General features: G+C 44.0%; 2 protein-coding genes across 5 annotated transcripts; one reads left to right on the top strand and one right to left on the bottom strand.

The window, feature by feature from the left end:
* Nucleotides 1-10,678: 10,678 nt before the first annotated feature.
* On the bottom strand, nucleotides 10,679-16,358 carry LOC311122228 (T-complex protein 1 subunit epsilon; the record flags this gene model as incomplete). Its single annotated transcript, XM_084196615.1, has 11 exons — nucleotides 10,679-11,100; nucleotides 11,440-11,620; nucleotides 12,391-12,528; nucleotides 12,731-12,916; nucleotides 13,054-13,173; nucleotides 13,573-13,722; nucleotides 14,156-14,348; nucleotides 14,607-14,805; nucleotides 15,236-15,400; nucleotides 15,520-15,580; nucleotides 16,254-16,358. The coding sequence occupies 11 exons, from the start codon at nucleotides 16,356-16,358 to the stop codon at nucleotides 10,973-10,975; spliced, it is 1,626 nt and encodes a 541-aa protein (XP_084052741.1). The 3' UTR covers nucleotides 10,679-10,972.
* An 894-nt stretch (nucleotides 16,359-17,252) lies between these two features.
* On the top strand, nucleotides 17,253-49,009 carry LOC311122227 (methionine synthase reductase-like; the record flags this gene model as incomplete). 4 transcript variants are annotated; one of them, XM_084196613.1, is made up of 15 exons in its annotated part: nucleotides 17,253-17,351; nucleotides 17,657-17,804; nucleotides 18,018-18,171; nucleotides 18,299-18,416; nucleotides 18,797-19,283; nucleotides 19,407-19,520; nucleotides 19,638-19,791; nucleotides 19,966-20,054; nucleotides 20,394-20,574; nucleotides 23,046-23,088; nucleotides 24,545-24,725; nucleotides 26,273-26,391; nucleotides 31,970-32,062; nucleotides 47,295-47,486; nucleotides 47,635-49,009. In XM_084196613.1, 14 exons carry the CDS (start codon nucleotides 17,661-17,663, stop codon nucleotides 47,777-47,779), a joined length of 2,214 nt encoding a protein of 737 aa, XP_084052739.1. In that variant the 3' UTR covers nucleotides 47,780-49,009. The 4 variants fall into 4 exon arrangements, with proteins under 4 accessions (XP_084052739.1, XP_084052738.1, XP_084052737.1 ...); XM_084196612.1 differs by having other exon boundaries at nucleotides 17,261-17,355; nucleotides 17,660-17,804; XM_084196611.1 differs by having other exon boundaries at nucleotides 17,261-17,355.
* Nucleotides 49,010-59,126: the final 10,117 nt, after the last annotated feature.

Below are 59,126 nucleotides of genomic sequence, written 5' to 3'. Positions count from 1 at the left end.
CTTGCTAACCAACTCCAGTGTAGATTTGGCATTATGTTTTAGGTTATTGTCCTGCTGAAAGTGGAATTAATCTCCCAGTGTCTGGTGGAAAGCAGACTGAATCAGGTTTTCCTCTAGGATTTTGCCTGTGCTTAGCTGCATTCCATTTCTTTTTTTATCCTGAAAAACTCCCCATTCCTTAACGATTACAAGCATAACCATAACATGGTGCAGCCACCACTATGCTTGAAAATATGGAGAGTGGTACTCATCAATGTGTTGTATTGGATTTACCCCAAACATAACACTTTGTATTCTGGACAAAAAGTTAATTGTTTTGCCAAATTTTTTGCAGTATTACTTTAGTGCCTTATTGCAAACAGGTTGCATGTTTTGGGATATTTTTATTCTGTACAGGCTTCCTTCTTTTCACTCTGTCAATTAGGTTAGTATTGTGGAGTAACTACAATGTTGTTGATCCATCCTCAGTTTTCTCCTATCACAGCCATTAAGGGATATTCAATGTCTGCCTGTTTTATTTTGACCATCTACCAATAGGTGCCCTTCTTTGCAAGGCGTTGGAAAACCTCCCTGGTCTTTGTGGTTGAATCTGTGTTTGAAATTCACTGCTCGACAGATGAGATAGTCATTAAAAACTCATGTTAAACAGTATTATTGGGGTATTGTGTGTAAGCCAGTGACACAAAATCGCAATTCAATCTATTTTAAATTCAGGCTGTAACACAACAAAAAGTCAAGGGGTGTGAATACTTTCTGAAGGTCAAATGTTTTGAGAATGACACAAGTATTGGTCTTCAAAAAGTTTGCTGCTTCAGTGTTTTTAGATATTTTTGACAGATGTTACTATGGTATACTGAAGTATAATTATAAGCATTCCATAAGTGTCAAAGGCTTTTATTGACAATTACATTAAGTTTATGCAAAGACTCAATATTTGCAGTGTTGACACTTCTTTTTCAAGACCTCTGCAATCTGTGGGCCACATCCTGACTGATGGCAGCCCATTCTTGCATAATCAATGCTTGGAGTTTGTCAGAATTTGTGGTTTTTTGTTTGTCCACCCGCCTCTTGAGGATTGACCACAAGTTCTCAATGGGATTAAGGTCTGGGGAGTTTCCTGGCCATGGACCCAAAATTTCGATGTTTTGTTCCCAAGCCACTTAGTTATCACTTTTGCCTTATGGCAAGATGCTCCATCATGCTGGAAAAGGCATTGTTCGTCACCAAACTGTTCTTGGATGGTTGGGAGAAGTTGCTCTTGGAGGATGTGTTGATACCATTCTTTATTCATGGCTGTGTTCTTAGGCAAAATTGTGAGTGAGCCCACTCCCTTGGCTGAGAAGCAACCCCACACATGGTTTCAGGATGCTTTACTGTTGGCATGACACAGGACTGATGGTAGCGCTCACCTTGTCTTCTCCGGACAAGGTTTTTTCCGGATTCCCCAAACAATCGGAAAGGGGATTCATCAGAGAAAATGACTTTACCCCAGTCCTCAGCAGTCCAATCGCTGTACCTTTTGCAGAATATCAGTCTGTCCCTGATGTTTTTCCTGGAGAGAAGTGGCTTCCTCGCTGCCCTTCTTGACACCAGGCCATCCTCCAAAAGTCTTCGCTTCACTGTGCATGCAGATGCACTCACACCTGCCTGCTGCCATGCCAAATGTTTTTTGGGGATTAAGTTCATTTTCATGGCAAAGAGGGACTTTGCAATTAATAGCAATTAATCTGATCACTCTTCATAACATTCTGGAGTATATGCAAATTGCCATCATAAAAACTGAGGCAGCAGACTTTGTGAAAATTAAGATTTGTGTCATTCTCAAAACTTTTGACCACGACTGTATGTCTTTGTGTGTGTGTTCCATGGGAAGAAGACGTCATGTGCTGCATCGTTCTCAGACGGTAGAATGTGTTTTTGTGTGTTGCAGTGCCAGCACGTCTAATGTGACCAAACTGGAGGAGATGGAGCATCTACTGAGACAGGCCCAGGAAGAGAAGGACCGCCTCATAGAACACAAGGTAACATACATACATACACACACACACACACACACACACACACACACAGAGAGAGAGAGAGAACTGCAAGATGTGTAAAGTGTGTGTTGTGTCTGGTGAAGGAGCAAGAGATGGAGTCGGGCAAACAGGCTCATGTGGAGGAGAGGAGAAGGAGGGAGCATCTGGAGAAAGGACTGCAGGAGGAGACCAACAGACGACAGAAAACCATTGATGGGGAGGTGAAACTACGGGAGAAACAGAGAGCACAGGTAAGAGAGAGAGAGCGAAAGAAAGAAAGAGAAAAGTATATTCAAAAGTCAAGAGAAAACAGTAGCTCTCCAGGATTATAGGGTTGGTGACCAGTTGTGTAACCTTTAACCCCTGTCCCCTCAGTCCCGTCCTCTGACGCGCTACCTGCCGGTGCGTAAGGATGACTTTGACCTGAGGGCCCATATAGAGTCAGCGGGCCACAGCGCTGACACCTGTTTCCACCTGTCCCTCACGGAGAAGACGTGCCGAGGATTCCTGGTCAAGATGGGGGGAAAGATCAAGACCTGGAAGAAACGCTGGTTCGTCTTCGACCGCAACCGGCGAACGCTCTCCTATTTCTCGGGTAAAGAAAGGATGGTGACAGTGGAGTGTGAATAACTCACACTATTCTGATGTGTGTGTGTGCAGATATGTGTGTGTGTGTTAACAACTCCTCTGATGTGTGTGTGTGTGTTTTGTATGTGCTGCAGACAAGCACGAGGCCAAGCTGAAAGGTGTCATCTACTTTCAAGCCATAGAAGAAGTTTACTACGACCACTTAAAGAAGGCACACAAGGTACATGTTGCTCTGATAGAGAGTCTGTGCTCTCTCCCGCCTCCAGTGTCCTAATCCCTGCCTCTCTCTCCCCCCTCCAGTGTCCTAATCCCTGCCCCTCTCTCCCCCCTCCAGTGTCCTAATCCCTGCCTCTCTCTCCCCCCTCCAGTGTCCTAATCCCTGCCTCTCTCTCCCCCCTCCAGAGTCCTAATCCCTGCCTCTCTCTCCCCCCTCCAGAGTCCTAATCCCTGCCTCTCTCTCCCCCCTCCAGTGTCCTAATCCCTGCCCCTCTCTCCCCCCTCCAGAGTCCTAATCCCTGCCTCTCTCTCCCCCCTCCAGTGTCCTAATCCCTGCCTCTCTCTCCCCCCTCCAGAGTCCTAATCCCTGTCCCTCTCTCCCCCCTCCAGTGTCCTAATCCCTGCCTCTCTCTCCCCCCTCCAGTGTCCTAATCCATGCCTCTCTCTCCCCCCTCCAGAGTCCTAATCCCTGCCTCTCTCTCCCCCCTCCAGTGTCCTAATCCCTGCCTCTCTCTCCCCCCTCCAGAGTCCTAATCCCTGCCTCTCTCTCCCCCCTCCAGTGTCCTAATCCCTGCCTCTCTCTCCCCCATCCAGAGTCCTAATCCCTGCCTCTCTCTCCCCCCTCCAGTGTCCTTATCCCTGCCTCTCTCTCCCCCCTCCAGTGTCCTAATCCCTGCCTCTCTCTCCCCCTCCAGTGTCCTAATCCCTGCCTCTCTCTCCCCCATCCAGAGTGCTAATCCCTGCCTCTCTCTCCCCCCTCCAGTGTCCTAATCCCTGCCTCTCTCTCCCCCATCCAGAGTCCTAATCCCTGCCTCTCTCTCCCCCCTCCAGTGTCCTAATCCCTGCCCCTCTCTCCCCCCTCCAGTGTCCTAATCCCTGCCTCTCTCTCCCCCTCCAGTGTCCTAATCCCTGCCTCTCTCTCCCCCCTCCAGTGTCCTAATCCCCTGCCCCTCTCTCCCCCTCCAGTGTCTTAATTCCTGCCTCTCTCTCCCCCCTCCAGAGTCCTAATCCCTGCCTCTCTCTTCCCCCTCCAGAGTCCTAATCCCTGCCTCTCTCTCCCCCCTCCAGTGTCCTAATCCCCTGCCCCTCTCTCCCCCTCCAGTGTCTTAATTCCTGCCTCTCTCTCCCCCCTCCAGAGTCCTAATCCCTGCCTCTCTCTTCCCCCTCCAGAGTCCTAATCCCTGCCTCTCTCTTCCCCCTCCAGAGTCCTAATCCCTGCCTCTCTCTCCCCCCTCCAGTCCTAAACCCTGCCTCTCTCTCCCCCCTCCAGAGTCCTAACCCGTGTCTGACGTTCAGTGTGAAGACTCAAGACAGGGTCTACTACATGCTGGCCCCCTCTCCTGAGGCCATGAGGATCTGGATGGACGTTATTGTCACTGGGGCAGAGGGATACACTCAGTTCATGGTGTAGAACAGGGTTTCCCAAACTCAGTCCTCGGGACCGCAAAGGGTGCACGTTTAGTTTGTTGCCCTAGCACTACACAGCTGATTCAAATAATCAACTAATCATTAAGCTTTGAATCAGTTGTGTAGTGTTAGGTCAAAAACGAAAACGTGCACCCCTTGGGGTCCCGAGGACCGAGTTTGGGAAACGCTGGCGTAGAAGTTGTGATGAACCCACGGTGGAAGGACACATCCAGTTGATGCTGTAAAGAGTTGTGCTTCGGCCAGAGTGGAGGGATACGACCAGCGTGCGTTTCCGGCACCAGGACTAGATCCTCTCTTTTCTCTGTGACTCAAATGGATGGTTGTTCTTATTTCTGTATTTTTTTATTTTTTTATTTTTTAACCTTTTCTAAAGAAGTATTCTCCAACAGTGTGCATTAACTCTCACTGTAACTCTGCGGGGATTGGCCAGGGTTTTTACGCCATCGTTATGTTGACAAAGTGCCTGGTCATTGATTAACTAGCAATGTCCATAGCAACCACAGGAGGTTGGTAGCACCTTCATTGTTATTATAATGAGCCGACCTCCCCTCAGCGGTCTCCACTGATAGCAACACGATGTGCTGTAGTAAACAAGCAAAACAGAACAGTCATTTAACTTCCTGGTTGTGTAGGGTCAAATGATCAGGGAGCAAGATACTGATATTTACTCAACCCCCAACGTCCTCGGGTCTCCTCTGTGTGTGTGTGTGTTTCAAAGTTGATTCGTCACCTGCACAGGATACAACAGGTGTAAAACAGTACAGTGAAATCCCTACCTTGAGAGCTCTTTGCCAACAATGCAGTGAAGATGCTGATAATAATAATATATAAAATCATAGAACAATAGAATACACGTTTTAATTTAAATAAAAACCACACAAGAAGAACTACGATGTGAGGTGGAAACACGAGAATGCAAGTATGTACAGGTCAGTGTCAGTACCTTATTCAATGTGCAGGGGTACTGGAGTGGTTGTATGTACAGGTCAGTGTCAGTACCTTATTCAATGTGCAGGGGTACTGGAGTGGTTGTATGTACAGGTCAGTGTCAGTACCTTATTCAATGTGCAGGGGTACTGGAGTGGTTGTATGTACAGGTCAGTGTCAGTACCTTATTCAATGTGCAGGGGTACTGGAGTGGTTGTATTTACAGGTCAGTGTCAGTACCTTATTCAATGTGCAGGGGTACTGGAGTGGTTGTATGTACAGGTCAGTGTCAGTACCTTATTCAATGTGCAGGGGTACTGGAGTGGTTGTATTTACAGGTCAGTGTCAGTACCTTATTCAATGTGCAGGGGTACTGGAGTGGTTGTATGTACAGGTCAGTGCCAGTACCTTATTCTGTATTTGTCGTTCATAAGAAATTATACATTTAGTGCAAAAAAAGTAAAGATAAACGCCAAAATAATCACAAAATAGCAAAGTTGGGTCGGAGCTCTCAAGACAGCAGCCATACAGTACGGTGCCATCTTATCCTGTGTGTGTGTGTGTTTATGTTTAATGTGCTCACATAACCCAGAGGTGCTAATCTTTTTGTATTGTACCTAATGTCCTCTGTTGTGTCCTCCAGTGTAGCCAAAGGTCAAATCATCTCGGCATGGAGTATCTGGGGTCAGGCTAGCCAGGGGTTGATGCGGTATTGGGCATTCATTTACTTTTTAACCATTAGATTAAAAAAATAACTTTTGAATCATATCAATGGCTGGTTTTATCATTAGTTATATTATACTGTATTTATGCTATTCATTATCAATGCATGTATCTTAATTTTTGCATACAGAGAAATAAAGCAAGAACATATTGTGCCTTGAAAATGTGTTTGGTCATTTTTCTTGAAAACAGAATATGTTATCATAAGGCATGGATTTGTTGGAAGGGTCCTTTGAAGGTAAAGATTCTGGGTTTGCTTATCATCACTGAGGCGCCATGTGCTCAGAACCAGCAGTATCAAATAAGAACCACTAGAGGGGGATCTTGTCCTGGACTCAGACTGGCTCCTGGTCCTCTCTCCAGACACAGGTGTAGTGGCACGTTGTGTGCACACAGGGGGTTACTTCAACTAAAGCACAGGTTCACTTCTCCCACGGTCTGAGAGAACATCAGATATAAGAAACCTGCTATGACATCATCTTTGGCACTGTTTTCTGTTCAGTCAGCATTATTTAGTTTTTCATGTCAGGTAACACGTTTAATTATTATCCATTGGTTCACTACATTGTGAGTGTATGTAAAGAAGGAGACCGAGCATCATAGACTGCATCATTTCAGAATGAGGGGTGCTGTAGCTCTGCCTGTGTTGCTGTTCTGTCTGTCTGGGGTCATGGGGTCAGGGAGGGCGTGGAGGGGTCACAGAGTATCAGTGGTGGAAATAGTACTGAATTGTCATACTTGAGTAAAAGTAAAGATACCTTAATAGAAAAATAACTCAAGTAAAAGTGAAAGTCACCCAGTAAAACACTACTTGAGTAAAAGTCTAAAAGTTTTTGGTTTTAAATATACTTAATGCATCAAAGGTAAATGTAATTGCTAATATATACTGAAGTATAAATCATTTCAAAAGTAAAAGTATAAATCATTTCACATTCCTTATATTAAGCAAACCAGACGGCATCATTTAAAAAAATGTATTTACAGATAGCCAGGGGCACGCTCCAACACTCAGACATCATTTACAAAATGAAGCGTTTGTTTAGTGAGTCCGCCAGATTAGAGGCAGTAGGGATGACCAGGGGTGTTCTCTTGATAAGTGTGTGAATTGGACCATGTTCCTGTCCTGCTAAGCATTAAAATGTAATGAGTACTTTGGGTGTCAGGGAAAATGTATGGCGTAAAAAGTACATTATTTTCTTTAGGAATGTAGTGAAGTAAAAGTAAAAGTTGTCAAAAATATAAATAGTAAAGTCAAGTACAGATACCACAAAAAAACAACTTAAGTAGTACAGAGAGTGGAGCTAAGGAACGTGGAGGCCAGACTGAGAGACATGGTGGTGGTCCTGTGTAGCTCAGTTAGTAGAGCATGGCGCTTGCAACGCCAGGGTTGTGGGTTCGATTCCCACGGGGGGCCAGTATGAAAAAATGTATGCACTCACTGAACTGTAAGTCGCTCTGGATAAGAGCGTCTGCTAAATGACTAAAATGTGGAGGCCAGACTGAAGGACTGTGAGGGGGAGAATGCAGGTAACTGGCATGTTCTAAATATGGAAGTTGATTTATAGGTAATTATAAGGTCAGTTCACTGAAAGCTTAACTGATTTATTGTCATAATTCCAGCACAAGCAGCTTAACCGTCAGCCATGGGGGCCAGAGAGACAGCCAGTGAAAAGGAGGTGACTATTAGAGAGGAAGACTGAACTGACAGCTCCAGAAGAACGAGGTAGAGGAGCTGGTGAAAGAGAATGCAGGTAAATGTCACAGAAATATCTGTTTAAATTATACATTTATTTGAGTAATTTTTTATATGGTTTAACTTTCTTCAGTACTAACTTTTAACTCATATTTTCTTTCATGTTCTGTCCAATGTTCCCTAAAAAAATTATTAGGCACTGAGCAAATTTCAGATCTGCTGAGTCCAAACTTGAAATTGTGTGCAACTTCCGGCGCGTGTTTACTGAGAACACTGAGGCTGTACCCGCTTTAAGTTACAGTTTTAACAGTGGCCAAGTAGGCTACTGTGGCTATTTGATCATAATGTAGGCCTACCAGAGTGGCCTACCACCAAAAACAATGGAGAAAATGCATCCCATAACATTTTAACATGGAAATAGCTTTTCTTTCATTCAGCCTACAGTAGCAGCCAATGTGTGGTGTTCAATGCTAACATTCCATGAGGCTTTTGAAAAACAACATGCAAGGCTTGACATTAACCTGTTTATCCACTTGTCCTTCAGACAAGTGATGTGACTGAAAATGTTGTGTTTGATGCAAGAAACCACTTTACAAAATAAAATGTATTATTATTCCCATACCATTATTACAGAGAATCAGACAAATTATGCTACGCTCTGCCTATTGGCTACTTAGCTTATTCAAGACCGTCTCAAAATACAACACTTCCCCTTTAAGACATAAAAAAGCTCTTTACTTGACTGGCTTTTCAAAGATAGCTAGAAATGCACACATTTTGTGCTCTTGTTGGAAGCAACCACTCCCCCATTGTTGACTAGAAATTAGCTATGACTGGGCTAATAACTCACCAACTAGCAAAGAATATGACTTTGCCTAAGCATTGTTGTCACTAGTTTAATCCAAGTAGGGAAAGGGTGGCGGGGTTGGAAAGTAATAAAGGGGAATATATATATATTTTTAAAGGATGTGTGTGTATGTATGTATGTATGTATGTGTGTATATGTATATGTGTTTGTATATATATATATATATATATACACTGCTCAAAAAAATTAAGTGAACACTAAAATAACACATCCTAGATCTGAATGAATGAAATAATCTCATTAAATACTTTTTTCTTTACATAGTTGAATGTGCTGACAACAAAATCACACAAAAATTATCAATGGAAATCAAATGTATCAACCCATGGAGGTCTGGATTTGGAGTCACCCTCTAAATTAAAGTGGAAAACCACACTACAGGCTGATCCAACTTTGATGTAATGTCCTTAAAACAAGTCAAAATGAGGCTCAGTAGTGTGTGTGGCCTCCACGTGCCTGTATGACCTCCCTACAACGCCTGGGCATGCTCCTGATGAGGTGGCGGATGGTCTCCTGAGGGATCTCCTCCCAGACCTGGACTAAAGCATCCGCCAACTCCTGGACAGTCTGTGGTGCAACGTGGTGTTGGTGGATGGAGCGAGACATGATGTCCCAGATGTGCTCAATTGGATTCAGGTCTGGGGAACGGGCGGGCCAGTCCATAGCATCAACACCTTCCTCTTGCAGGAACTGCTGACACACTCCAGCCACATGAGGTCTAGCATTGTCTTGCATTAGGAGGAACCCAGGGCCAACCGCACCAGCATATGGTCTCACAAGGGGTCTGAAGATCTCATCTCGGTACCTAATGGCAGTCAGGCTACCTCTGGCGAGCACATGGAGGGCTGTGCGGCCCCCCAAAGAAATGCCACCCCACACCATGACTGACCCACCGCCAAACCGGTCATGCTGGAGGATGTTGCAGGCAGCAGAACGTTCTCCACGGCGTCTCCAGACTCTGTCACGTCTGTCACGTGCTCAGTGTGAACCTGCTTTCATCTGTGAAGAGCACAGGGTGCCAGTGGCGAATTTGCCAATCTTGGTGTTCTCTGGCAAATGCAAAACGTCCTGCACGGTGTTGGGCTGTAAGCACAACCCCCACCTATGGACGTCGGGCCCTCATAGAGTCTGTTTCTGACCGTTTGAGCAGACACATGCACATTTGTGGCCTGCTGAAGGTCATTTTGCAGGGCTCTGGCAGTGCTCCTCCTTGCACAAAGGCAGAGGTAGCAGTCCTGCTGCTGGGTTGTTGCCCTCCTACACGTCTCCTGATGTACTGGCCTGTCTCCTGGTAGCGCCTCCATGCTCTGGACACTACGCTGACAGACACAGCAAACCTTCTTGCCACAGCTCGCATTGATGTGCCATCCTGGATGAGCTGCACTGCCTGAGCCACTTGTGTGGGTTGTAGACTCCGTCTCATACTACCACTAGAGTGAAAGCACCACCAGCATTCAAAAGTGACCAAAACATCAGCCAGGAAGAATAGGAACTGAGAAGTGGTCTGTGGTCAACACCTGCAAAACCAGTCCTTTATTGGGGGTGTGTTGCTAATTGCCTATAATTTCCACCTGTTGTCTATTCCATTTGCACAACAGCATGTGAAATTTATTGTCAATCAGTGTTGCTTTCTAAGGGGACAGTTTGATTTCACAGAAGTGTGATTGACTTGGAGTTACATTATTTTTTTTGAGCAGTGTATAAAGATTGGTGGTGGAGGAATAATGGTTCGGCCTTGGCCCCTTAGCTCCAGTGAAGGGAAATCTTATCGCTACAGCATACAATGACATTTTAGACTATTCTGTGCTTCCAACTTTGTGGCAACAGTTAGTGGAAAGCATTCCCAGAAGAGTGGAGGCTGATTTTGCAAAGGGGGGGGGGGGGGGGGGGGTACCAAATCCACATTAATGCACATGATTTTGGAAGTAGATACTTTTGGCCATGTAGTGTATGTTTAATGTTTTGTTTTAAACTGCGTAATAAAGTACTGGCTTTGCAGTAATTGAGGTGAACTCTGCTGATGGTAAATTAAATTTGAGTAACAGCAAAGCATAAATGTGTCTACCATCTCATATGACTCAATTTGTTTTGATAAGGCACTTGTATAATATACAGTATTACTTTTTTTAACCTACAAGAGTGTACTAAACAGTAAATTAATATTGTACAATCATGCTTTTGTATCAATGGGGGAAATCCACAAGGCAGAGGAAAATGCACAGACCAACATTTTTATTGAGGACTTCAGCACTACAACAGCTTGTGTGGAAGGGGGGGGGGGGGGGGGGTTCAGTATCAAATGATAAATAACAGTACGCCTGGTTGGACAATGCCTAAAGGCCCCTCTAGATCACAGGAACATTCTAGAACTCTGCAATTGAGTTCTAGAACATTCTAAAAACACAGCCATTCTAGAATGCCTCCGTTCCGGAACATTCTAGATTAGAAGAACACAGTTCTAGAAGACAGGGCCGAGCACGCATGCACTCAGTGGGGCCGGGTGTGAGGTCCCTAGTCTTCGGACTCTCCAGGGCTTCTGATGTCGTCTATCTTCAGGATCATCTTGACTACCTGGGTGGCCAGAGAGATCTGCTGCTTCTTCCCATGAAGAGTCTCAATCACATGCTGCTTCTTCATGTCTGGGGGAGAGAAGAGGGTCAACATCAATAACAGATTTATTTAGGAAAATATCTAATGCTTTATATCAAGGGTGTCAAACTCATTCCATGGAGGGCCTAGTGTCTGCAGGTTTTTCCTTTCAAATAAGACAACCAGGCGAGGGGAGTTCCTTGCTCATAAGTAACCTTACATTTGTCAATTAAGTACAAGGGTGGAGCGAAAACCCGCAGACACTCGGCCCTCCGTGGAATGAGTTTGACACGTGCTTTATATTAAGTAACATTGTAAATATACCCATCTTTTGTGTATCCAGTTAACTAAAAAAATTTACATTTGCCAAGTTGTGAGTCTGTCCTTACCATTGGTGTTGAGGTGCAGACAGTCGATGCCCAGGGCTGGGTTGGACTCTGTGACCTGCCTGGCACGGACCTCAGTCATGGTCTGGATGGAGTTGAGCCCGCTGTTCTCTGCCAAGGCCATGGGGATCACCTCCAGTGCATCAGCAAAGGCCCGCATGGCATATTGCTCCAGAGATGGGCACTGCAGAAGGAGTAGAGGGAGAGATGAGAACATAGCTTTGTTTCAGATAATTCACCATTGTCATCAAACGTCAGGCTATTACCGTTTCTGAGTCACACTCCAATGCAAGGTTTTACAGGCCTTCAGAAAGTATTCACACCCCTTGACTTTTTCCACATTTTGTTGTTACAGCATGAATTTAAAATGGATATGTGTCACTGGCCTACACACAATACCCCATAACATCAAAGTGGAATTATGTTTTTCTAAATTTGTACAAATTCATAAAAAAACGACAAGCTGAAATGTCTTGAGTCAATAAGTATTCAACCCCTTTGTTATGGCAAGCCTAAATAAGTTCAGGAGTGAAAATGTGTTTAACACGTCACATAATAAGTTGCATGGACTCACTGTGTGCAATAATAGTGTTTAACATGATTTTTTTTTATTGACTACCTAATCGCCGTACCCCACGCATACAATTATCTGTAAGATCCCTCAGTCGAGCAGTGAATTTCAAAACAGATTCAACCTCAAAGACCAGGCATTTTTTTTTAAACAAATGTTCAAATTTTTCTTCCACTTAAGAGTATTTTGTGTAGATCGCTGACAAAAAAAAAAAAAGGACAATTAAATCAATTTTAATCCCACTTTGTAACAACAAAATGTGGAAAAGTTAAGGGTTGTGAATACTCTCTGAAGGCACTGTATATGTTTGACCTGATACTGTGTGTGTGTGTGTGTGTGTGTGTGTGTGTGTGTGTGTGTGTGTGTGTGCGTGTACATTGTACCTTGTCAGCGGCTTGGTTGACAGCGAGGGCACAGGAGATCTCAGAGGCTCCGCCCCCGTACACAATGCGGTTGTCTCTGACCAGGTTACGGATGACACACAGCGCATCATGCAGCGCACGCTTAGCCTCCTCAATGATCTGACAGGGAAAATGTTTTAAATGGTACAGTTAGTGCTGGACTGCAATGAAAGCATGCACACTTACGGCCCCTCCAGGAGCAGAATTGTCCATCCCTAGATACCAATGATTGGGAATCTCTGAGTTGTCTACATAAACCGATTATCAGTCCCCTCTGCATCGTCTCCAACAGTCAACATTAGCAGACTAACAGTCCACCCACCATCTTGTTTCCTCCGCGGATGAAGATGGTGACGGCCCTGGAGTTCTTGCACTCCTCGATGACCAGCATGCGGTCCTTGGTGGTGCCGAAGCAGATCTCCTTGACGACGCCGGCCGAACCCAGCTTCTCAGCAGTCAGCTCAGAGAACCGTGGCACGATGCGGCCTCCTGTCGCTATGGCAATCAGCTGAGGCAGGGGGGAAACAGAGGTTAGCAACGCAGGAATACATGGGGGGAAGAAAAAAACAAAAAAACAGTAACAACATTTTTGCAGCTGAATCGCATGATGTCTGTATGCAGTGTGTGTAAAATTGTGTGTCTCACCTCGATCTCAGGTCCTCCGACCCAGCGGATGGCGGGCAGCTCATTCTGCAGCAGCAGGTGGTTGGCCTCGTCATCGAAGCCCCACTGGCAGATGGCCAGGTTAGCACCGGTATCCTTGATCTGAGAAAAGTTACAATATGACATTATAATTTCACTTATTTATGTTATTTCATCACGACATACTCAGTGAACTCAACTATCTTTAGTTTAGATCATATTTAATTAAATTACATTCAAGGAGATGAGGGTCCTTCATATACACATCTTAAATAGAAAGGTCCTCTGTAGCTCAGCTGGTAGAGCACGGTGCTCGTAACGCCAGGGTAGTGGGTTCGATCCCTGGGACCACCATACACAAAAATGTATGCACGCATGACTAAGTCGCTTTGGATAAAAGCGTCTGCTAAATGGCATATTATTATTATTATTATTAAAGTTAGGCTGACTGAATGTCAGCACTGTACCTTCAGCAGCTGTATTCTAGAGAAATAGTAAGTTCTAAAAGGTCACGTGACTAACCTGTTTGATCATCTCCAGGAACTTGTCCTTTTCATACTTCTGCAGGGCCTTGTATTCCTCCACACAGGTCACATCCAGCTTGTGCTTGGTCTTGGGCTTAGGGGGCTCAAACGGGCAGGTCAGGATGGCCATCTTTGTGTCTTTCAGGAGCTGAGGGGAAAGGAGGAACGGAGATTGTTGTAGAAGATAATTTGTGCCGGATGATTTACCTAGCTAAATACAATTATAAAAAGGGAGTGCTTTAGACTTCGATGGGCTAAAAGAAATAATCTAAAATCTACAGAAATTGTCAGCTCTCACACAAGCCCAATGTAAGATGAATGTCCTAGATGAAAGAGATGAGAGCCATGGTGCTGTATCCCCTGTCAATGCCAGACCACTCCACTGGGGACAGAGTGACTGGAGTAAGGGAGGGGAAGATGAGTTACTGATACATTCTGGTTGGATCGGAGGTGACAGCATAGGCATGCTAACGTGACCCTTGTATCAACTGTATGGCTGATGCATCGCTGCCGTCTGACCGGGGCCACACCAGCATAAAAGTCAACAGCTATTACAGTGAACTATCCTGAGAGGCGTGTACCTTGGGCATCTGAGGGTGGCTGAACTCCTTGTCTATGATGACTCCCTTGATGAGCTGTGTGTCCTCTAGCTTGCCTCCCACCTTGCCCTCCATCTTGATCAGCTCAAAGTCCACGTCCTTACGGTTCATGTCCGCCACGGTCAGGACGGCGTTCACCGCGATCTCCGCCATCTGTCTGTGGCAGCGGTTGATCCTGAAAGAAGGAAGATGGGGGAGAGAAATCTGTATGAGACCTAATGAAACCAATGGCCAGGTTCACAAATAATAAATGTATGCCATCACATATGGGCGAAATCAATTTGTGTATCAATGCATCTATGTGCAAAGAGCGCAAAACTCTACATCACGTTGCCATGCCAACAAAAAAGGCAACAGCTAGCTGGACCATATCTGACATTTCTGAAAGTTGCCACGAAGACCACAAAAAGCACCAACTTCCAGTAAAACTCACACTTTGGATCCCAGTGTGGTCATGGCGGTCTGGATGAGTGGCTCTGTGTTGCTGGGGTCGTAAGGATACGTCTCGCTGATCTTGTCCAGCTGCGCGATGGCGATCTTGGCGGCCTGGTCGTAACCGTCAGAGATACGGATGGGGTGGATGCCCCTGTCCAGCAGCTGCTCTGCCTCTTCCAGGAGAGCACCGGCCAGCACTGGAGAGGAGAGGTGGGGGGAGTAAGTTCGGATGAGTGTACCAATATGATTCTGCATTGATGAACATAATCTTATCATAGAAAGAATTGCAGGTAATGTGCATGGCTTTCAGAAATTGTCAGCTCTCTCACAAGCCCCATGTAAAGATGAATGTCCTAGATGAAAGAGGTGAGAGAGCCGTGGTGCTGTATCCCCTGTCAATGCCAGACCACTCCACTGGGGACAGAGTGACTGGAGTAAGGGAGGGGAAGAGGCGCATTCTGCAATATTAATCCAATGTCTGGATTGGCACAAAAAAAAGTAACCAGGAGTAGTCTACCATCCAATTTTCATAACACGATAGAGATGCAAGAGACCGCACTTGTTTAATCAATAAGCTAATGAGTCAAAGAGCAAATCAGGGAGACTCAAATATGTAGGGGAGCGTACCAACGACTCCGGTGGTCCCGTCTCCGATCTCGTCGTCCTGAGACTTGGAGAGCTCCACCATAAGCTTGGCAATCTGGTGGTCCACATCCATCATGCTGAGGATGGTGGCTCCGTCGTTGGTGACAGTCACCTCCCCATCCCTGTCAACCATCATCTTGTCCAGGCCTAACGAAGAAGGAAAAGTGAAAGGGGGAGGGTTAAATGTACTGCAACAACATTAGCAGTGGCTTTATTGTAGCGCTGTGAATGAATAAGCTTCGGTGTAGCTGTATGTTTGGCCTCACCGTTTGGTCCTAGTGACGTCCTCAGCGTCGAGGCAACCGCCTTTGCTGCCATGATGTGAGACTGCAAAACACAAAATCCAAATCTGGTGAGGGAGGGATGCTGCAGGAATAATTAACTACAACAAAGGAGCTAAAATCAAGATATCTGGTTATCACTAACTAGGTAGATGGCTATGTCCGTGAAAATGGTTTGACAACGTAGGTTGGTCAAACTCATTCATTGTCAAGAAGTAACTGACAAACCTTGTCAGCTAGGCTAGGCAGCCAACTTTAGCTAAGCTACTTATCGAGTAGCTAACGTTAGCTGCATGACAGCATACGCACGTTCAATGAAATCAAACTATTCATTGCACTTTATTTAATATTCATCATAACTAAGTGAGAAAACACAGAACGATTGATGGCATGTTAGTTAGTTAAATGATTCCATTGTTTATTTGACAACCAGCCGCGACTCACTGACACTGGCGTCTTCAGAAAATAAGCACATGGGCAGACTTAGCATGCCGCAGCTAATCCGCTAGCTAGCCAATTTCTACAACATGAACTAAACATACAATTTGACTGGCTCAGAATGTTAGCTATAAGCCCATAACTAACTTACTAGCTAGTTAGACAACTAAACAAGTGGGCCTGAAGTTGCATGTGTTCTGCAAATGTGCCTTGATAAGATGCTGACACATGAACGAAGTGGCATGCTAGCTAGCTAACGGGACTTGCTAAATCCATTGTACCTTCAGTGCGTCAAGGCCCGATAACCGAGTCTTCTTATCCTGATCTTTGATTATGATGAACGGCCGTCCATACTCATCGAACGCGAGCTGCCCCATAGCGGACATGTTGGCTGAAAGACGGCGACACTTCAGAAGTGTCCACGGCTGAAATTCAGACTTTTATCGGTGAAAAAGTGAAGTGTTGCTGGGCATCTGGTCGCACGGGTCTGCCGGCGACTTCTGGTCTGGAAGGATCTCAGGGCGGGGAGGGCGAGACAAAGTGGGGAGGTTGATAAATCATTGAATGATTAGATTTTTTAAAATAATATTGTGAAGATAGATTTCAGTTGCCTTTTATAGAATTAACGGTTTGAGAGAGGTGTTGTGCATAAAAGGTTTTAATTTACTTTATTTTCCAAATTCCTCCTATTATCACGTTGCCACATGAGTTCTTCCAGTCTCGCGATTCTCTCACTCTTGTCTCGCGGTGTAGTCTCTTCGGTGCTAAAGTTGGAAAGAGTAATGGAAATGTTGGATCAAATAGAGGTTAAAACTCCGTAACTGTATTCGTTTGATAATGTGTTTTGGGGTGAATCAGACAGCTCATTTTGCAGTTTTACTGGTATCGTTTGGCTGCTCCATTCAGACCTTTCCTATGCTTGAGGAAATCGTCCAGAAAAGTGAATTAAATATTTGGCTTGTGAGCTAGTTAGTGCCATTTTTGTCTTTCAGTTCCACCAAATAAACTATATCGGACTTAGTAGCTGTCCAGGGCTGGCAGACTGGCACTCAGGAGGAGTTTGACAGCTACCTGCCTGCCTGTCAGTCCAGTTGGATGATACGCGAATCTCATGGCGTTTCAGAGAACTGTTCTCCAAAAGCATCCTCTTATCAGAGAAAAGCAGTTCGTGTTATGTTAAGCGTTAGTTAGATACATAAATGGACACATCAAGGTGCATAAGGACAGCCTGTTCTTTCCTGGGGCATGTCGTGCGTCACAAGTGACGTGACCTCCGGGTAGGATTTGTATGGTGCTGAACGTGTTCAAAGGTTTATTCTACAATGTTACAAAAGGAATTCCACGGGGATCTACAACTAGCTCTTCAACTTTCCGATTGTGTAGGTAAGATACATGAAATGCAATCAGTCGTGGACATTTAGAGGATGATTATCTATTCTGAATTCAGTTTTACGTGGGTCTGTTTTTCATCTGTTGTCGAGGTGGAATGGAAGGATCAGTGTCAGTATGGATGATGTTTCTCAGTTTTCAATCCAGCATGTCGACGTCGATTTCTGCACAATGTTTTGTTGATTTGTTGATGACAATGGGGACAATGTTGCCACAACAATTATAGATTTGATACACTGTAACAGCTTGCTATAACGTAAAGTTTCACTGACTTCTGTTGTTTCTGCTTGTCCAGCAGAATGCCTTGTGAGGTAAAGCCTCGGTTCCTGGTTCTGTACGGGTCTCAGAAAGGCCAGGCCCAGTCCATAGCTGAGGGGATAGCTGACGAGGCCGAGGAGAGGGGACTGTTTGCTGACATCTGCTGCTTGAGCGAAGGAGACAAGGTAAAGTTAACAAACACAAAATAGTGTCAACCTGCCCTGCATGGCATGCATTCCAATGCGGGCACAACACCTAAAATGGTAAACATTGCCTACTATCAAGCTGCTAAGGAAACATAACTAGCTTATGTATGAGTGTATTTGTGGCAGATGTTGTTACTGGCCTGTTCTATTCTCATACAAATACTGATCCTGTTTTGTGTATCCCGCCCCCAGTTTAACTTGGAGAAGGAGAGTGCTCCTGTGGTGTTCGTTGTGTCTACCACTGGGGATGGGGACCCACCAGACACGGCCCTGAAGTTTGTCAACAGAATCAAGAAGAAGACCCTGCCCAGCGACCTCTATGCACACCTCTGCTATGCTCTTCTAGGTAAGGAAGCATTGTGTGTCTCAGACTAAATGCCTAGTACCGAGATGAATTGCTACTATTGCTTTAAAATAACATATTTTGTTGATAGATTGTGTGATGGTCAATACCTTGTTTTTCTCTGCTCCAGCTCTGGGTGATACGAACTATGCAAATTTCTGCAACTGTGGGAAGACTATTGATGACCGTCTACAGGAACTTGGCGCTAAACATTTCTACGCAACAGGACATGCAGACGACGGTGTAGGGTAAGGCCCAAGGTTTTTTAATAGGGAAAATAATACATCTTATTACATGTTGATGTATGAGAAACACTTGAAATCCTGGCACTCACCTAGGAAGCTTTAAAGTAGGGGCACAATGTCTTCATGAATCGGTAGCAATAAAAGTGGGATCAATACAGACACACTTTGAATATACTTTCCCTACTTACCTCGTGTCACCTCATTTGTGGTGTGTGGCACATTATCTTTCAGATCCCTCACACTGCTTGTCTCTGAGTCTGAGTAGACTTTGCTTTCTGTCCAGGTTTCAGTTGGTAGTGGTCTCTTAGGGTCTTTCTCATGTTAATAGTTTAGCTCTTAATCCAAACCTTGTCGTGTGTGTGTTCGTGTGTGTGTGTGTCCAGGCTTGAGTTGGTGTTGGACCCCTGGCTTGAAGGACTGTGGGAGGCCATCAGAGGAGCGTTATCCAAGATGGCCGCCCCTCAGCCTGAGAGCGATGGCCATGTTAGGGACCTGAAAGCATCGTCGAACGAAACGCTCGAATCGTCAGCGACAGACATCAAACTCCACCTCCTGAGTCTCAACGAATCAGAATACCAGAGCGCCGACTCCCTCAGAACAGCAGCGAGTGCTAAGACTGATTCTCTGGCTGTTTCAGCATCAGAGACAGGGAGCGCAGTCACAGGGACTGCTCTTAAACTTGATGGTGTTGTCTCTGATCCCAAGTCAGTGTTGGAGACACAGAGTGGACAGACTGGGGCTCCCCGTGCTGTTGTAGAGGCTTCTCTGACACGCTCCTCCCCCCCGCTGTCTGAGTCTGCCCTCAATGTCCCAGCTCTGCCTCCACCCTACCTGGATGTGACACTTCAGGAAGCCACCATAGAAGAAGAGGTGTGTTGTGGTAATACTGGGTTCTTTTAGCACTATTACATGGTTCACCTTTGAATTGAAAGTTGTCAATCACTCATATTTGTTTGAATTCTAACATCACCAGCCCCTCATCTCCCTCCCCAGACCAGTACTCCGCTCAGTAAGGAGAGACTTCACGAGGTTCCCATCTCAAGGGCATTCCAGCTGACCAGAGACGACTCCGTTAAAACAGCCCTTCTGATTGAGATGGACATCTCAGTGAGTGGCAGTCCCTCTCTTACAACATGGTTTCATGCAGAGACCAATAGATTGGCCAATAGATCGAATTGGTAGTTAAACTAGTTTCTTTACTCCATCCTCTCCTCTGTGTACCAGGCCCACCCTATGGCCTACCAGCCTGGAGACTCGCTTGATGTGCTCTGCCCAAACAGAGCCTCCGAGGTGGGGGAGCTGCTCCATAGACTGGGCTTACAGGACCAGAAGGGCCACCGCGTCCAGCTCTCACTGCGCAAAGAAACCAAGAAGAAAGGTATGCTATTCTCTGTAGTCATACATGGGACAGCAACAGTGTTAAAAAAATTAATAAAATAGTCTCTATATAGTTCAATAGTCATGACATTAAACAAATATATTAAAACTGTATGTAACTACACACAGTGTCTGTAATCAATGTAAAATGTGACCCAGTGTTGTTTCCCTCCAGCTGCTCAGATCCCCTCCTACATCCCAGAGAACAGCACTCTGCACTACCTGCTTACCTGGAGTCTGGAGATCAGGACTGTCCCTAAGAAGGTACCTTCTCCTTTCACTTCCTGTACCTGAACTACCCAGTCCAGAACCTGTCTGTGAAAGAGAGAGACAGACACTCTAGGTCCTACTGAGCATGTGTGGCAGACAGCTAAGGTTGCAGTGTTGGCAGGGACAGTAGGGTGCAGGAATGTAGCCTGGGTGCCAAGCCTGTCTCTGCCTCAGCCATCTTGCCGTAGTCTTGTTTGGCAAGGCGTCAATGTAACATTGTTGAACGCAGAAAAAGTCCCAGCAGTCCAGAAGTAACTACAAATATGAACTATACTATCTTGGACAATAGGTTTTTTGCTCTGTGGTGTGTGATGTTACTTTGTGTCTTCTCAGGCGTTCCTCCGTTCCCTGGTGGAGTGTACAGGAGACAGTGGTGAGAGGAGGAGACTACAGGAGCTGTGTAGTAAACAGGGATCAGCCGACTACAACCTCTATGTCAGAGACCCCAGCCTCGGCCTATTGGACCTGCTCAGGGCTTTCCCCGCCTGCCAGCCCCCTCTCAGCCTCCTCATAGGTCAGAGCACACTCCCTCTCTTGTCAGTCATAATGTCTGAGCCGTTGTTTTGCTTTTACACGTCACAAAACCGAGCAGGTAGCTTAGTCGTTAAGAGCGGTGTGCCAGTAACCGAAAGGTCGCTGGTTCTAATCCCCGAGCCGACTAGGTGAAAAATCTGTCGATGTGCCCTTAAGCAAGGCGCTTAACCCTAATTGCTCCTGTAAGTCGCTCTGGATAAGAGCGTCTGCTAAATGACTCAAATGTAAATGTAAAACATGTCTCTAGTTTCTAATGATCACCAATACGGCGATGTACTGCTATTCTTTACCTAACCAGCAGAGGGCAGTATAGCCTCAGGAAATGCAGGTTCAATCAAATTTTACATTGTGCGTTTTCCCCCTACTTAGCTATTTTTTCCTTCTTTTTTTAACTAAACTTGGGTTTTTTCAAAATGTTTTACTGACTCCTAAATGGCCAAACCAATGTTCCTGCATGGCTTCAATCAAGTCTTGATCTAGTACCCCAAAAAGGAAATTGTTAAATTGCATATTCTTGCGACCCCCCCCTCAGTGGTTCCATCCTGTCTCTCCATTTGGTCACCCCAGACACAGAGAACTATTGGCTGCAGACAGACAGGCATTATAGTCTGTCATGGCATAAGGCCTAGACTTGCGCTGAGGATGACTTATGTAGATTTAGTTGTAGCCCATTGGAAAGGACATTTCTATCATATTGTACTTAAAAGTAATCTAATACTCATAAAAAATACTTAGACTGGATCTGTGTTTTGTGTCCCATTTGCACGTGTAAGTTGGGATGTCCTCCCCCAAAGAGGCGGTGTCATGACTTAATATCCTAATAAAATGCTAACAGCAGCCCCTTTTCAGTAGTAGAACCGGGCGATGCAGAAATTTGGCCATTTTATAAATGGGGACATTAGGACCCTGGTGAAGAATGTGCTGGTGGAAATGTTTTGGGTCCACTAGCTGTTGGCTGGGGTCCTGTCATTGACTATCCTACTACATTTAACAGGGGCATAGCTACAGAGCTGTGGAGGGCAGGGCAGTCCACGGGTTAACGATCACTACTGCTCTGACTGTGTCTGTGTTAAAACACATTTACTGGCCTCGGGGTGCACCATTAGCTTTGACTGAGTGAGTTTAAGGTGGAGTAAAGCTTTGTGCTTAACTATTAGCTTTACTGTGGCATTTACTCGCCAAGCTACAGACGCTGTGGAATGTAAAGGTTGGATAAAGAGGTGATCTGTAATTGTAATCCACTTTGGGGTTAAGATTTCTCATCTTGTGTAATGGCCAAAAACCTGAAGGAACACTTTTTATTTTATTTTTTTTACAACAAAAATTACATAGCGTGAAAAATCGCCATCACTACTAGAAAGAAATTAAAGGAGTATCTTGTGATATGCATCAGATTCCTTCTTCCAGTAATGTCAAGTGATGTGTAGATTGTCCCCCCCCTCCCTTGTGTGTTCATTTTCTGTGATAGAAAGTCTGCTGTCAGAACTCAGAGGCCTGGCCGGGCTGTAGACAGACAGACAGACAGGGAGGGAATGGGACAGTTAATGGGCATGTTAAACCTGTCGTTGAGGAGATTAGAATGCCAGTGGGGAGATGGAACTCCAGCAGTGCCTGGGGCTGGGGGGGCTACTGGGTACACCATGTCTCAGTGATACACCCCGAGCTGTTTACTGTAGAAGAGCTGAGTTAGTCCAGCTGTTCTGGTTCTCTCTCTCTCTCTCTCTCTCTCTCTCTCTCTCTCTCTCTCTCTCTCTCTTTCTCTTTCTCTTTCTCTCCTCTAGCTGTTTGGGTTACTTTAGGGTGTAAGTGAAAAATGGGTTGAGATGTTCTAATCTTCTTCACTCACCCCAAACCATTACATTGGACACATTTAGCAGACTCTTATCCAGAGCGACTTACTTTTTTGTACTGGTCTCCATGGGAGTCATAACCACAACTCTGGCATTTCAAGCGCCATGCTCTACCAACTGAGCCACACCGTACTCAACTGATGTTACTCCAAAAATGAATATTTTGTTCGAGAATTTAACTCGGACCTTCATAGTAACTTTTCCTGGTACCATATTCCTCAGAGGCCTCATGCCCAGACTCCAAATTACCCCAAAAGAGGGCACCTTCATGGCTGACATTGAAATATGGTGGACATTAACTATCTCCATCCTACATGCACCACATCTACACTCTCTGGGGATATCAAAACTTTCTGATTTCATGAATACAGAAGTATGCCCTAAAATAAATGTGCGTGAGGCGTATGAATCTGTGTGTATAACGAGGAAATAGGACTTGGAGGTTAGGTGGGTGAATCTCAACTCGGCAGTAGGATTTCCCCTCCTCAGTTCCTTTACGCCATTGACAGTGATCTAAATAGAAAGGGGATAGTGATAGAATGGATGGATGCCTCCCTATGGGGATATCCTCTCACCTGTTGCATTTTCCTTTTCCTTTCAGAACATTTGCCCAAACTGCAACCAAGACCGTACTCCGCGGCAAGGTAAGCTGGTGTACTAGGGCAGCAGGTAGTCTAGCGGTGACAGCGTTGGGCTAGTAACCGAAAGGTTGCTGGTTCGAGTACCCGCGCCGACAAGGTGAAAAATCTGTCGACGTGCCCTTGAGCAAGGCACTTAACCCTAATTTGCACCAGGGGTGCTGTACTACAATGGCTGACCCTGTAAAACGGCACCTATCCTGTGGGAATTTATTTTTAAAAAGATTTGGGGGAGGGGAAGAGAAAATAGAGAAAGATCAAAGAAGTTGAGTGGGGGATAGAGAACGCGGGATGGCGAGAGAGAAGTCCACCAGAGCGAGAGGATTCAGAGATGGAGGGAGAAAGAGAAGGCGATTTAAAGAAAGAGAGAGAGGGTCCAGTTACAGTGTTTGTGGATGAGAATCACAGGGTTGTTTACTGTAATTTAGCATCCCAGGCATGGCTGGGCCTGTTTTATCTATCTAATGATGTACCGCATTCACTTTCACACTTCTTTCCATAGCCTGATCAGTGGAGCATCAACAGGACTGTGGTATATTTAAGCAATAAGGCCCGAGGGCATGTGGTAAATGACCAAGGCTAAGGGCTGTTTGTACACACGATGCAATGCAGTGTGCCTGGATACAGCCCTTAGCCTTGGTATATTGGCCACATACCACAAACCCCCGAGGTGCCTTATTGCTATTATAAACTGGTTACCAATGTAATTAGAGCAGTAAAAATAAATGTTTTGTCATACCTGTGGTATACAGTGTGATATACCACGGCTGTCAGCCAATTAGCATTCAGGGCTCGAACCACCCAGTTTATAAATTCACTTATTTACCCTCTACGTAATCTACTGGAACAAGACTATGGTATATAGTCACTTATTTACCCTCTACATACTGGAAAAGACTATGGTATACAGCCACTTATTTACCATCTACTTACCTGAACAAGACTATGGTATACAGTCACTTATTTACCCTCTACATACTGGACAAGACTATGGTATACAGTCACTTATTTACCCTCTACATACTGGAAAAGACTATGGTATACAGCCACTTATTTACCATCTACTTACCTGAACAAGACTATGGTATACAGTCACTTATTTACCCTCTACATACTGGAAAAGACTATGGTATACAGCCACTTATTTACCATCTACATACTGGACAAGACTATGGTATACAGTCACTTATTTACCATCTACTTACCTGAACAAGACTATGGTATACAGTCACTTATTTACCATCTACATACTGGACAAGACTATGGTATACAGTCACTTATTTACCATCTACTTACCTGAACAAGACTATGGTATACAGTCACTTATTTACCATCTACGTACTGGAACAAGATAATACACTTACAGTACCTTCATATCTTTTCTCCACTATTTCTCCTAGTCTTTTACTCTATCACTTCCCCTTTCACTACTTCTACTCTCTCTCCCTCTCTCCCCCTCCAGCTCCAGTTTAAGACATCCAGGTCGGCTGCACTTTGTGTTCAACATCATAGAGTTCCCAGCATGCACTGGGAGACCAGTGGGGAAGCGAGGCCTGTGTACTGGTTGGCTCTCTGACCTCGTCGATCCCATCCTGGTGCATCCTGGGAAGGCTCCGTCTTCCAGCACCTCAGCCCTCCCTAAGGTGAGTAGTGGAGTCACCTGTGTGTGTGTGTGTGTGTGTGTGTGTGTGTGTGTGTGTGCATACAAACGTAACATGTAAAGTGTTGGTCCCATGTTTCATGAACTGAAATAAATGTTATTTCTCGCAACTTTTGTGCACAAATTTGTTTACATCCCTGTTAGTGAGCATTTCTCTTTTGCCAAGATAATCCATCCACCTGACAGTTGTGGCATATCAAGAAGCTGATTAAACAGTATGATCCTTACACAGGTGCACCTTGTGCTGGGGACAATAAAAGGCCACTCTAAAATGTGCAGTTTTGTCACATAACACAATGCCACAGATGTCTCAAGTTTTGAGGGAGCGTGCAATTGGCATGCTGACTGCAGGAATGTCCACCAGAGCTGTTGCCAGATAATTTCATGTTAATTTCTCTACCATAAACCGCCTCCAACATCGTTTTAGAGTATTTGGCAGTACGTCCAACCGGCCTCACAATTGCAGACCACGTGTAACCACGCCAGCCCAGGACCTCCACATCTGGCTTCTTCACCTGCGGGATCGTCTGAGACCACACCCGGACAGCTGATGGAACTGTGGGTTTGCACAACTGAAGAATTTCTGCACAAACTGTCAGAAACCGTCTCAGGGAAGCTCATCTGCATGCTCATTGTCTTCACCAGGGTCTTGACCTGACTGCAGTTCGGCGTCATAACCGACTTCTGTGGGCAAATGCTCACCTTCAATAGCCACTGTGCTCTTCACGGATGAATTCCGGTTTCAACTTTACCGGGCAGATGGCAGACTGTGTGTATGGCGTCGTGTGGGCGACGCCATATGTCAATGTTGTGAACAAAGTGCCCCATGGTGGCTGTGGGGTTATGGTATGGGCAGGCATAAGCTACAGACAACGAACACAATTGCATTTTAACGATGGCCATTTGAATGCACAGATACTGTGACGAGATCTTGAGGCCCATTGTCGTGCAATTCATCCGCCACCATCACCTCATGTTTCAGCATGATAATGCAAGGCCCCATGTCGCAAGGGTCTGTACACAATTCCTGGAAGCTGAAAATGTCCCAGTTCTTCCATGGCCTGCATACTCACCAGACTTGTCACCCATTGAGCATGTTTGGGATGCTCTGAATTGACGTGTACGACAGCGTGTTCCAGTTCCCGCCAATATCCAGCAACTTCGCACAGCCATTGAAGAGGAGTGGGACAACATTCCACAGGCCACAATCAACAGCCTGATCAACTCTATGCGAAGGAGATGTGTCGCACTGCATGACTCATGGTGGTCACACCAGATACTGACTGGTTTTCTGATCCACGCCCCTACCTTTTTTTAAAGGTATCTGTGACAAACAGATGCATATCTGTATTCCCAGTCATGTGAAATCCATGGATTAGGGCCTAATTTATTTATTTCAATTGACTGATTTCCTTATATGAACTGTAACTCAGTAAAATCTTTGAAATTGTTGCATGTTGCGTTTTATATTTTTGTTCAGTGTATATATGTGTGACACACCCATAAACACTTTTTGACCTTTGACCACAGGTCCATGTGAGTCTGCGTCAGAACTGCTCCTTCCGCCTGCCCTCTGACCTCTCCAAACCCCTCATCATGATTGGACCAGGCACCGGGGTTGCGCCCTTCATTGGATTCCTACAACAAAGGTACAGCCCACAAAGATGGAGGATTCATACTATCCAGGATATTGTTGTGTTCTAAAGGATGCTTGTTTATCTGGTCAGTGAGTGGAAGTGTTGTTTGAGTTGTGAAGACCAACTCTTTGTGAAGTTTACTCTCTATGGCTCAAGAACACTGACATGAATTACAAGGCTGCTATAACAAGTATGATGCAACAGGAAGTGTTTCAGCTTGGATCAGTGTGTTGAATCAAATGTTTACTGTTCAAGTACACCATCAATGAATATTAATATTTAACAATGCTTAAGTGATGTCATCTGTAAGTTAGTCATACGTTGTTTTGCATTGATCTCCATAATCAATGACTAGAGATCCCACCAAAGGTTTTGCAATGCTCTCTGTCCAATAAGTCTTTATAATATATCATAATATAATATGCCATTTAGCAGACGCTTTTATCCAAAGCGACTTACAGTCATGCGTGCATACATTTTGTGTGTGGTGGTCCTGGGGATCGAACCCACTACCTTGGCGTTACAAGCGCCGTGCTCTACCAGCTGAGCTACAGAGGACCACAAGGTTGATGGTGGTATAATAGCAATGTGACAGACCGAGCTGTGATCACGTCTGGGATCAGTTCTTCAGTGAAACTACCTGTAGGAGGAAATTACCTCTAAACGTTGATTTGAAGGTCCGTTGTGTGTTCTACCCCTATTGGTTAAAGGGGCAATCTGCGGTTGCTACATCCATGTTTTGGCTTATATATTAATGATATGTACCCATTGATTCTTAAAAAATAGAACTTTATAAATGCCTCATTCGCTTAGCTCAACTGTCGTACCCCATCAGAACCCAAAATATAAACTTGTTTTACTCCCAATGTTTTTAAACGATGTAAATGTAAACAAATAGTTAATAGCCTCAACATGGTTAAAACTATCATGTTGATATCATGGATGATCAGTCCCTTGCATCCATAGCTCTGTCTATGAATTTGAGAGTGGTTACCTTTCTCCAGCCCCATCCCTCAGCTTTTTACCGAAATGCTTAATTGTTTCAACCGCTGATTGCCCCTTTTTAATGTTAGGATTTGGAGAGGGTAAGCTGATCCTAGATCTGTGCCTAAGGGCAACTTCCCACTGAGGTAATAAGTCAAGCCATTCCAGAGATGTTGGCTGTCTGTCTGGGGTTTATGACTTGGACTGTAATGAACAGCCGATGGAGATGTATTGATTTGAATGTAAAGAGGCCTATAGACGGTCTGTGTTAATGTAAATCATAGCTGGTCATTACTGGGAGGTGCACCTCTGCTCAGACACGGTTCACACCACCCGCCAACTACGAGTGTGCACGTGCGTGCATGGTTGATGAATGGCTCACGTTGCTAGTTCAACTACACCAACCTGTCAATGTCGTGATCAAGCGTGTTCTCCCATTTGCAGTCAGTGACATCCCCTCACTGTTGTGCCCTGCTGTTCAGGGCATTAGTTGACTTAATTTTCAAGCTTTTACAGTTTCTTGTGTCAACTAAAGAAATCAATGTTTCTTGGCACTTCTCAGGCTTTAGCCTAGACCCAGAAAAAACTAGCAATGTCACATCTGGAGAGATGCTCTCCAGTGTGTTTTTCTCTTTTAGTATGGGGCTGCAAAATCAGTGCAGTCTGGGTTGTCGGTTCTTGTATGGAATTACATGTACCCACCACAATTTACATTAAGCGTCCTCTTGCATGTGAAACATTTCTCAGGTTAGCGATGACATGTCTGTCAAGTTCCTTTCAAACCTGATTTGATATAACTCGGACATTCCGCTCTATAGCATTAGAAAATGTTTTCATGTCTACAATATCACCAATCAGTAACATACAGGTACATAGTAGCCTTCAGTAAGCCCTGGTGAGTGGCTGTAGAAAGGCAGCTTCTTGTTTCTAATTGCATTTCTCCATAGACATTCCTTTTCTCGACATAAAGCTTTTCACCGCAAGATGATGAAGAAGTTGGGTGAAACGATCTTTCAGTGCTCCCTTTTCTCTCTCTCTCTGTCTGTCAGATTGTAAAACCTGTCACGAGGAAAGCTTTGTACAGTGCCTGACTTAAGATTCCAAACAAGGCGTCTACCCCTGATGTCGTGCTTTGATAAGAGATAACAACGTCCATTTTGTCAACAGGACGCTGTATCACCAACAGCCATTTTGAAAGCAGGACGCCAACAAAGCCTGAAGGGCCTCCTTTTAGCAACAAAGCAGCATGGGGAAGTTTCACTTCTTCCTCCCTCTCTCCCTCCGTCGCTTCCCTCTCCCCTCACTCTTTCCTCCTCCATTGCTCCCTCTCCCCTCCCCCCTTCTGTCATCCTGTCTTCCTCTGTCAATCGATGGATGTTTTGAAAATGACTGTTCCACTTTATAACTGCAGGAGCGATGGAGAGAGGGGGAGAGCGATGGGGAGAGGGAGAGCGATGGAGAGAGGGGGAGAGCGATGGGGAGAGGGAGAGCGATGGAGAGAGGGAGAGAGCGAGAGGGAGAGCAGAAGCGATGGAAAGAGGGAGAGCGATGGGGAGAGGGAGAGCGATGGGGAGAGGGAGAGCGATGGGGAGAGAGGGAGAGCGATGGGGAGAGGGAGAGCGATGGAGAGAGGGAGAGAGCGAGAGGGAGAGCAGAAGCGATGGAAAGAGGGAGAGCGATGGGGAGAGGGAGAGCGATGGGGAGAGGGAGAGCGATGGGGAGAGAGGGAGAGCGATGGGGAGAGGGAGAGCGATGGGGAGAGAGGGAGGGAGAGCGATAGGGAGAGCGAAGGAGAGAGGGAGCGAAGGAGAGAGGGAGAGGGAGCGGTTTAAATATCATAACTCGGTGGGATCTGGAGACCTCTGGCTGTCTGACATTGATTAGTCGTCTGAGCTTAAGGATGAGTAATTAATTGAGGTTGTTCACCGGATGACAGGTAGTTGAGTTTGGTTACTGTAAATGACTCTATAGTATCTCCACATTCAGCTGAATGCATTCAAAATAGGGCATGCTAATGTCTTTGAAATTCGGCATCCAGGTACAGTATTCATAGCTCAGTGGTACTTCCTGGAATTATCACGGACAGTCTCCTAAAACTCCCACAACACCACACATACAGAACATAAAACCCATTCAGCATTCCTCTGTAGCTCAGCTGGTAGAGCACGGCGCTTGTAACGCCAAGGTAGTGGGTTCGATCCCCGGGACCACCCCATACACAAAAAAAAATTATGCACTCATGACTGTAAGTCGCTTTGGATAAAAGCGTCTACTAAATGGCATATTATTATTATTATTATTATTATTATTATTATTAAATCAAATAATTGCTGCATTTACAGAGACCTCATTCCTGTTCAATCACAGTTTCCTCTAATCCTTTTTCATCTGAGAGGCAACTGCCTCCTTTGGACCCAGAATGGAGTCTCTGGCTCTGATGCTGTGACGCTGTTTCCCTCAGGGCCTGTGGTCTGGGCAGAGATGTGATTTGTATTCAGAGGGAGTGGCAGTTTGGTCTGTGTGGCGCAGTAGACATAGAAGCCAGGCTTTTCATATTGATATTGATCCTTGTGAGGAGGGGAGAGGAGCCCAGTTAAATACGTTTACTGATTTTTAATCAGGAATTGCAGATTGACAATAGTGGATGATGTCACTTGTTAGGTCTGCTCTCTGCTTAACTAAGGGATGCATCAATGAGACTGGAATGTTCTGGGTATTCAGAAACCTTATCCAGTCAAGGTTCTCCACATCTGATAGCGCCTGGCCTGTTGCTGGTCAGGTGACTAATGTGATGGTGAAGGTCGGAGGTGTTATCAGGAGAGAGATGTCACCCCCCCCAGCGGGTGTGTAGATCACAGCACACTGCCTGAGCGTTTTGTGTCTTTGTGCCACCTCTGTGCAAAGGATTCTGGGAGCCCTGACAGACTCGTTGGCCACAGGAAGAATCACTTTTATAGAAGTGGGGCTGACGTGCGGAGGGAGATGTGTACACACAAACACACACACACGTGCGCACGGCGAGAACTCAAGTCCTTGTTACATCTATGGTGTAGTGTGATCCATCTCTTTAGTAGCATGTTATTTTAGTGTCCCCTCTGTACTTCATCATTCCCCTCTGTACTTCATCATCCCCCTCTGTACTTCATCATGCCCCTCTGTACTTCATCATTCCCCTCTGTACTTCATCATTCCCCTCTGTACTTCATCATTCCCCTCTGTACTGTATAGATGTTGTAGGGAGATCCAACAGTGTCACTGCTCCCTAAAACCTCTGCTGTGAGCCAGGACTCTGTCTCATCTTTAACCTCTGCTGTGATCAAGGACACTGTCTCATCTTTAACCTCTGCTGTGAGCAAGGACACTGTCTCGTCTTTAACCTCTGTTGTGAGCAAGGACACTGTCTCATCTTTAACCTCTGTTGTGAGCCAGGACACTGTCTCGTCTTTAACCTCTACTGTGAGCAAGCACACTGTCTCGTCTTTAACCTCTGCTGTGAGCAAGGACACTGTCTCGTCTTTAACCTCTGCTGTGAGCAAGGACACTGTCTCGTCTTTAACCTCTGCTGTGAGCAAGGACACTGTCTCGTCTTTAACCTCTGCTGTGAGCAAGGACACTGTCTCGTCTTTAACCTCTGTTGTGAGCAAGGACACTGTCTCGTCTTTAACCTCTGTTGTGAGCAAGGACACTGTCTCGTCTTTAACCTCTGCTCTGAGCAAGGACACTGTCTCGTCTTTAACCTCTGCTCTGAGCAAGGACACTGTCTCGTCTTTAACCTCTGTTGTGAGCAAGGACACTGTCTCGTCTTTAACCTCTGCTGTGAGCAAGGACACTGTCTCGTCTTTAACCTCTGCTGTGAGCAAGGACACTGTCTCGTCTTTAACCTCTGCTGTGAGCAAGGACACTGTCTCGTCTTTAACCTCTGTTGTGAGCAAGGACACTGTCTCGTCTTTAACCTCTGCTCTGAGCAAGGACACTGTCTCGTATTTAACCTCTGCTGTGAGCAAGGACACTGTCTCGTCTTTAACCTCTGTTGTGAGCAAGGACACTGTCTCGTCTTTAACCTCTGTTGTGAGCAAGGACACTGTCTCGTCTTTAACCTCTGTTGTGAGCAAGGACTCTGTCCCGTCTTTAACCTCTGCTCTGAGCAAGGACACTGTCTCGTCTTTAACCTCTGCTCTGAGCAAGGACACTGTCTCGTCTTTAACCTCTGCTGTGAGCAAGGACACTGTCTCGTCTTTAACCTCTGTTGTGAGCAAGGACACTGTCTCGTCTTTAACCTCTGCTCTGAGCAAGGACACTGTCTCGTCTTTAACCTCTGCTCTGAGCAAGGACACTGTCTCGTCTTTAACCTCTGCTGTGAGCAAGGACACTGTCTCGTCTTTAACCTCTGCTGTGAGCAAGGACACTGTCCCGTCTTTAACCTCTGTTGTGAGCCAGGACTCTGTCCCGTCTTTAACCTCTGCTCTGAGCAAGGACACTGTCCCGTCTTTAACCTCTGTTGTGAGCCAGTACTCTGTCCCGCCTCTGTGTTTTTATTGATTGGGCTTTGAGTTCTCCTCCAGTGTATTTATATTTATTTATTTTCACCTCCTTTTTTCTCTTTCAGGGAGAAGGAGAGGGAGGGAAACCCGGAGGCGGAGTTTGGTGAGACCTGGCTGTTCTTCGGTTGTCGCCATAGAGACCGAGACTTCCTATTTAGGTGAGTGTTATTTTGACCAAAACATTGGGTCTTTTGGAAATGGCACCCTATTCCCTGTGTTGTGCTCTACTCTTCACCTGGACCTGCACAGGGTTCTGGTCAAAAGTAGTCCACTGTATAGGGAGTATGCTGCACCCATGCATTCCCAAAGTGTGGCACCCAAATGGGTGACCTCTGACTTTTACTCCAATCAGAGTGCAGATCGTCATGTAAACAAAGAAACTGCCTAGGCCAGGCTGTTATGTTCTATGACGTCATGGTTTCCTGGAACGTGTCACTTTCCTCTGTGTCCTTGACAGCCGTGGCGTGATCGAGAAGGTGGTGAGATTGAAGTGGTCCTTGTAGGACAATACTTTATATGATAGTCTGGCTCCCCCCCTCCCCCCATAGGACTAGAGATATGACTAGAACAACACCGTGCTGAGATATGACTAGAACAACACCGTGCTGAGATATGACTAGAACAACACCGTGCTGAGATATGACTAGAACAACACCGTGCTGAGATATGACTAGAACAACACAGTGCTGAGATATGACTAGAACAACACCGTGCTGATATATGACTAGAACAACACCGTGCTGAGATATGACTAGAACAACACCGTGCTGAGATATGACTAGAACAACACCGTGCTGAGATATGACTAGAACAACACCGTGCTGAGATATGACTAGAACAACACAGTGCTGAGATATGACTAGAACAACACCGTGCTGATATATGACTAGAACAACACCGTGCTGAGATATGACTAGAACAACACCGTGCTGAGATATGACTAGAACAACACCGTGCTGAGATATGACTAGAACAACACCGTGCTGAGATATGACTAGAACAACACCGTGCTGAGATATGACTAGAACAACACCGTGCTGAGATATGACTAGAACAACACAGTGCTGAGATATGACTAGAACAACACCGTGCTGATATATGACTAGAACAACACCGTGCTGAGATATGACTAGAACAACACAGTGCGGAGATATGACTAGAACAACACCGTGCTGAGATATGACTAGAACAACACCGTGCTGAGATATGACTAGAACAACACCGTGCGGAGATATGACTAGAACAACACCGTGCTGAGATATGACTAGAACAACACCGTGCTGAGCAACACTGGTACACAGGGATGGGGAGCTTATAGCTGGGTTAGGATGGAGAGTATATTGTACGCTATAGTGTTACAAAGCTCATAGATAGAGAAATATACACTGAATGTACAAAACATTAAGAACACCTTCCTAATATTGAGTTGCACCTTCCCCTTTTGCCCTCAGAACAGCATCAATTCGTCGTGGCATGGACTGTACAAGGTGTTGAAAGCATTCCACAGGGATGCTGGCCCATGTTTACTCAAATGCTTCCCACTGTTGTCAAGTTGGCTCGATGTCCTTTGGGTGGTGGACCATTTCTTGATACACACAGGAAACTGTTGAGCGTGAAAAACCCAGCAGCGTTGCAGTTCTTGACACAAACTGGTGCGCCTGACACCTACTAGCATACCCCATTCAAAGGCACTTAAATATTTTGTGTTGCCCATTCACCCTCTGAATGGCACACATACACAATCCATGTCTCAAAGCTTGAAAATCATTCTTTAACCTGTCTCCTCCCCTTCATCTACACTGATTTGAGTCGTTTTAACAGGTGACATCAAAAAGGGATCATAGCTTTCACCTGGATTCACCTTGTCAGTCTGTCATGGAAAGAGCAGGTGTTCCTAATGTGTTGTACACTCAGTGTATCTATTCCATGAAGTAGATACAGCAATTCCAGTTCAGAAGACTTGAAAACCATTTTTATTTCAAATCAAACTTACTTAACCGAGTGAATGCAAATATTCCAACCTTTGTCTTTTAAATTACTTCTAGCACTACCAAAACAACACAAAGCCATGTGAAGGCCCGTACACCAATCAAAGCGATGCATCCTGAGTAGATTACAAAGCGATGGATTTGTCCCAGAAATCATGAAAGAACAGATCAAAGAAAAATCTGCCTGTATTTGTTTATTTCCTTCCGTCTCTTTGTTAAATAAATCCTCACAGCCAGGCATCATGGGCTGATGGTTGTTTGTTCACAGGGGGAATTCAACCTAACCCAACTTTGGCCATCAGTGGGGGTCTGAAACATGAACTGATAGAAAAATATAGTATTCCCTTTGATGCTAAATATATCCTGTGGTCCTAGGCCAAACCTTGACATCCTGGGTGTGACATTAATATCACAGTGTTCTCCTATAAAAAACTAACTCTGGGATCAGCCCTAATCAACCCCAACACTTAACATATGTGTTAGAGGGTGACACCAATCTGACCTCCAGTCAGTTACTCAGACCCCCTGATGTTTTCTCCCTTTCCCTCCATCTTATTCCCTTATTCCATGGATAGTGATTTCAGTGCAGAGGGGAAGGGGGTTTACATTTTTACATTTTAGTCGTTTAGCAGACGTTCTTATCCAGAGCGACTTACAGTTAGTGAGTGCATACATTTTTTTCATACTGGCCCCCCGTGGGAATCGAACCCCACAACCCTGGCGTTGCAAGCGCCATGCTCTACCAACTGAGCTACAGGGGGACTACTGTAGCTCTTGTTAAGGGCCAGAGTGGCACCGCCAGACCAGACCAGACCACACCAGACCACACCAGACCAGACCAGACCAGACCAGACCAGACCAGACCAGACCAGACCAGACCAGGGTTTGACTGAGAGCTGAGGCCAGAGAGAAGAGCTCAGCTCAGTGGGGTCTGGGTGGAACCCTGGTACAAGGATGTTAACCTTTCAAACAGAAATCAAAGTCTCATTATATTGGCTGACATTCAACAGAGAACAGGGGGGAGGTCAGAAAAGAGAGAAAGGAGGAGAAATGGCAATATGAAATTAACTAGAGAATATTTATTCTGTTAGTCAACACCTTTCCCCCTAGACGTTTCTGTTAGTCAACACCTTTCCCCCTAGACGTTTCTGTTAGTCAACACCTCTCCCCCTAGACGTTTCTGTTAGTCAACACCTTTCCCCCTAGATGTTTCTGTTAGTCAACACCTTTCCCCCTAGACGTTTCTGTTAGTCAACACCTTTCCCCCTAGACGTTTCTACTAGTCAACACCTTTCCCCCTAGACGTTTCTACTAGTCAACACCTTTCCCCCTAGACGTTTCTACTAGTCAACACCTTTCCCCCTAGACGTTTCTAATAGTCAACACCTTTCCCCCTAGACGTTTCTACTAGTCAACACCTTTCCCCCTAGACGTTTCTACTAGTCAACACCTTTCCCCCTAGACGTTTCTAATAGTCAACACCTTTCCCCCTAGACGTTTAAGGGGGTGTATTCTTCATGTTGTTGTTTGATCACCAGGAAGTGAACCCTCATCACTGCTCTGTTGATTCTATCTGTGACCTCAGGGCCGTGAAGGAGTCCAGTCCAGACAATCCCAGGGGTCACATGTCAACGTCTTTCTCTTTTTCCTCCCCACCTCCTGTTTTCACTCTTGTCTTTCTAGTGTTTAACATACTTGGTAAACTAGGGATTTGTTTGCAGGGCTGTCAAAAATAGAATTGTTCATACTGAGTCATCCAGATGAATAAATGTCATGAGAAAAACATGGTGATGTTGTAGCAACAATACGTGACATTCAACCCAATGAGGGACAAAAAGAGAGAGAAAGAGACACAGAAGGAGAGAGGGAGAAATGGACAATAAAAACTACAGTGGGGGAAAAAAGTATTTAGTCAGCCACCAATTGTGCAAGTTCTCCCACTTAAAAAGATAAGAGAGGCCTGTAATTTTCATCATAGGTACACGTCAACTATGACAGACAAAATGAGAGAAAAAAATCCAGAAAATCACATTGTAGGATTTTTAATGAATTTATTTGCAAATTATGGTGGAAAATAAGTATTTGGTCAATAACAAAAGTTTCTCAATACTTTGTTATATACCCTTTGTTGGCAATGACACAGGTCAAACGTTTTCTGTAAGTCTTCACAAGGTTTTCACACACTGTTGCTGGTATTTTGGCCCATTCCTCCATGCAGATCTCCTCTAGAGCAGTGATGTTTTGGGGCTGTCGCTGGGCAACACAGACTTTCAACTCCCTCCAAAGATTTTCTATGGGGTTGAGATCTGGAGACTGGCTAGGCCACTCCAGGACCTTGAAATGCGTCTCACGAAGCCACTCCTTCGTTGCCCGGGCGGTGTGTTTGGGATCATTGTCATGCTGAAAGACCCAGCCACGTTTCATCTTCAATGCCCTTGCTGATGGAAGGAGGTTTTCACTCAAAATCTCACGATACATGGCCCCATTCATTCTTTCCTTTACACGGATCAGTCGTCCTGGTCCCTTTGCAGAAAAACAGCCCCAAAGCATGATGTTTCCACCCCCATGCTTCACAGTAGGTATGGTGTTCTTTGGATGCAACTCAGCATTCTTTGTCCTCCAAACACGACGAGTTGAGTTTTTACCAAAAAGTTCTATTTTTGTTTCATCTGACCATATGACATTCTCCCAATCCTCTTCTGGATCATCCAAATGCACTCTAGCAAACTTCAGACGGGCCTGGACATGTACTGGCTTAAGCAGGGGGACACGTCTGGCACTGCAGGATTTGAGTCCCTGGCGGCGTAGTGTGTTACTGATGGTAGGCTTTGTTACTTTGGTCCCAGCTCTCTGCAGGTCATTCACTAGGTCCCCCCGTGTGGTTCTGGGATTTTTGCTCACCGTTCTTGTGATCATTTTGACCACACGGGGTGAGATCTTGCGTGGAGCCCCAGATCGAGGGAGATTATCAGTGGTCTTGTATGTCTTCCATTTCCTAATAATTGCTCCCACAGTTGATTTCTTCAAACCAAGCTGCTTACCTATTGCAGATTCAGTCTTCCCAGCCTGGTGCAGGTCTACAATTTTGTTTCTGGTGTCCTTTGACAGCTCTTTGGTCTTGGCCATAGTGGAGTTTGGAGTGTGACTGTTTGAGGTTGTGGACAGGTGTCTTTTTATACTGATAACAAGTTCAAACAGGTGCCATTAATACAGGTAATGAGTGGAGGACAGAGGAGCCTCTTAAAGAAGAAGTTACAGGTCTGTGAGAGCCAGAAATTTTGCTTGTTTGTAGGTGACCAAATACTTATTTTCCACCATAATTTGCAAATAAATTCATTAAACTTTTTTTTTTCTCATTTTGACTGTCATAGTTGACGTGTACCTATGATGAAAATTACAGGCCTCTCTCATCTTTTTAAGTGGGAGAACTTGCACAATTGGTGGCTGACTAAATACTTTTTTCCCCCCACTGTATGTCTCCTTCGCTCACCTCCTCTGCAGTATTTACTGCATTTATACTCATTCCTGTCATGGCCTTCATATTTTATTAAAACTAGTTTTTAAAAGTATCCCTGCTACTGCAAAACATTTATAAGAATACCTTCACCCAAGTTCCCTCTGTTTCCAGACATCTCCTCATATATTGTCTAGTCTCTGTCTGTCTGTCCGCTTCTCCATCCTGTCAACCTTGGGTAAGGTTCTTCACTGGCCTAGAAAACAGTAAACCTTACTGTGCTGTTGCTACAAACCCAAAGCCCTGTAAAACATTGACGAGGAATAAACAGACTTGGCAAGCAGGTAATGGATAGACACACACACACACACACAAGGTTTCTGGGTATTTTATTAGGATCCCAATGAGCTGTTTATTTTTTTATTTTTTAGGGGGTATATCAGCTTTAATATTTCAGATTGTAACTTCCATCAATGTAATTGTCTGCATCACTTCCATTCCCCCATATGTTTTTTTTCTTCTCGTGTGTATATATATATATATATATATACATACATACATACATACATACATACACACACACACACACACACACACACACACACACACACACATCCTTTTAAAATTATATTACATTACTTTCCAACCCCACCACCCTTCCCCTATTGGAGTAAACTAGTGAACAACAACGCTTAGGCCTCTACTTCCAGCCCATACATACTATATACATTTTATGGACACAGTCAAATTCTACAATAATTATATTTTGATTGTTTTTACTCCTGAACTTCCTCCGATCATTTTCATGATGTCCATCTGGTTTGCTTCTATATGCCATATCTTTCTAACTGTGCTCTTTCACAAAAGCTCTCAACCTATAACCTATATACTTATTATGGACACAGTATGCTTTACATTAGTTATCTTGTTGTTATTAGTTGTTGTTGTTAGTCCCATCCTTCAGCTCCATTCAACACCTCCCATCTATCTCTCAACACCATCCATATTGGATTTCTATTTGCCATATATTTTTCAACTGTACTGTGATGTTTTACAAAAGTTCTGAACCTTTCTATTCTCATTGTTTCTACAGATCGTAAATTGAAAATAAACATTTTTGCTAAAAGTATTATTATATTATTGATCGATTGACTATGACTTTTCAGATCACCCAGTAGTGCTATCTGCAGGGTTAGCTCCAGGTAAATATTGCAATCCTTTAGCCATTCCTGGACCTGTGTCCAAAAACAAGCTACAAATGGACAGTACCAAAACAAATGATCTAATGATTCTGTCTCTTCGCAGCAAAATCTGCAGATCTGGGAAAATTGTATCCCCCATATAAATAACATTCTATTGGTAGCAAGAATTGTATATAATAATTGAAAAATTCAAAATGTTGAATCCGGCGTCGTTTTGCGTATCAATTCATAAACACTATGCCATGGGATCGGTACGTCAAAAATCTCTTCCCAACTATTTTGCAATCTATATGGGACGGCTGTCAATCCTTTGGTCCTTAAATGAAGCTGGTATACTTTTTTATTTATCACAATTTTATTTAACCAATTATATTCTTTAATGCAGGGCAGACAGACAAGTTCCTTACTTTTTCCCCCTTCCACTTTCATTTTCAATTTTTGCGGTAATGCTGCAATTATTTGGTTGTAATTTTGGGTAGAGCAGACATTTCCATATGTTTTTGTTAGCTGCATGTGCGACAACTCCACCAGTCCTACCGATTAATATCATTTATGAAGATTATACCTTTTTTAAACATTTTGTCAAAAAAAAAAAGTTTTTTTTATCAATTAGTATATTTGAGTTTAACCACAATATTTGTTGCATTATTTCTTCTGTCATTTCTGGAGGATTAAATTGAAATTGCAACCAACTTTCTATGGCTTGTTTTAGAAATAGTGATATTTGGGAGATGATTTCCTTTTCAAATAACTTAGTGAGAGGTTGTAATCTGAATAAAGGGAAAAAGGCCATTCTTGAACATTGGGTGAGACAATCTTACTAATTTGCTAGAGAACCAGTTCGGATTTAAGTATAACTTTTGTATGACTGAAGCTTTTAGTGATAGGTCTAATGCTTTAATATTTAATAATTTCTGTCCTCCGAATATATAAATATATAAATAGGCCCGTTTAATTTTGTCTGGCTTGCCGTTCCATATAAAATTGAATATTTTTTTCTCATATAATTAAAATAACTGTTCGCTAGGCGCAGGCAAGACCATAAGCAAATAGGTAAACTGGGATAATACTAAAGAGTTAATTAGGGTGATTTTTCCACAAATTGACAGGTATTTACCTTTCCATGGTAGCAAGATCTTATCTATTTTTGCTAACTTTCTATTAAAATATATTGGAGTGAGATCATTTATTTCATTTGGGATATGTATTCTGAGTATATCCACATCATCATCAGACCATTTTATTGGTAAACTACATGGTAATGTAACATTTTTATTTTTTAGTGATCCAATACGTAATATAGTACATTTATAATAATTTGGTTGTAATCCAGAGAGGTCCCCATTAGCTGTTGCAAAAGCAGCAGCTACTCTTCCTGGGGTCCACACAAAACATGAAACATGAATACAGAACATTAATAGACAAGAACAGCTCAAGGACAGAACTACATACATATATATTTTTTAAAGGCACACGTAGCCTACATATCAATACATACACACAAACTATCTACGTCAAATAGGGGCGAGGCGTTGTGCCGTGAGGTGTTGCTTTATCTGTTTTTTGAAACCAGGTTTGCTGTTTATTTGAGCAATATGAGATGGAATGGAGTTCCATGCAATAATGGCTCTATATAATACTGTACGCTTTCTTGAATTTGTTCTGGATGTGGGGACTGTGAAAAGACCCCTGGTGGTATGTCTGGTGGGGTAAGTGTGTGTGTCAGAGCTGTGTGTAAGTTGACTATGCAAACAATTTGGGATTTTCAACACACTGTTTCTTATAAAAAGAAGTGATGCAGTCAGTCTCTCCTCAACTCTAAGCCAAGAGAGACTGGCATGGATAGTCCCTCTGATTACCCCGTGTAGCTCAGTTGGTAGAGCATGGCGCTTGCAACGCCAGGGTTGTGGGTTCGTTTCCCACGGGGGGCCAGTATGAGAAAATGTATGCACTCATTAACTGTAAGTCACTCTGGATAAGAGCGTCTGCTAAATGATTAAAATGTAAAATGTAAATTACAATGAAGAGCAATACGTGCCGCTCTGTTTTGGGCCAGCTGCAGCTTAACTAGGTCTTTCCTTGCAGCACTGGACCACACGACTGGACAATAATCAACATTAGACTAAACGAGCATGCAGAACTTGTATTTTGGAGTGTGGTGTCAAAAAAGCAGAGCATCTCTTTATTACGGACAGACCTCTCCCCATCTTTACAACCATTGAATCTATGTTTTGACCATGATAGTTTACAATCTAAGGTAACGCCAAGTAATTTAGTCACAACTTGTTCAACAGCCACACCATTCATTACCAGATTCAGCTGAGGTCTAGAACTTAGGGAATGATTTGTACCAAATACAATGCTCTTGGTTTTAGATGTTCAGGACCAGTTTATTAGTGGCCACCATTCCAAAACAGACTGCAACTCTTTGTTAAGGGTTTCGGTGACTTCATTAGCTGTGGTTGCTGATGCGTATATGGTTGAATCATCAGCATACATGGACACACATGCTTTGTTTAATGCCAGTGGCAGGTCATTGGTAAAAATAGAAAAGAGGAGGGCCTAGAGAGCTGCCCTGCAGTACACCACACTTTACATGTTTGACATTAGAGAAGCTTCCATTAAAGAAAACTCTGAGTTCAATTAGATAGATAGCTCTGAATCCACGATATGGCAGAGGTTGAAAAGCCATAACACATACACTACCATTCAAAAGTTTGGGATCACTTAGAAATGTCCTTGTTTTCCATGAAAACATACATTAAATGAGTTTGAATAAGAAATATAGCAAAATTATTTTTAATAGAAATAATAATTGTCGTTCAAACTTTGCTTTCGTCAAAGAATCCTCCATTTGCAGCAATTACAGCCTTGCAAACCTTTGGCATTCTAGTTGTCAATTTGTTGAGGTAATCTGAAAAGGTTTCACCCCATGCTTCCTGATGCACCTCCCACAAGTTGGATTGGCTTGATGGGCACTTCTTACGTACCATACGGTCAAGCTGCTCCCACAACAGCTCAATAGGGTTGAGATCCGGTGACTGTGCTGGCCACTCCATTATAGAAAGAATACCAGCTGACTGCTTCTTCCCTAAAATAGTTATTGCATAGTTTGGAGCTGTGCTTTGGGTCATTGTCCTGTTGTAGGAGGAAATTGGCACCAATCAAGCGCCATCCACAGGGTATGGCATGGCGTTACAAAATGGAGTGATAGCCTTCCTTCTTCAAAATCCCTTTTACCCTGTACAAATCTCCCACTTTACCACCACCAAAGCACCCCCAGACCATCACATTGCCTCCACCATGCTTGACAGATGGCATCAAGCACTCCTCCAGCATATTTTCATTTGGTCTGTGTCTCACAAATGTTCTTCTTTGTGATCCGAACACCTCAAACTTCGATTCGTCTGTCCATAACACTTTTTTCCAATCTTCCTCTGTCCAGTGTCTGTGTTCTTTTGCCCATCTTAATCTTTTCTTTTTATTGGCCAGTCTGAGATATGTATTTTTCTTTGCAACTCTGCCTAGAAGGTCGGCATCCCGGAGTCGCCTCTTCACTGTTGACGTTGAGACTGGTGTTTTGCGGGTACTATTTAATAAAGCTGCCAGTTGAGGACCTGTGAGGCGTCTGTTTCTGAAACTAGACACTAATGTATTTGTTCTCTTGCTCAGTTGTGCACCGGGGCCTTCCACTCCTCTTTCTATTCTGGTTAGAGACAGTTTGCGCTGTTCTGTGAAGGGAGTAGTACACAGCGTTGTACGAGATCTTCAGTTTCTTGGCAATTTCTCACATGGAATAGCCTTCCTTTCTCAGAACAAGAATAGACTGACGAGTTTCAGAAGAAAGTTATTTGTTTCTGGCCATTTTGAGCCTGTAATCGAACCCACAATTGCTGATGCTCCAGATACTCAACTAGTCTCAAGAAGGGCAGTTTTTTTTATTGCTTCTTTTAATCAGCACAACAGTTTTCAGCTGTGCTAAGATAATTGCAGAAGGGTTTTCTAATGATCAATTAGCCTAAAATGATCAACTTGGATTAGCAAACACAACGTGCCATTGGGAACACAGGACTGGTGGTTGCTGATAATGGGCCTCTGTACGCCTATGTAGATATTCCATAAAAAATCAGCCGTTTCCAGCTACAATAGCCATTTACAACATTAACAATGTCTACACTGTATTTCTGATCAATTTGATGTTATTTTAATGGACAAAAAATTGCTTTTCTTTCAAAAACAAGGACATTTCTAAGTGACCCCAAACTTTTGAACGGTAGTGTACATTTATTCAACAACAGGTTATGGTGAATAATATCAAAGGCTGCACTGAAATCTAACAGTACAGCTCCCACAATCTTCTTATTATCAATTTCTTTCAATCAATCATCAGTCATTTGTGTCAGTGCAGTACATGTTGAGTGCCCTTTCCTATAAGCATGTTGAAAGTCTGTTGTTAATTTGTTTACAGAGAAATGGCATTGTATTTGGTCAAACACCATTTTTTCCCCAACAGTTTGCTAAGAGCTGGCAGCAAGATTATAGGTCTACTGTTAGAACCAGTAAAGGCCGCTTTACCATTCTTTGGTAGTGGAATTACTTTGGCTTCCCTCCAGGCCTGAGGACAAATACTTTCCTCTAGGCTCAGATTAAAGATAGGACAGATAGGAGTGGCTATACAGTCAGCTACCATCCTCAGTAGCTTTCCATCTAAGTGGTCAATGCCAGGAGGTTTGTCATTATTGATTGATAACAATAATTGTTCCACCTCTCCCACACTAACTTTACAAAATTCAAACTTGCAATGCTTTTCTGTCATTGTTTTTTTAATGCATGAATACGATGGCTCACTGTTCATTGTTGTCATTTCCTGCCCAAGTTTTCCCACTTTCCAATAAAGAAATCATTAAAATAATTGGCAACAAATCAAATGGTTTTGTGATGATTTGATTTGATGAAAGATGGAGTTGAATTTGTCTTTCTACCCAAAGTTTTTTTTCCATCATTCTTTATACACTGCTCAAAAATAAATAAAGGGAACACTTAAACAACACAATGTAACTCCCAAGTCAATCACACTTCTGTGAAATCAAACTGTCCACTTAGGAAGCAACACTGATTGACAATACATTTCACATGCTGCTGTGCAAATGGAATAGACAACAGGTGGAAATTATAGGCAATTAGCAAGACACCCCCAATAACGGACTGGTTCTGCAGGTGGTGACCACAGACCACTTCTCAGTTCCTATGCTTCCTGGCTGATGTTTTGGTCACATTTGAATGCTGGCGGTGCTTTCACTCTAGTGGTAGCATGAGACGGAGTCTACAACCCACGCAAGTGGCTCAGGTAGTGCAGCTCATCCAGGATGGCACATCAATGCGAGCTGTGGCAAGAAGGTTTGCTGTGTCTGTCAGCGTAGTGTCCAGAGCATGGAGGCGCTACCAGAAGACAGGCCAGTACATCAGGAGACGTGGAGGAGGCCATAGGAGGGCAACAACCCAGCAGCAGGACCGCTACCTCTGCCTTTGTGCAAGGAGGAGCAGGAGGAGCTTCTTACGGAGCCACTCCTTAGTTGCCCTTACTGTGTGTTTCGGGTCGTTGTCATGCTGGAAGACCCAGCCACGACCCATCTTCAATGCTCTTACTGAGGGAAGGAGGTTGTTGGCCAAGATCTCGTGATACATGGCCCCATCCATCCTCCCCTCAATACGGTGCAGTCGTCCTGTCCCCTTTGCAGAAAAGCATCCCCAAAGAATGATGTTTCCACCTCCATGCTTCACGGTTGGGATGGTGTTCTTGGGGTTGTACTCATCCTCCTCCTTCCTCCAAACACGGCGAGTGGAGTTTAGACCAAAAAGCTATATTTTTGTCTCATCAGACCACATGACCTTCTCCCATTCCTCCTCTGGATCATCCAGATGGTCATTGGCAAACTTCAGACGGGTCTGGACATGCGCTGGCTTGAGCAGGGGGACCTTGCGTACGCTGCAGGATTTTAATCCATGACGGCGTAGTGTGTTACTAATGGTTTTCTTTGAGACTGTGGTCCCAGCTCTCTTCAGGTCATTGAACAGGTCCTGCCGTGTAGTTCTGGGCTGATCCCTCACCTTCCTCATGATCATTCATGCCCCACGAGGTGAGATCTTGCATGGAGCCCCAGACCGAGGGTGATTGACCGTCATCTTGAACTTCTTCCATTTTCTAATAATTGCGCCAACAGTTGTTGCCTTCTCACCAAGCTGCTTGTCTATTGTCCTGTAGCCCATCCCAGCCTTGTGCAGGTCTACAATTCTATCCCTGATGTCCTTACACAGCTCTCTGGTCTTGGCCATTGTGGAGAGGTTGAAGTCTGTTTGATTGTGTGTGGACAGGTGTATTTTATACAGGTAACGAGTTCAAACATGTGCAGTTAATACAGGTAATGAGTGGAGAACATGAGGGCATCTTAAAGAAAAACTAACAGGTCTGTGAGAGCCAGAATTCTTACTGGTTGGTAGGTGATCAAATACTTATGTCATGCAATAAAATGCAAATTAATTACTTAAAAATCATACAATGTGATTTTCTGGATTTTTGTTTTAGATTCCGTCTCTCACAGTTGAAGTGTACCTATGATAAAAATTACAGACCTCTACATGCTTTGTAAGTAGGAAAACCTGCAAAATCGGCAGTGTATCAAATACTTGTTCTCCCCACTGTATATTAATATGGGCTATTTTCAGCTCTTTCCAGGGTAGCTTCTCAGAGATAGACATAATATGGAAAAGAGCAAACAAGGCAAGAGAAAAATATATACACTCAGCAGTCCATTAATCAATTGGTGTGTATGTGTGTGTGTGTGTGTGTGTGTGTGTGTGCTGCGGGGTTGAAGCTACGAACCCATAGGCTTGGCTCTCTCATCCGTTCCAGGCTTTTGGGAGGGAGGGTGGACAATGAGCCTGTCATAGCGGATGTAAGCAATGTCCCCACACGCTCTGGTAGCTTTCATGGCTGGGATAAGTTCTTCCCTCTTCTGTCGCACAGCTTCAGGATAGTCCTCGTTGAGGAAGATATACGTTCCTCTCAAGCTCTTGGCTCTTTCCAGAACCGCTACCTTGTCCTTGAACCTCAGGAACTTGACCACTATCGGCCTGGGCCTGTCACCTGGGCCGGTGGTAGGTTTTCCAGTCCTGTGGGCGCGCTCCACCTCAATCTTCCTGTGGTCCATCTTCAATTTCTCAGAGATAATTTCCCTCACTTTGTCCTCAGACTCCGTCCAGGTCCCATGTGGAGTTTCTGCAATTCTGTCCACAACTATGTTGTTCCGCCTTGACTGTCCCTCGAGACAGTCTGATTTATCCGTCATTGTTATCATGGATTCACAGACAGAACTGATGTCCTCTCTCAATGACTTACAGATTGCTGTAATCTTGCCGTTCTTCTGTTTCAACTCATCGAGCTGAACCTGGGAGAACTGCAAACTGTTCTTTAGGTCCTGGATCTCTCTGGTCAGGTCGTCCATTCTTTTATTAGTCGAAAACACCAGTATTTCGACAAAGCACTTGAAGCTATTTTCTTGTTGTAACAACTGCTTGTAGAACTATTTTTGTTCGTTTAAAAGATCCTTCATGTGTGATAGAGACACACCACTGTCCTCAACGGTGTCATGGTAGCTAGCAACGTAGGTTACGCTGTTACTCCTCGCAGTTCCAGATAGGGCAGGTCACAGGGAAGATTGATAACAACAAACAGCAGGGATCCCAGCCACAATGGCTAACTGCATCGCGGGCTGCGTTCAAGCCCTCAAGAAAACCCCGCTAGCTTGATATGCTGCTAGCTAGCAGCTAGGCTAGCTGCAACGCCAAATAGCTCCTCAGACCCGTCCTTGGTCGGCAGGATCACTGGACAGAGACTAGCAATCCCAGCAACTGATGCCAACTGTGTCGCGGGATCCAAACTAAAAAGTTAGCTAGCTACAAAGAACTTCCCAATACACTTTCAAAATGACAAACTTTTCAAAATAACAAATCCGAGCTCTTCCTCGGTTACGGCAAGCAGCAAGGCTAGGTGGATTGATTGTAAAAAGATGCTTATAAGAGGTACTCCACCTTTCTTATGAAATCTATATTTTTCCATTTCTCTTGAGCTAAATAAGATATATCAGTTAGCCTGTGTTTTTATGTGTAGGCTTGTACACTGCTGGGATGGAAACTTTTTTTAAACTTGTTATTTTGGAAATAACTATCATTTAAAGCTATGTGTAAATAACTCCTATTGAAGGTACAGTGTGTAAATAACTCATATTAAAGCTACAGTGTGTAAATAACTCCTATTAAAGCTACAGTGTGTAAATAACTCCTATTAAAGCTACAGTGTGTAAATAACTCATATTAAAGCTACAGTGTGTAAATAACTCACATTAAAGGTACAGTGTGTAAATAACTCACATTAAAGGTACAGTGTGTAAATAACTCACATTAAAGGTACAGTGTGTAAATAACTCACATTAAAGGTACAGTGTGTAAATAACTCATATTGAAGGTACAGTGTGTAAATAACTCCTATTGAAGGTACAGTGTGTAAATAACTCCTATTGAAGGTACAGTGTGTAAATAACTCCTATTGAAGGTACAGTGTGTAAATAACTCCTATTGAAGGTACAGTGTGTAAATAACTCCTATTGAAGGTACAGTGTGTAAATAACTCCTATTGAAGGTACAGTGTGTAAATAACTCTCTCTCTTTCTTTCTCTTTTCCTTCTCTCAGAGAGGAGCTGCAGGGTTTTGTGGCCAATGGAACCCTCACCCATCTGAAAGTGTGTTTCTCGCAGGACACTCGGGAGGGGACAGAAACAGAGATCGAGATGGGACCCAGATACGTCCAACACAACCTTCTCCGCCATGCCAAAGACATCATCAACAACCTCCTCAAGGAGAATGGATGCCTCTACGTCTGCGGGTGAGCTCAGCTTTGATGATGGTGGTGATGATGATGGTTGATGGTTGATGTTAATAGGGAAACAATGGAATAATATGGTCGATTGAGTTCATTATTTTAGTGGATGTGGATCACTGGTTTTACTGACTACCTTACTTTGCTCCCACAGTGATGCTAAGAACATGGCTAAAGATGTGAATGACACCCTGATAGAGATTGTATCAGCAGAGCTTCAGCTGGATAAACTGGACGCCATGAATAGACTGGCCGGACTCAGGGAGGAGAAACGCTATCTACAGGACATATGGAGCTGAGTGGATGAATCTTCAATATACAGTTCCTTCAGAAAGTATTCACACCCCTTGACTTTTTCCACATTTTGTTGTGTTACAAGTTGGGATTAAAATGTATTTAATTGTCTTTTTTTTTTTTGTCCACGATCTACACAAAATACTATGTAATGTCAAAGTGGAAGAAAAATTATAACATTTGTAAAACAATAAAAAGATGATGATGACCTAACTATTCAGCAGAACAATAACCTAAAACATAATGCCAAATCTACACTGGAGTTCCTTACCAAGAAGACAGTGAATCTTCCTGAGTGGCCGAGTTACAGTTTTGACTTAAATCTGCTTGAAAATCTAAGGCAAGACCTGAAAACGGTTGTCTAGCAATGATCAACAACCAATTTGACAGAGCTTGAAGAATATTGAAAAGAATAATGGGCAAATATTGTACAATCCAGGTGTGCAAATCTCTTAGAGACCAGAAACAGCTGTAATCACTGCCAAAGGGGATTCTAACATATACTGACTCAGGAGTGTGAATTCATTTTCAATAAATTAGCAAACATTTCTAAAAACATGTTTTTACTTTGTTATTATGGAGTATTGTGTGTAGATGGGTGAGAAACAATTATAATATTGAATCCATTTTGAATTCAGGCTGTAACACAACAAAATGTGGAATAAGTCAAGGGGTATGAACACTTTCTGAAGGCACTGTCTCTTATCTCGCTGACAGAAAAGGTCCATATAATTTTAGTTGGCAGGTAGCTTAGTGGGTAAGAGCGTTGTGCCAGTAACCGAAAGGTCGCTGGTTCTAATCCCCGAGCCGACTAGGTGAAAAATCTGTCTGTGCCCTTAAGCAAGGCACTTAACCCTAATTGCTCATGTAAGTCGCTCTGGATAAGACATCTGCTAAATGACTAAAATGTCAATGTAAATTTCCTTTCAGCAACACATAAACTGACCATATGGATTGGGTTGCATGCTGTTCCTTTTGCCTCACAGGACCTGACCATGAACTTCATCAACTTACCACTGATTTTTCAAACTTTCAAGTACTATAGATGTTTTATTGTAGTTTAATGCAAGACTAAACACACACCTGTTTTACTACTCACACAACTCTGTTTGACTCTGGAGTCCTGCAGCGTATTCACACCATGAAATCAGTACTGTAGCTATCCCTGGGAGACTAAATGAAAGCTAGGTGAAACTGTGCCTTCAATCATGAGTTAATAAATGTTACACATTTAACATTTTCTCATCCTAGTGTGTCCTCAGGCCACTACTCTACTACCACATATCTACAACACAAAATCCATGTGTACGTGTGTGTAGAGTGCGTGTCTTATGTGTGTCTGTGCCTGTGTGTGTGTGTCTCTTCACAGTACCCCCTGTCCCATAAGGTATATTTTTATCTGTTTTTGAAATCTGATTCTACTGCTTGCAGCAGTTACCTGATGTGGAATAGAGTTTGATGTAGTCATGGCTCTATGTAGTACTGTGCGCCTCCCATAGTCTGTTCTGGACTTGGAGATTGTGAAGAGACCTCTGGTGGCATGTCTTGTGGGGTATGCATGAGTGTCCGAGCTGTGTGCTAGTAGTTTAAACAGACACCTCGGTGCATTCAGCATGTCAACACTTCTTACAAAAATAAGTAGTGATGAAGTCAATCTCTCCTCCACTTTGAGCCATGAGAGATTTACATGCATATTATTCATGTTAGCTCCCCGTGTACATTTAAGGGCCAGCCGTGCTGCCCTGTTCTGAGCCAATTGTAATTTTTGCGAGGTCCCTCTTTGTGGCACCTGACCACACGACTGAACAGTAGTCCAGGTGCGATAAAACTAGGGCCTGTAGGACCTGGCTTGCTCCCTTACGACGCCAGGACAGCGGAGTCACTGACCACCTTCCGGAGACACTTGAAACCCTACCTCTTTAAGGAATACCTGGAATAGTATAAAAGTAATCCTTCTTCCCCCACACCCCATAAAAATAAAAAATAGCCAGTGGGACAACCACTTTTTATCATAAGTTGAATGCACCAATTTGTCACTCTGGAAAAGAGCGTCTGCTAAATTATGTAAATGTAAGTGTTGTTAAAAAGGCAGAGCAACACTTTATTATGGACAGACTTCTCCCCATTTTAGCTACTGTTTTATCAACATGTTATTCCAAACAGTTTAGTCACCTAAACCTGCTCAATTTCCACATCATTTATTACAAGATTTAGTTGAGGTTTAGTAAATAATTTGTCCCATATACGATGCTTTTAGTTTTTTTTCTAACTTATTCCTTGCCACCCATTCTGAAACTAACTGCAGGTCTTTGTTAAGTGTTGCAGGGATTTCACTTGCTGTAGTAGCTGACGTGTATTGTGTTCAGTCATCCGCATACATAGACACACTGGCTTTACTCAAAGCCAGTGGCATGTCATTAGTAAAGATTGAGAAAAGTAAGTGGCCTAGACAGCTGCCCTGGGGAATTCCTGATTCTACCTGGATTATGTTGGAGAGGCTTCCATTAAAGAACACCCTCTGTGTTCTGTTAGACAGGTAACTCTTTATCCACATTACAGCAGGGGGTGTAAAGCCATAACACATACGTTATTCCAGCAGCAGACATCAATTTCTCTCAGCCAATCATCAGTCATTTGTGTAAGTGCTGTGCTTGTTGAATATCCTTCCCTATAAGCGTGCTGAAAGTCTGTTGTCAATTTGTTTATAGTAAAATAGCGTTGTATCTGGTCAAACACAATTTTTCCCAAAACTTTACTAAGGGTTGGTAACAGGCTGATTGGTCGGCTATTTGAGCTAGTAAAGGGGGCTTTACTAGTCTTGGGTAGCGGAATTACTTTTGCTTCCCTCCATGCCTGAGGGCACACACTTTCTAGTAGGCTTAGATTGAAGATATGGCAAATAAGAGTGGCAAAATCGTCCGCTATTATCCTCAGTAATTTTCCATCCAAGTTGTCAGCTTGAACGGTCTCTGATGTATTTCTGATGCTCACAGTATGATGATAATACTGTATGAAGATCTGGTGGGTGAAACTTATCTTGGCACAGGCACAAGTCCAGATGAAACCCATTCAGAGATAACAATCAAAGATTATGAGTTTTGATTGATTAGGGATGATTGTGTTTAATTTAAGAATAATTTAATCGTTCAACGTGACTTTCCTCACTAGATGAAGCTGTAGTCGGCGGTTAGTTAATTGAAGGATTTCCGCTATAGGCCTCCCACCCAAGTTTCAAGTTTTTCTAGTTTTATTAGTCGTATGCATGGGTTACGCATTGGTATACATCATCCAACGAAATGCTTACTTACAGGTTCCTTCTCGACAATGCAACAACAATAAGAAATAGTAAAAAATAAGAATACGAACATAAAGTACATATTTTTTATTAACCTTTATTTTAACACGTTGTCATATTGAGACCAAGTCTCTTTTTCAAATGAGCCCCTGTGCAGTACGAACAAACACATCAATACAAAACACAATAAAATACTAAATTACAAAACATGATAATACAAAACAAAAACAATCTTCGCTTGCAGCATTCCACTGTTTTACATTCCCAAAAGGGCAGCAGGCATTCAATCTGAGCCTCCCTGCAACACATTCAACCCTTAGCCTCCCCTGCAACACATTCAACCCTGAGCCTCCCCTGCAACACATTCAACCCTGAGCCTCCCCTGCAACACATTCAACCCTGAGCCTCCCCTGCAACACATTCAACCCTGAGCCTCCCCTGCAACACATTCCACATCTGTAGAACATAAAAACTAAAAGCAGCTCCTCCCTAAATCAGAAGCCACCCTTGGAACCTCTAGCACTATCCAATCTGGTGCTCTCGTACTGGATTCTATTGTTGTGACCTTGACCAGGGTTGTCAGATACATCGGACGTTTCTGCCGGAGCGCTTAGTAAATAAATAAATGGGAATGCTGCTCTCTTCTTACATACAGAGAGGCCCAACCCACTTTTTTGATACAATACACAATGGTGAGTTCTAACATTTACATTTTAGTCATTTAGCAGACGCTCTTATCCAGAGCGACTTACAGTTAGTGAATACATATATTATTTTTTATACTGGCCCCCCGTGGGATTCGAACCCACAACCCTGGCGTTGCAAACGCCATGCTCTATCAACTGAGCTACATCCCTGCCGGCCATTCCCTCCCCTACCCTGGACGACGCTGGGCCAATTGTGCGCCGCCCATGAGTCTCCCGGTCGCGGCCGGCTGCGACAGAGCCTGGATTCGAACCAGGATCTCTAGTGGCACAGTTAGCACTGCGATGCAGTGCTTAGACCACTGCACCACTCAGGAGGTCTAAAATGATCACCGGTAATGAATCTAACGGTAATGAATCTAAGGTAATGAATCTAAGGTAATGAATCTAAGGGCGCAGTGGAAAACAGCATCTAGAGGTGTGGAAGCTGTAGATTATGTCCCTGTTATCTGAAACAGACATAAAAGTGCCAGAGAACTTCTTTCTGTTATCAAACGACAGACGTGCTCTATTTCTGTAAAATAATAACATTTTGATCTTGCATTTCTTTACCAGCTCAGTAACATGCGTTTTAAACGCCAATTCATCATCTAGCCAGATACCAAAATATTTATAAGAGGGAACTCGTTCAATTTGTGTTCCGTTCAGCCTAGTAATGTCAAGGTCACTTAAGTGTAAGTTATGGGACTTAGGAAATAGCATGGATTTTGTTTTGTTTGTGTTAAGTACTAATTTACGTACCATGCAGAGTCCATGTGCAGGGGTACCAGTACAGAGTCCATGTGCAGGGGTACCAGTACCGTGTCCATGTGCAGGGGTACCAGTACCGAGTCCATGTGCAGTGGTACCAGTACCGAGTCCATGTGCAGGGGTACCAGTACCGTGTCCATGTGCAGGGGTACCAGTACCGAGTCCATGTGCAGGGGTACCAGTACCGAGTCCATGTGCAGGGGTACCAGTACCGTGTCCATGTGCAGGGGTACCAGTACCGAGTCCATGTGCAGGGGTACCAGTACCGAGTCCATGTGCAGTGGTACCAGTACCGTGTCCATGTGCAGGGGTACCAGTACCGAGTCCATGTGCAGGGGTACCAGTACCGTGTCTATGTGCAGGGGTACCAGTACCGAGTCCATGTGCAGGGGTACCAGTACCGAGTCCATGTGCAGGGGTACCAGTATCGAGTCCATGTGCAGGGGTACGAGGTCATTGAGGTAGATACACTACATGGTAGATACACTACAAAAGTATGTGGACACCTGCTCATCAAACATCTAATTCCAAAATCATGGGCATTAATATGGAGTTTGTCCCCCCTTTGCTGCTATAACAGCCTCCACTCTTCTGGGAAGACTTTCCACTAGATGTTGGAACATTGCTGCGGGGACTTGCTTCCATTCAGCCACAAGAGCATTAGTGAGGTCAGGCAATGATGTTGGGCGATTAGGCCTGGCTCGCAGTCGGCGTTACAATTCATCCCAAAGCTTTACACCACTCCAGCTGACGCTTGGCATTGCCCATGGTGATCTTAGGCTTGTGTGCAGCTGCTCGGCCATGGAAACCCATTTCATGAAGCTCCCGACGAACAGTTCTTGTGCTGACGTTGCTTCCAGAGGAAGTTTGGAACTCGGTAGTGAGTGTTGCAACCGAGGAATGATGATTTTTACATGGTACACGCTTCAGTGGTCCCGTTCTGTGAGCTTGTGTGGCCTACCACTACGCGGCTGAGCCGTTGTTGCTCCTAGATGTTTCCACTTCACAATAACAGCACTTATAGTTGACCGGGTCAGCTTTAGCAGGGCAGAAATTTGACGAACTGACTTGTTGGAAAGGTGGCATCCTATGACAGTGCCACGTTGACAGTCACTGAGCTCTTCAGTAAGGCGATTCTACTGCCAATGTTTGTCTATGGAGATTCCATGGCTGTGTGCTCGATTTTATACACCTGTCAGCAAAGGGTTTGGCTGAAATAGCCGAAACCACTCATTTGAAGGGGTGTCCTCCACACTACACACTCCACACTCCACAGTACACACTCCACACACACTACACACATTACACACATTACATGCACATACATTACACGCACACACACACATGCTACACACACACACACACAACACAACACAACACACACACACAACACAACACAGACAACAAAACACACACACACAACACAACACAGACAACAAAACACACACACACAACAAAACACACACACACACAACACACACAACACAACACACACAACACAACAACAACACAACACACACACACAACACAACACACACACACACACAACACACACACACACACACACACAACAAACACACACACACACACACACACACACACACACTTAAGCTTGATAAATGTCACCAAACTCACTCAGTGTGTAATAAACAAGGGGGGAAAACCTTCATTAAGTTTGGCCTTGTCTTTGACAAAGCCACACCTCCTGAATGACGGTGTCGCTGCTGAGCGTATTACTCTTCGCCCACCCATTATTTACCTAGCCTATTAGCATCCTCTCACGTGAAGACAGAGAGCCCCGCGGATCATCAGTAAGGTAAGTTTTAAATTACAGTTTCTTAATTTAAAAGGTTCAAGGTGTCTTTTCCCCCGCAGTGAGAGGCGAAGAAGCAGAGAGGTAATCAGAATAGATCAGACAGAGAGAGAGCGAGCCAGCCAGGCGCTAGAGAGGACTGGAGGAGAGTGCTATGATAGAGATGCCTAGTTAAAAATGGTATAAATTATGCAGAAAGATGTGTGTGGATGGTAATGACTGTCATTAGGTGGAAGTGGAGAGTGAAGCAGCGTGGGGGATGTAGTTGGTTTCTCTCAGGTTTTTCAGGGGGGTACCAGAGGTGTGCAACTGTACAAACTCCAACCCAATACAGGAGGTGCATATGGGGGATATTGATTGTTAGATGGTGTCAATCTCTCCCATTGATTTGGTGATTAAGGCCTGCAGTTTTCTCCTGTTACTCAACCGCTGGCCTTGTATGCCCTTTATCAAACCTCTACGAGGAGGACACAAGTCTAAGTTCTCAGACTGAAGTGGATGGGGAAATGTTGTCTACTCTGTGACTGCCGCTCCATCATAATGTTATCTACTCTGTGACTGCCGCTCCATCATAATGTTGTCTACTCTGTGACTGCCGCTCCATCATAATGTTGTCTACTCTGTGACTGCCGCTCCATCATAATGTTGTCTACTCTGTGACTGCCGCTCCATCATAATGTTGTCTACTCTGTGACTGCCGCTCCATCATAATGTTGTCTACTCTGTGACTGCCGCTCCATCATAATGTTGTCTACTCTGTGACTGCTGCTCCATCATTTAAAACAAACAGCAACATAGTCCGATCCAGCATGACTCTAGAGAGAGCCAACTGTGCACACACTGATTTTCATTTCAGCATCTGTCAAGAAAGACCAGAGGCAACTAAAAAAGCTGTTGTGTTATTACGTTTCCTGCTCTGTTCTCTTTTCACTGTGGAAACCTGAAAATTAATGTTTTCTATTCCAGGGCTTTATGTTTATCGACAGCAGATACCTCTGGTCCACATCGAGCAGAGCCAAACGTTTGCTGTAATTGATGCTGAGTTCAATAACAAGTACCATTTCCCTACTAAGCTTGTAAAGATTGTTTTCATCTGTGACATTATCACACTGTGATAATGCAGTAATGCATTAGGTGACAACCATTGTAATATGATGTGGTTTGGTCTTAAAATACTGCGCTGAGGGAAATACAACTCCTCACAATGAAGTAGGATTTATCTCTTGGAAACCAAACACTATTTTACTTTTCTCATAACTTGTGTGACATAACAGTGTTATTGGCAGTCATAACACCTGACGTTAGCATTCATCATCTATAGCCCTGAAACTCAACTCTGGACTTCGAAGCCAGTTCCACTGTGTTTTTTCATTCAGGGACTGATTTAGATCTGGGACACCGGATGGGTACAATTAATTATCAGGTAGAACAGAACACCAGCAGGCTCCGGACCTCGTAGGGTAAGAGTTGAATACCACTGATCTACAGTATATTCTAGTCTCACGCATGTTATGTATTCTTCCCAAACGATGACACAAATTGAAACTAAATATGGATTTATCTCTCAGAAACAAATGCTGCTCTCCAGCATATTGCATTTTTTTCATAATTCGACATAATAGCAAGGAAAATCACTAAACTCAGCAAACCCAAAACACAGCAACAACTCGCGTAGTCTCAATAACATTCTGTGGTACGCACACTCAATCATCATTAGTCAAAGACAAAACCCAAATGAAACATAAATAATTTTAGCGTGTCTAAACTTCGGGCAGCGAGAGGCAGTCGGATGTGTGTTTCCCAGGACTGACGACATCCTGCGTACTGACAGACAATGACTTATGCAAATGAGTGATGAATTGGATTTCAGAGAGATGAGTGTGTTGGGCAGTGAGGGACGTGCTCAGACTGAGGGATGGACTGTGTGTGTGTGTGTGTGTTGTGTGTGTGTGTGTGTGTTGTGTCTGCTTGAGAGAGAGAAAGAGTAATTACTACCCATTAGGTTTTAATGGACATCCGTTGCCATTTCGCCTCAAAAAACTGCTTCCCCATCCTTCTAGTGTGATCAGATGGACTCTATTTTAAAACCCTACCAGCAGGGCTATGTTCTCTGTAGACCCCAATGCAGCTTGCAGAGATGGGGGAGAGATGGGGGACAGAGAGAGAGGAAGAGAGAGAGGGACAGAGAGATGGGGGATAGCGAGAGATAGGAAGAGAGAGAGGGACAGAGAGAGGTATGACGGAGACTCGCCAGGACCAGCTTAATGTTCAGAGAGAGCAAGGGGGGAGAGAGAGCAAGGGGGGAGAGAGAGCAAGGGGGGAGAGAAAGCAAGGGGGGAGAGAGAGCAAGGGGGGAGAGCGAGCAAGGGGGAGAGAGAGCAAGGGGGAGAGACAGCAAGGGGGAAGAGAGAGCAAGGGGGAGAGAGAGCAAGGAGGGAGGGAGAGCAAAGGGGAAAGAGAGCAAGGGGGAGAGAGAGCAAGGGGGAGAGAGAGCAAGGGGGAGAGAGAGAGAGGTCACAAAAAGAGACGATACGATTCAGGACAGGAAAAGTGAGAAAGAGAAGCAGGGAGAGAGAGCATGAAGGATGTTTAGAGGTGAGAATAGAGAGCTTAAAACACCGGACAGCAGGTGGGGGACCTAGTTCCAACTGAGACACACTTCTCCACTGCAGAGACACACTTCTCCACTGCAGAGACACACTTCTCCACTGCAGAGACACACTTGCACACGCACCCCATGCATGCACACACAGTGGTCAGTAGATGGTATCTGACTGTTACTATGACTGCAGAAGTCAGGAGGACCGTTGCTAAGTGATCCCTAAGGTAACTGGTCACGACAACCTCTCTGGATCACTGTGACCTAAACATAAAGGATGAGAACATGTTCAATCTTCATCATACTCTGGAGAAGGCAGTGGAGTATTTTTCAGGGAACGCAAAGGGGATATTATGGATGCATTAACAGGCAATATACAACAAAGACCATTACCAGACACACACAGTTTCTATTAGTTGTATCTGTGTCAGACATTAATAGTGGAATGTAACAAGACCACTGGGATTTCCCTCAGTGATTACTGTTTTATCCCTCAGTGATTACTGTTTTATCCCTCTGTGATTACTGTTTTATCCCTCTGTGATTACTGTTTTATCCCTCAGTGATTACTGTTTTATCCCTCTGTGATTACTGTTTTATCCCTCTGTGATTACTGTTTTATCCCTCTGTGATTACTGTTTTATCCCTCAGTGATTACTGTTTTATCCCTCAGTGATTACTGTTTTATCCCTCTGTGATTACTGTTTTATCCCTCTGTGATTACTGTTTTATCCCTCTGTGATTACTGTTTTATCCCTCTGTGATTACTGTTTTATCCCTCTGTGATTACTGTTTTATCCCTCTGTGATTACTTTTTATCCCTCAGTGATTACTGTTTTATCCCTCTGTGATTACTGTTTTATCCCTCAGTGATTACTGTTTTATCCCTCTGTGATTACTGTTTTATCCCTCAGTGATTACTGTTTTATCCCTCTGTGATTACTGTTTTATCCCTCTGTGATTACTGTTTTATCCCTCCGTGATTACTGTTTTATCCCTCAGTGATTACTGTTTTATCCCTCCGTGATTACTGTTTTATCCCTCCGTGATTACTGTTTTATCCCTCTGTGATTACTGTTTTATCCCTCTGTGATTACTGTTTTATCCCTCTGTGATTACTGTTTTATCCCTCTGTGATTACTGTTTTATCCCTCCGTGATTACTGTTTTATCCCTCCGTGATTACTGTTTTATCCCTCTGTGATTACTGTTTTATCCCTCCGTGATTACTGTTTTATCCCTCTGTGATTACTGTTTTATCCCTCTGTGATTACTGTTTTATTGAAACATCTATACTTACTGTAGGTAGAAGAATAACACAATTTATAGCTTACAGCACCAACGCTATGTACCAATACACAAGAGATGAGTTTTTTAATAGAATATCTACAGTCGTGGTCAAAAGTTTTGAGAATGACACAAATACTAATTTTCACAAAGTCTGCTGCCTCAGTTTTGATGATGGCAATTTACTATGACTGTTACTATGACTGCAGAAGTCAGGAGGACCATTGCTAAGTGATCCCTAAGGTAACTGGTCACGGCAACCGCTCTGGATCACTGTGACCTAAACATAAAGGATGAGAACATGTTCAATCTTCATCATACTCTGGAGAAGGCAGTGGAGTATTTTTCAGGGAAAGCAAAGGGGATATTATGGATGCATTAAGGATGTATAACTAATCCAATTCTGTAGAACGTATGGATTGTATAATTTGGCAATTTGCATATACTCCAGAATGTCATGAAGAGTGATCAGATGAATTGCAATTAATTGCAAAGTCCCTCTTTGCCATGAAAATGATCTTAATCCCCAAAAAACATTTCCACTGCATTTCAGCCCTGCCACAAAAGGACCAGCTGCCATCATGTAAGTGATTCTCTCGTTAACACAGGAGAGAGTGTTGATGAGGACAAGGCTGGAGATCACTCTGTCATGCTGATTGAGTTACAATAACAGACTGGAAGCTTTAAAAGGAGGGTGGTGCTTGAAATCATTGTTCTTCCTCTATTAACCATGGTTACCTGCAAGGAAACACGTGCCGTCATCATTGCTTTGCACAAAAAGGGCTTCACAGGCAAGGATATTGCTGCTAGTAAGATTGCACCTAAATCAACCATTTATCGGATCATCAAGAACTTCTAGGAGAGAGGTTCAATTGTTGTGAAGAAGGCGTCAGGGCACCCAAGAA

This window comes from Coregonus lavaretus (assembly GCF_964263955.1).
Source record: "Coregonus lavaretus genome assembly, contig: HAP1_SCAFFOLD_3215, whole genome shotgun sequence".
Classification (NCBI taxonomy): domain Eukaryota; kingdom Metazoa; phylum Chordata; class Actinopteri; order Salmoniformes; family Salmonidae; genus Coregonus; species Coregonus lavaretus.
This window is presented reverse-complemented; position numbering and strand designations above follow the sequence as displayed.